The 72,089-nt window shown below is 49.1% G+C and overlaps 1 pseudogene; it reads right to left on the bottom strand.

The window, feature by feature from the left end:
* Window positions 1-28,331: 28,331 nt before the first annotated feature.
* LOC142586436 (U2 spliceosomal RNA) lies at window positions 28,332-28,511 on the bottom strand (annotated as a pseudogene).
* Window positions 28,512-72,089: the final 43,578 nt, after the last annotated feature.

Here is a 72,089-nt window from a genome sequence, read left to right as displayed (position 1 = left end):
ACGATTTCGGACCGACTCGAGAGAGGTAATTAAGTAATCCTGGTAGCGGCTACAAATGGGAGAAAATATTCGAGTTTGCTCCTAACGAAGGTTTCGTAGGCTATTTTTCTGATTTTCGGGAGGGGGGGGGGGGTGTGACAGACGTAGTGTTCTTTTTAAGTAACCTAGCGACCTTGCGGTATCAGTCAGAACATTCGAGATATGCTCCGACCATGTCAGTTTACTGTTAATGAGGACGCCTAGGTATCGGAAGAGCTAGCAAGTGATAACGCTGTAGAATTAAGGGTATACTGAAAGATCAGATTAGTTTTTTTGCGTGAAACAACCATGCATTGGCACTTTGAGGTATTAGGCTCCATCAACCAGCGCGAGCACCACGTTTCAATTCGGCTTAGGTCGCGCTGTAGTAATGATTTATCACTACTGTTTGAGATTCGACGATATACAACGCAATCATCAGCAGAGAGGCGAATAGATGACGTTATTCCAGATGGCAAGTCATTTACGAAGAAGAGAAAGAGAAGCGGGCCAAGAACTGATCCTTCAGGGACGCCAGATGCTACTTGTGCTGCTGTTGAAAGCTTACCGCCAATGACTGTGAGCGGAGATCGTCCTGTTAGAAAGCTTTTGATCCTTGACAAGGTAAGCGGTTTAAGATTAAGACAACTGAGTTTGGTCAGGAGACGACAATGAGCTACGCAATAAAATGCCTTTGAAAAATCAATGTAAATGACATCAGTCTGAAAATACGAATCCAAGTTCAAGTTAAGGTCTGTAGTTGATTCGAATAATTGTGTTTCACATGATAACCCGGGGCGAAAGCCGTGCTGCTGGCGGAAAAAGAATTATTATCGAGATGACTGGTGACGTGGGAATATATGATGTGTTCCATTAGTTTGCATGCAACGTATGTCAGCGATATAGGCCGATAATTTGACAGGTCTGAGCGGCTGCCCTCTTTGAAAACCGCGGTTACTTGCAAAGTCTTCCAGTCGTGCGGAATTTCACCTCCTAAAATGGACTGCGCAAAAATTATCTGTAAGATGCGACTCGACACGTCCTTAGTATTTTAAATAATTTTTCGGGAATATTATCAGGTGCCGGAGCACTCGAAACGTTTAATTTGTTAATGAGTCACAAAATGCCTTCAACCGTGATGACGACTGGCGGCATTGCACCAAAAATTGGTCTAGGCAGCGCCGCTACATCATGAACATGTTCGGATGTGAAAACAGACGAGAAATAGGAATTCATGACATTAGTTCGCTGATCAAATGGAAGGTCAGAGCCATCTGGATAAACAAGCGCAATCTTATGGGACTGATTCTTTGATGTTAAAATGCTCCGAAATTTTTTGGGGTGAACACAAATTAGATTTTTTAGATCCCCATGATGAACATTGCGCTTCGAGGGACTCAAAATGCAGGCATATTCGCACAGGCAATCCGAGTATTTCTTCCATTTAGATGCCGAGGACGATTTCTGAGCGACACGATGAAATCTTTTTTTCTTGCTCGATAGTCTCTTCAGCGAGTGGGAATACCAGGGTTTGTCTGCACCGCCTCGAATGCGAATCAGAGGCACGTGTTTGTCAATTAGATTTTGAATATGCTCTTGGAACAGCAACAAGTTATTGTTAACTGATGGTGAAAAAGCACATTGACCAGAACATTCATAGAAAGATCCTAGTTCGGAGTTAATCGCAGAAAAGTTGGCCTTGTTGAAGCTCCTGATATATATATATATATATATATATATATATATATATATATATATATATATATATATATATATATCTGGAGCTTCAACAAGGCCGTATATATATATATATATATATATATATATATATTGGCTGTTTTTTTTATGGGAAAAGATAGCTGGAATGTTACGGCTTTGTGATCCCTTAGTTCCATGACAAGGGACACTGATGAAACTAATTGAGGGTTTGAGACCGAAACAAGATCGAGTATGTTAGAGCCCCGAGTGGGCGAGTGGACAGTCTGAGTAAGGTTGAACAATAGGGTTCACTAAAGGGAATCTTTGGATAATGTTGAGGACGTGGTTGAGTTCTCCCAGTCAATATCAGGGAAGGTGAAATCGCCACAAAGGATGTAATTGGCGTTGGGGAACCGGGAAGTCAGATTAACTAGAACCGAGTACAAGTCATTAGTAAAGGTGTGGTCACAGTCCGGAGGGCGATAACATGCTATAAATATATTCGTACATGTTTCGAGGGACAGTTTAACGCTGACAATCTCTAGGTTGCAGTTAATCACAGCGGAACATGAGGCTATATTGGATCGAACAAATACCAAAAGAGCACTGCCCCTACGTGAAGTCTTATGGCATCTATAAGTAACGAATGAGGTGGCAACCTGCAATAGTTCGTCGCTTTTGATGTCCAGTGTTAGCCATGATTCGGTAAAGATGGCAAAGTCGGTTTCACTATCCTGAAGAAGAGCTTCCACGATATCCTTTTTTGGTAAGTAACTACGGACGTATGAAAACGCACCCTGCATAAGGTGATTTCAAAGACAGGAGTTGGAGACTCAATGGCGTAGGATGAAAATGAGTGAGTGCAAGCACGTGTTGTTGGATTTGATTGGAATTCGATAACGGAATTGGTGTGAGCATTGTAAACAAAATTCTTATTACCTATGATAAGTTTATCGAACCTAATCTTAAAAGGAAGCCTTCTCTCCTGCGCGTAAAGATAAAGTTTTTTGCTAGCCAGGCGTACTCGTGCGGAGTAAACTTCCCGTATAGCAAACGAGGGTTGGGTCAGGGTTCCGCTGCATCCCCTTTATATAGCACTGCCCCTTCTCCCACCTGTCAACAGTTCTATCTACGTACCCTCTGGACTCGCACGTTAGTAGAAAGGGAAGCGCTGCAGCTAGTGCACTGCTTTTGATGGAGGTCACAGATAATTACAGCTGCAAGAGGCTAATGTGGCGACGTATAGGGAGCTCCATATGGTATTGTGCACATTCGACGCGATGGGGTCCAAACAAGTTTCTTCCGTCGCCTTTCCTCTCTGACTCGTTCCCCACATGTATACACACCCTCTGAACCACCCCCGTCGCAGATAACAGACAGCAGCAACACCAGAGGGAAAATCTAATGAAGAGGCAAATAAACATTCGCCTTAATAAAGTTGTGTGGCGCGCGCTCGATTCGCAGGCTAGGCTCCTATAATGTTGTTACGGAAGCCTACCACATTCGCCGCGTTTGCCTGTCTGGCCAAATAAATGTAGGCACGATGGTACGGCACGTGAGACGCCGTCATGACGACCTACAGTGGTGGCCCTGGAGAACGCGCCTTGCACCGAGGGACACGCTGCCATGACTTGAGCCACAGTTCAGCCCACCACAACCCCCGTTCCGGTCCCGCTACATCCGCTCACGGCTAGCCCATCTTGAGGCGGTTATCAAGCTGAACTACATCTCGATCCAGGAGTTCACAAACGAGGTGCTCCTCTCCATCCTGCCACTTAACTCCGCCTCCACGTTCTCTCGCCTGGCCTGTGCCCCTATGACGAGCTACGGCAAGCTTTGCTGCATTCTGCAGCGCTAGGTGCTACCCTATTGCTGACGCTCACCGCACGGCACGCAACACAGCTCGGCCGACACTCTGAACACGAGCACCCAGCGCGCCTCTTCCTGTTCCCGCGTAAGCCATCGTCATCAGGCCAGCCTCTTTCCTTCGGCGAGCCACGATACCGCTTCGTCGATTGTACAGTTTCGTCGATCGTACAGTCCGCTGCCTAAGTCCTTCATCGGGGGTTTCTGTCATGTAAGAGTGCGCACACTCGGTAGCACACTGGGTCGCCATTGGCGACGGTACGTGACAGTGGTGACATCGACTACCAAACGCTGACTCCCGCGCCGCACGCCAAAGACGACATTGTCCCACCAACTCGGCACCTGACCGACCGCCTACCCGATCCGTCCACGCCATCCGTAGAGAAGCCGGTGCGCGAGCACCGTACCTTGACGGCTCCCCTGCCTCCGACCTTACTGGCTATCAACACGGCGGACACGGGCCACGATCTTCTGCGCTCCCATAGATCGAATGAGCCATACCTCCAACGCTCAGTGCAGCCTCTGCGCTTTTGGCACAGGTCACTCTGCCTACCGAGTCCTTCCAGGACTTCATCTGTGCTGCTTCCGTGGACGCCCGTGCCTCGCCGCTGCGCACCTCACTGACTCGACCCGTTCCCGGCTTTTTGAGTGTCCCAATTCCGGCTGAGCTGCATGCCCCTTCGGGCGTCCTAATTGAACCATCGGACACTCCTACGGGCCGTGACTTCACTTTTCTCTGCCGGCGTATTGCTTGCAAATGATGCGCTCCTTTTCCACCTCCACCGGATTGTTTTCGCCTCCCAACAGGGTGTGTCACGTTTACATGCAATGCGCAAGTCGTAGCCCATCCAGCGCTTCGACTTAACTGCTCCTGCTCACACCCTGCACGCCGTGCAATAGAGCGGTTCGTGATGGGCCGCTAGGCAACGCTCGCGCGGGAGCCGTGGACACATCGTTCACCTTGCGGGTTTCACCGTTCCTCCGTCCTAGGGAAGAATGTACCGAATGTCGCCTCGTGAAGTTGGCACGTTCGTCCCACCAGCATCCGCTGATCGGGTCCCTCACCCGTTAAATAACACCCTGTGCCGGCAGGCTGAGCTCTGTGGCAGTGACTCGATGCATTTCACGCTGACTACCTAGACTGACGATGGACCCTTGTGGAACGCAGTTTCACTTGCTTGCTTTGTCGCCGTTCTGTCTGGGAGGGGGGCTGTGAATCGACTGCCGATGACAGTCAATTCACGGCTGGCTCCACACCCAGACGGTACCGTCGGCGTTCTCAGTAGGCGCCTTCGTGTTGGCTGCTAAAAAAGAGAAAAATAAAGTTAGGCAGCGGCTGCTTTAGGTGCAAGCTTGGCACGCGCAGTGCTCTAGAAGAGAGACAGTGCGCGATTGTGAAGAGTAAGAGGCGCTATATTCTGCTGCCCTTCGAGGCATGCTACGCTGGTCGCCGCAGCAGCAGCTCCGCTCGCCGCTTTCGCCCTTCTGCGGAATAGGCGTAAATGTAGCGACGACAGCACGGCTAGTGGCCGCCGTCACGGCATCCTACAATATTGTTCTTACTTTGTGCATTTCAAAAGATACACTGAAGCCTGTAGCCGGAGGCACTCCATGAGAAATGAAAACTGAAGATACGGCTGCCATGTGAAACATAAAAATGTCAGATTTCTATCTTATGTTATTGGTGTTAAGATTGCTATTAGCTTCTTTTGAAAAAAAGGCTTTAAATGTATTCTCAACTTGTTGCTACCGGTAATACCTATATTCTTTGACAAAAGGGACGCATAATGTTTGATAGGCATTGTTTACATTATGCAGACTTTTCGAGTGCTTCAGGGATGTCGTATACTTCATTGATGCTTGTACTAGACCTATAGCAAAATTTGCAGTTACATATAGAAAAACGATATTCGCCGGAAATTAACACAAAACAGTTGCCTTTGCTTCGTGTTGCCGACAAATTCGGTTTCACCCTTCCATCTGCTAGCCGCCTTGTTAGCACAGATGATAGAGCGCTTGCCCCGGAAAGGCGGTGGTCGCGGGTTCGAGCACCCGACCAGGGCGAATTTTTCTTCAACTGTGACGCTTTTCTTTCAAGGAATCCGTATGGGTTTCCTTTGTAGCAATTGCTACGAACTGGTGGATGTCTGATTTTCCCCCTTTATTGATTACTTCTCTCCATCTTGCGGGTTTACGCAGAACTACGTCAAAAACAAAGTTTGAGTGCCCAAATGACTTGGTTAAGGGCGTGCGTCAGGTAGTGTATTGAAATGGGGCTCTTGGCAGATTGCCTGCAATATTTGGGAGTCAATTTCTACACTGGATGGAAAAAATAATAAATGTTGCCATTCTTGGAAGCGTAGTCGTACCTGGAATGAGTATCTCAGTAGTAGAAAAGACAAAGGGCGACAAAAGATGCCTACATTAGCATTCCGACTTCAAGCTTTCTCCTCTAAGACGTCTGTCATTGCAGCAACAACAATTTCTGTTATCCTGAAACTCAATCATAAAAAGCGTAGCCTTTAGTTAATCAAAACTTGTTGGACAAATTACCCACCTTTAAAATGAGTAGACCAACGTTGCGGTACTAGTGCAGCAAAACAAGGATTGGCAGAATCCATCCGGTATGCATATGTTTTCTGTTAGAGCACAGAGCTGCTTTTTTTATGGAAAGGAATTCAAAACCAACAACTGGTCATATTTATTTATTTTGTTTATATCTGGTAACTACTAGTGAGATACAGGGTTTCAGGATGGCGTAAGTGGCCCAAATTTGAAAAAATAACGCCAAGCGGAGAGTGGGATTCGGGAAGAACTAAAGAAAGCTGTCTCTTCAAAATGTTTTTTCCTGACCCACTGCTAAGGCTCTAGTGCGGCAAATGATGGTTAAACAAATGCGGCAGAAGCGATCAGCCATTCATCTGTGATTTAATGGTTATTGCATTGAGTGGTTTTGCTGGGGGGGTCATGGTTTGACACCAACAATCGTAATATTTATGTGCTTAATTTATATCTACTCACTACTAGTGACACATAGGGTCCCAAGTTGGACATAACTGCCCTGAAACAAACAAAGTGCCACGCGGGGAGGAGAACCAGAGAAACGTCTTGCTTGAATGTTTGCCCTGCTGTTGATCCTCTACCTTAATCTCTATGTATGACTGTAGCGAGGCCGAGCGCTGTCATGGAGTCGTATAGGCTACGGAGGTTACAATCTAGCATAGCGAAAAGGAGTGTACGTGCTAGGGCAGTAAATAGTATCTTCACAGTCTGTAACGGGAAATACGTGCATATTGCACATTATCGGAGGTGGAAGTGCTTCACTGGCCTCGCTTCAATCCAGTTTGTGAAACGCATGTGGCAACTACGTAGGCATTGTCCAGTATCCGAACTGCTCCGTTCCCGTATCTACAGCGGATGCCCGTCATCTACTTTGAACGTGCCCCGGGACAAAGACCAGTCCCGAAACCGTGCTCAAAAGTGTAAAATTGAACTGTGATCGAGCTGGAGACAATGAGAGATCTACTATGGACAATACATTTTATAAGTCATTGTTGCAGTATCGCTATAGAACGGGCCTGCATTCTTGGTATTAACCTCTATTATGACATCATTTCACGAGGCAAGCCTAGCACAATAAAAAAAAATTAAATTATGGGGTTTTACGTGTCAAGCCACTTTCTGATTATGAGGCACGCTAGCACAATCAAAAAAGAACTTCGTAAATAGACATATTTCAAGTGCAGGAGTAGCTGGCAAACGAGCATCATGAATTGGTGAGTTTAAAAGTGTATAATAACATACCCAGCGGTCTCCATCACTGTTAAAACAATACATCAAGTCACTTGGTGGGTGGTCTTTATCTGGGCAGCTAGATTCCGCACTGAAAAGGGGGACAGATAGGTTTCATGGTCAGATGTATCTGTTTACATATACAGGACGATGTATTAGTGTAAATAGAAGCCAATTCCTAAAAAAAAACTAAACTTTACAAAACATTACCGCCCAATGCCACTTTTTTCTAAAAAAATGGTGCATAGGGATTGCGAACATTATAAGGACACAACTGACCGCCTACCACTAGGTTTAACATGTTGTGATGTGTGGTGCGCGACATGGCGCGGTGATCAGGACGGTCAGGAGCAGACGACACTGAGTGCATGCGCGCTGAGGTGGAAGAAGGAAAACAACGACGCCGAAGAGCGTCCAGCACGAGAACGCGCGGCGCATGAAAAACAACAAAAAGAAGAAAAGCAACCAATTAGAAAAGACTACGGGGCGTCAGGCAGCCAATCCGAGAATGCCAAATTGGCCAGACCAGAAGAAAAAGCGGGGGGAGCTGGCAGAACGGGAGGACACGCAAGGAGACGCAGGGGAGACGCCAGGAGAGTTCGAGGAAGCAACGGCAGGAGGAGGTCAACCATCGGAGCGGGCGTTGAAGACGGGCCGTCGGGTTCCCGACCCGAGCCACCAGGACTTCACCCGACCGGGGCCTCCTGCCAACTTGTTCCTGTGCGTCGCCCGTCTACCTGAGCGGGCCGCCAGCTGCTCAAGGCCGGTGAGCTTCTGCGCCCGTGGGCGAGACGAGAACAGTCGGGCGTCGGGCCCGAGTACTACGCCAGCTGCCCGGCCAGAAAGCCACCCCCGTTTGTCGTGCCGCCTGCTGCCCGAGGCCGGATTCGAGCTTCTGCGCCCGTGGACGGGACAAGAGCAGTCGGGCTACGGGCCCGAACTCTACACCCAGCTGCCCGGCCAGAACGCCGACGCCGTCTGCTCCTGCCACCAAGCCGCCCGCTTTACCTCGGCTAGCCAGAGCTGGCGCGCTCCGGTCGCCCGGTCGGTCAGCTTACATCGCGACCTATGCGGAGACCGGCACCACTCCTTTCGCCAGCCTGTCGCCGCGTCGAGACTGTTACGCGTCCCTGCCCTCGTGGCAAGCCCGGACTCGCGCACTCGTTAACCTCATGCAAGCCCTATGTGTGTTCCTTGCCGCAATGTCTGCTTGAGTGTTCATTTTAGGCATGCTTTCTATTTCCTTCTATTTCCTTTATGCCTCTTTTTAGTTTGATTAAAAGTCTTAGTGTGTGTGTTCTAACCAACGGCTTTGTCCTCAATTGGGTTCACGGAGGCTCCGCCTAAGAGAACCATCAGAACCTTTTGAGTACACGAACCTTTGTCCCCATATTAGGGTCATCACACATGTCACACGCCGTATTCGACCCGAGTAAATTCTGACGCCAAATACCAACTTTCTAGATTTGTCGCTATATATACCACATAGTTTACGACCTCCAGCTTTATCAAAAATTGAAATGCGCAACATTATTTGCAAGCTTCACCCGCAGTGAATATATATATATATATATATATATATATATATATATATATATATATATATATATATATATATATATATATATATATATATATATATATATATATATATATATAACCCCCTACGTTGTCATGCCGTCGTGGTATTTTCTACATCTACGTACGTACGCGTATATGAGTAGCCGGGGGGGCAGCGGCATGTTATACATGCAAATTTAAAAGGACTGGCGTACCTTCACATCAATCGCATGCTAAATTGCTTAGGGCATTTATGTCATGACATAAGTGGTATGAATGACATGCACGTATGCACGTTTATGCACGTATAAGCTGACATATAAAGTTAAAATGTGGGGTTTCACGTGCCAAACCACTTTCTGATTATGAGGCACGTGGTAGTGGAGGACTCCGGCAATATAGACCAGCTGGCGTTATTTAACGTGCCCCTAAATCTAAGTACACGGGTGTTTTCGCCCCCAGCGAAATGCGGCCGCCGTGCTCGGGATTCGATCCCGCGACCTCTTGCTCATTAGCCCAACACCATAGCCACTCAGCAGCCACTGCGGGTCTCAGCTGATATTGATGACATGGCATGAGTGACATGCGTGTTATGACATTAGTTAGTTACTGAATCAATATAGCTAGATACCGTATTGCTGCCGTCGAAACGAGTTATGCATGATGCGTGTACTGCAGCGGCAGGCCTCTTTCACACACGTAAGAACTCTCGGCGTGATGAAGTGCTGCCAACGCGAAACCTACACGTGGCATCCGAAATGCATGGCACGCCGGTGCGTGCGAACGCTGACAAAGGGGTAATGCGGCAGTGGGGCTTCTCCAGCGCGCTTCTATCTGGACACGCTGCGCCTACTGGTGGCATTGCCCAGAACTCCGCGCATGGTCTCCGAGACGCGACACCGAGCGCGCTGGTGCCTGCGAACACTGAAAATTATTTCCTCCTTCCCTGCGCACTTAGTGGCGCATACTCAGGAACACAAGTTGGCAAGGGGTTCATGGAAGAGCGGCACACGCTCTGCATGTTCTAGGAGCAGCTCGTTAAAGTGATGGCGTGAAATGCGAATAAAACTGCACATACACGGTACACTTGTGGCGCAGCCTACCAATTCCATTTGGTTGCAGTTCTTGAGGAACCCTTGTGAGATGGATTCGATAACGCTCAGCATCCGATACATTTAAATGGTCTTTTTCATCACAGCAGAGCGTTACATTCGTTGTGGCATACCCCTAGTTAATGAATTTGGTGTGGAGCACTGTCAATGAAGAGTGGCACACGTTTACTGGTACACACCCCGTAACCAAACTTGGTATCAAAGATGTCCTTCGAAAACCAGCGAAGGCCGGGTGGCACATACCCAATTGTCCAATTCGGTGTCAAAGAGTTTCATTCAAGAGCGGTACCACCCCAGTCCCGCATCTAAAGCGACAGACCCATGTTGGCTAAAAAATGCGTTGAAGAGCGGTACCTATGTGCACATTGACACATACTCAGTGACCCAAGTTGGGCCTGTGGTTGCTTTCAAACTCTATACCCTGAGGACAGCAGCCAGATACGCTGTTCATTCAACTACTGACTACCCGTGATTGAATTAGGGCGGACAATGGTGAACTAGAAAAATGCATGGATAGAAAGACAGCCCACGGAAAGTGCGTGAAGTACCCGAGAAATGTTACCGCAATTAAAATACCACACAGAACTAACGCACTTTAACGCGAGGCCAATATTATGCAATTGATTATCGTTACATCGAAAACTACAATTTTTTCCTACTCACGAAGAAAAGAAGTGCGTGACATCGTTACGCACACGCATGTTTTGGCTCTTTTTATTTATATTTTTTAGGCCGCCGACGTAGCCTGAGTGACAGAAGGGCAGAAGGGAAGGCAGGGAGGTTAACCAGGCTGAGTCCAGTTTGCTACCCTACACTTGGCGAGGGAAATGGGGAGTGAAGGAGAGAGAGAGAAAACATGAGTCTATAGCGCACAGTGGACACGGCACTGTAGAGCGCAGCACAAGGTAGCAAAATTCGTCTCAATTCTCGTGGGCGCAATTTTAATGGGGGACTATCGCGAAAATTCCTGTGTGCATATTGTCACGTGGGAAAGCACTGACGAGGAGATATATACAAGCATATTTACAAGTGAACACGCTGCACTTGCCCAAAAGGCAACAGCCCCGCGCTAGCCACTAATCGTCGTCGTCGTCTTTTCACCGTTGGCCTCTTCATCATAGCTACAGGCCCGTAGCACCACTGCGGGCCTTACGCGGCGTCCTGGTGCATCTTAAGACCGGGCTCGGAAGCAATGTAGTTGGCCTTGAGCCTATTGATGTTCACGACATCACTGAATTACCGAGTAGTGGGTGAGGTACAACTGAAGGAAGCCATTTCGTTAAACCCTCTGAGTAAAATAAAGGTAGCGACAATTCCTCTCGCTCCTCCTATTCTTCTCCTTGTCTCCTCTCCGCTCTCTATTTTCCTCGTCGCTCGCCCTCGTCCTTTCGTCGTTCTCTCCATGGCACGCAAGCTTCGCCCATAGAGTTAGGCGAAGAAAATTATCGTCAGGTGTTTGGGCATGGACTTCCATTGTATGTAAGGCATGTTTATTGTTTGCTGGGCTAGGAGCGATGATGGAATGCTATGTAGATGGCAAAGCAGATTATTCTTGTGCTTTATCGGCACTGCATACTTGTAACTGCATACTTGTATTGCCGCTTCAGTTTGGCTGCCTGCCTCTTAGAAGTGCTTTGAGGCTAGTTTAGAAGACAAACTCCTTTTTTGTAAATTTCTAGCAGAAAACTCAGAGATTGTTATATCGCCGATAATGTATGCGTAATGTACACAGCGCTTACACAGGGTGCTTTTTTAGCTGCTCCAAAATTTTTAAAGACTACCTATGGCAGATAGCACAATTCTAACCCTTGATGTAAATTATTCTATGAGGTGGTAATTACTTCTACGACAAATCATAATGTTCAATTGAATAACTAAAGTAGTTACGCTCATTACCTTTTGAATATGTACTTTACACCATATATTCCAATCTACGAATTATACCCGCTGAGTTCGCATGGCGTATTCGCTTTGAACGAATTCTTTGGATAGCACCAGTTCCAAGGTAATCATTTTCAAGTTGTGTAACAAAAATCATTGGCGCTCCAGCAACATTTTAAAGAAAACGCTGTTTTATGCAATCAAGCACAAGAGTAAGTTGAACAACAATTCAATTTGACGGATAATTTGAAAATTATCTCGAAACTTGTACTGTCCAGAAAATTTGTTTCAAGTGGATACGCCGTACGAACTCATCGGCTGTAATTCGTGCATGGAAATATGTGGCCTAAAGAAGTTAATTGAAAAGTAAATAAGCGTAATTACGGCGAATATTTAATTGAACAGTTCAATTTCTCGTGGAAGTAATGGCCACCTCATCGCGTGATTTAGATCAAGGGTTAGAATTGTGCTACTTGCAATAAGCAATCTATAAAAAATTGTTGCTGCTAAAAAACACACAACCTGTATAGGTTCCCGAGCTTTATTTGATTGCTGTGTCCTCCACGACCAGTGTACCTGCAGGCAAAAATACTGTCGCGGCTTGCACAGGTAAAGCCGCTTCGCGAGTTATTTTTATTAATTACATTGGTCAGATTCCTTATTTGGTTTTCTAAAGGCACATCCCCGTCGGGAAAGGGCTGCGATGAAGTCAAGTTTTCTCCAGAACACGCAAAAGGTGACGGGTTTGCGTGTGCGCAGTGTTTAGATGCTGATTCAACAACCGGATGTGTTCGCGCTGCTCGAAGTGCGCACGCGTATACTTGCGTGTACTCCATCGACTGCCGTTTGTCGACCTTGTGGAGCTTCGTAATTTCATCATCTTAGTACCACGATTGCCGAATGTAAGGGGCGTGTCATATTCGCCTTGATAACGCGAAAGTTATGTAGAAACGTTCGCAGCCAACGCGGAGCATCTAAACTATTCTCCTCGTTTCGTCATGACGCTTGCTTCTCTGCATGCAGTGAAACTGCCCCTATGCCATTATAACAGATTGGTGCCGTTAGCCCTCAAGCGCAAACATAACGATGAAACCCGTACTTCTATTGTAAGCAAAACGCATGCAAGGACGAAAGTGACACATAGAAATGCATTTCATCAACGAGTACCTTCCCCCTTTTGTTTGCGCAGCTTCCACTTCAGTGTGAGCCAAGAAACTCATGTACCACTTAATCCTTTCGAGACGGCAAATCCTTTACACTTGTCAAGGAACAGCTTGTCATCGCAAAATATATTTCAAGCGCCTGTCAAAAACATGGACTGACAAAGTTACGTACTCTCATCAGTACAACAATGACGCGCCTTACGTTTTTATCCGATATATGAGAGCAAGCTCCATAGATTACCACATTTGTTGATGATAGCGAAATCAGGAAAAAAATCTGAACGAGCACCGAGAATAGCAGCCGTGCACAAGCTTTCACATGCCTGAACTCCCCAACCCGTCAACAAAGACAGAAGCTCCGTTCGTGCACGTTTGTACATCCAGTACCCTCAAAATCAATCCCTAACAGAAAATGAAACAAAAACAGAGTTTTTAAAAGACGCGTGTAGCTTAGAAACTTAGCCAAAACATGTGAAATTATTTGTCAATGCCTCGCCGCGGCCGTTCGAAGGCTAACTGTTATAGTGGCAAGTGCTTCGACGTGCGGCAAAGGAAGAAATAGAGGAAAGGGTGCGCAAGAAATACCACGTGACGGCGCTCAACTACTTGAAAGATGTAGACATTCTCTCCTGCCTTTACTCATGCTCCTAGTCGGAGCTGTGGCGGCAAGGTAAAGGCATGTCGTGACAGGTCACTGGTGTCACTGGCGGATCGTAGGTCACTGACACCACTTGGCGGATCACGTGATAGTGTACCGTGGACCGGGAAAGAAGCTTCCCTGAAAGTCCAACATAAAAATACGCTGATCACAGGAGCACGAGCGCACCAGGCGGAAACTATGCGCCACGGCAGCGGGTGTTTACAGACACTGCTGAGTGGTTTGCGATTCCGTCAGTTGAGCACAGGTAAGCTGGCGTGCATGGTCTGCCAGGACGATGGCGTAACGCGCATCCTCGCCTGTTGACGTCGCATGAGGAAATGCAGTATCAACGGGCAAGGTCATTGTAATTGATGAAATCTGGAAAATCCGGATGTGTCATAGCGAGAAGAATTATAGGCAAATGTAACGTAAGGAAGAGCAACGTCCCACTCATGGTGGTCCTTCAAAACGCACATGAACAGCGTGTCTGTGAGGGTTCAGTTCAACGACTCCGTTAGTCCATTTGTTTGAGGTTATTGCGGTAGACAGCTTGTGTTGAGCGGAGCAGGAATACACGATGTCGGTGGTAACTTTCGACAAAAAAGCCAGCACCGTGGAGGCAGTCAAAGGCATCATCAGTGCGAGGTAGGGAACGTTTTTCTCACAACGCAGTGCCTCACAATTATGTTGTATTTTACCATGAGAAACCCCACAACCTCTATTTTTCTTTTAACACTAAAGTAATATAGCCCATGAAGCGCAAAATCCGGCGAGGGTGCGGTGTTAACATCTGATAGTACCGAAGGCTGCGTGACCAAGTGATGACGTCACATTCCCGGCCCTTTATATCCTGTGGCTTGAACTGCCAAATTCCACGGCGAACAGCCAAGGCGTCAGACGGACGCCGCGGCCCACACACAAAAAAAGGACAGCCAAATTCCGAAATTCGATTGACTCACGTTTAAAACGGAACTGGCCCACCCCCAACATTGACTTTGCACAATTATAAAATTAAGTTGACCCACCCTGAAAACCGACCAGGCCCACTCACATTATTGACTCCGCCGAACCCCGCAGTCTGCAGGCAGGCTATTCATGAAATTGCCTTTGTCCAATTAGAAAATTAGGTAGTTGCACGTTCAAAATTACCTAGCCCTCTCTAAAAATTCAACTGCCCTGCCCTCAAAATTGACTTTGCCCACTTTGAGCACAGGACCAAGTGTATATTGGTTTACGACTCAACCATAGTGATACTCATACGCATTTGGTCTTACTCCTACTGCTTTCGCTTTCAATTCACGTAAGGAGTCAGGTGCCTCTGTAACTTGTTTTATCGTTGAGTGGAAACGCTCGAGGTTGTTAAGGTTGAAATTAACCCAAGCTTTAAATTACGTGGGATGTAAATAGAAGGACACCATCATGACAAAACGCTATTCTATACAGCGTGTATGGTACAAATACGTTGGCTATTGTATACAGTAAGCCACATTCATTTTTTTTATTTTCTGCCTAATTGTAAAGGCACGCAGAAATATTTACCCAATTTTGTAAGCGATGAATTTGAGGCAAGATGTCGAATAAAAAGTTTGCAAGCCGTCTCAGAAACATATATTTCAGCCGCTCCTAAATTACTACAGCACAGAAGAGTTAAAGGCACATATTATTGAATCGGCAGAAATCATCCGTTGTAATAAAAAACTACTGGCAAATTAGCAATCGACATTAGCCACACAGACCTCACTGAAACCAAGACATATCCAGACACACGCGAATATTCTTCCCAGTTAACGGAAACAGCTTACGCTGAAAACACGAAAGTAGCAACGCATCGTGCGCGCAGAGGCCTTGGCTGACTGGATTGTGTTCAATTCTGAGCATGGAGCCCTACAAATGCGACAACGAGAAGATCCGGCTCTTATTGAGGCGTGTGAACTAATATACTTAGCTTGAAATCCACACAACGCTCTCCTTACTATCGCCAACTTGTCCTTTGTGCCATTAATATTCAGAAAAAGCTTTGGGTAAACAAGCCGGCAATGCGAGCACCCTGCGAAATTGTTTTCAATGTACACAGCCGAAACAGGCGCACAAGTTCTCGACAAAGTTATTTGGGACGTGGCCCATGTCCAGTACAGTAGAACGTTTTCCAGCACGAAGAAGCGGGAAGTTGCATCAATCTGTGAAATAATTTGGTAGGAGCCGCGTAATGCGTTGCGATCAATTATTGGTGCCATGGTGGCAGGTGGACGCGTGGAATCCGAGCGTTCTCGGGGGCACTAACAGCCCACGAACTTCTCAAGTGAAATTTAAATAAAAGCACGAAAATCTCTGATCAATGCCATCGAAAGTATTCTCCTCACTCTTCAGCGCCCTCGAAAAACTATTTGAAAGACAGCGGCATCTGCCTAGATGTTCATCCCCGACACTCTATATTTGCACTAATCTACTGGCCTCGCAACACGACTGCTCTTCTGTAAGACTTGCGGACAGTCTACATAGATATGCTGAGGTCAAAGGCTGTCCAACGCTCCCACAAGATTTAGCAGTACTAGGCGGAAGATTACCACGCTGGATACCACCAGCTCTTGTCATCGGTGCAAATCACTATTGCATGACTCTAAAACTAACGCTTCATCTATAACATCATGAAACGTTTAGGTCAAAGCGAGAGCGACTGCCACTGAAGCTGAGGTTTTTTTACCGGCCCAACTTCCGCAGGAGTTGTGCTTGGTGGTCTAAGAGAGTGTGAACTAATATTCTTAGCAAAACATGCATACAACGCTCCATTACTATTCCCAACTTTTCCTTTATGCCATTATTATTCAGAAAAAGTTTCGGTAAAGAAGCAGGGCAATACGAGTACCCTGTGTAATTATCTTGAAGATACACAGCGGAAAGAGGCGAAGATGTTCTCGAGAAAGTTATAGACGGGGCCTGTGTCCAGTACAGTATAAGACTTCCCAGCGCGAAGAAGCGGGAAGTTGCACTAATCAGTGAAATAATTTGGAAGGAGTCGCCTACTACGTTGCGGTCTAGTCAGCCGCAAGCGATTATTGTTGCCAAGGTGGCAGGTGGAACCGTGGAATCCAAGCGTTCACGGGGGTAATAACAGCCCACCTACTTCTCAAGTAAACGTATAATCAAAGAACCACACATCACTCTTAAACTAACGCTTCATCTATAACATCATGAAAAGTTTAGGTCAAAGCTACAGCGACTGCCACTGAAGCTGAGTTTTTTTTTACCGGTCCATCTACCCCAGAAGTGGTGCTTGGTGGTCTAAGAGAGTCTCGATCTTCTTTTCCTGTGTCTGGCATATAGAAAAAGAACTGCTTGAAGCGTATGCGTCTTGGAAACTCTGTTATATATTTATGAAGTTCTTATTCGTTCACTTCGTTGTTCGTTGGACAAAACGTTTCACAACGTTTATGGACATCCACATCCTCGGATTTTAGACCATGGGATCACTCTACTACGTTGCTGCAGTGCTCTAGATGGTCGCCTGTAGGCCTATAGGTGGAGATAGGTGCTGTGTGGGTATGCTTCTCCTGCTTCTCCTGCTCTGCACTGTGAAGTCGCAACCCTAGTAACACGCTCTACGGGTAAAACATTGGCCAATGCTCTTCGCAGGTAGACTGACACCGCGTTTTTTTTTTTCAACGCGTAGTAACGCTCGCACCCAGAACAACGCGCGCATGAGTAGCTGCTAGAACAGAACATTACCTTGTACTGAGAAAGCGTAGTACAAAAGTAGTTCTACTCATAGAAAAAATTGTTCAGTACATACTTATACGTAACCAAAAAGACCAAGAAACTGAAAGGCATGAAGGATAATTTCTGTAGATTGTTTGGTTAACCTGATACTTCTAACAACCCAATAGGCGAAAAACCAAATAACAGCCATCGCTCTAGCGCGGCTACCTCTGCCCTGAGAAGGCACTCGACACTTATGTTGCCTTGGACATCACTCGGGAGAGTCTAGATGGCGGCTGCATAGCTGCGTCTTGTAGGACCGATGGCTCGCACTACCTCGCCAACAGCAGTGCAAGGTAGAGGATGAAGGCGGCCTGCGCATGCGTGTCATTGGCCTCTGGTGGAGAGGCAGGGAGCCGCGACGCATACTGCCGCGATGAGACGGTAGAGATGGCCGCACGTTGCGCGTGCGTTGCGCCACTTGGTAACCAATGGGTGATGTCATCTGCGGCTTCAAGGAGAGGTCGGGTACCTCAAACCGTAAGCGCAGAAAGCCAGCTTGCCTCTTTCAACCCTTATAACGCTGGTTGTGTTCACTGATGCATTGCATTGCAGAGGTCCTCGTTTGAGGCATCCTTGAGGCAGTGTAGAAAGTGCAAGTGGAGACTGCCTCATAAGGTATACTACAGAGAGGTTCCAGAAGAGCACGGTCGACCTGCTGCATTTTTAGTGAATATTTCGTTGTCAATTTCTTTGGATGATTTCCGTTTTTTTTTATTTCTATGCATTTTTAGCGCAAACAGTTGATATTAACGTCTGAATGAGCCAGTACACCTTATACAGTGGTTGGGGTCCTGAAAGGCTTCTCAACATGCCCCCTAGCAAATTTTGGTTATACGCTGGAAGTTATTGCGTGTCCTCTAGGGAGCGTTCTGCCGCAAACATTTTTGAAATCGGCTCAATAATAGTCGAGATAGAAATATTTCAGTGCCGCGAACCCACGATTTCAGCAGGCCGGCTCCACTGCCAAGCAAGACGCTCCGTCCACTCGCCCCGACTAGCCTTCGCAAGCGAAATTCCTTCCCTGCGTTCTCCCATACCGGATCTCGAGGATCGCGTGACGCGTTCGTTGCAGACCTTCATTTTTTTCTCCTCGCTTTTTCTTTCCCTACTCTACGCATTTCCGCGCACGATTTTGCGCGCTGTGCACAACGAAACATGACTAGCCGTACAATTCAGTGATACACAAATACTGAGGCAGAAAAAGCTGATCGCAAAGCGTGATCACGCGCTGGACCACGTTAGAAAATTGCATAGATTCGTTACGTGCGCACGTGACCACACTACCGTGAGAACAAGCAGACGACGCGGAAGTACATCTCTCTTGCTTCGGTGCGAAGGACAGAAATAAACACCTAGACATTCCTTTTCTGTGCCTTATTGTTTCTATAAACTTCAATTCATCAATTCAAGCAACAGAGCGCACACATAACAGATGTTGTCCTGAATAAGTCCGGTAGTCCTGAAGACGTGATTACGTAGCCGCAGGGGCACGATTACGTCAGCGTCTGGCTTAGAGCGCGGCCGCCCCGAGTAAAGAGTGCGAACGGCGTTGGGATTGAAATTCCAGATTTTCCGCGGCGCGTAGCGATATAATTATTTGCCGGTACGAATGTTATCGCGCAATGTATGCTCGGCGCTTGTCAGCTCGAACTGGCAAGACTTGGTGAGGGGCTCTTCAAGCTAGACATGAAGATAAAATCGTGTGATATTTCACTCTGTGAAGGTGGTTGACAAGCGAAGCGTTTTAGCACGCGACACGGACATGACACGTAATTTTAAACAAAAGTACAACTTCATTTATTGTCTTGATTGCTGGTCATTATTTCACTCGCTACTGCAATCATATTCTCTGTTAAAGTCAAATTGATGCATATACGCTGCACAGGTGGTAGGTTGGGCAGAATCGGTGTGGCATCGCGAGGGATATGTCTGCAACACGGAACGCATAAAATGTACTGTTCGCGGTACCAAAACATCCGCATTCAAATCACCGATAACGACAACAGCGGTAGTGTCATCGCAGCTAATTTCTCGGAGTAGCCATGAACCTTAGGGGAATATGAGTCCTTCCATTTTTTGCTTCCTGCAGCCCAATGTGTGGTTTACCGGACACCTCAGCGCACCTGACCCTTGCATGTCTATGGCATCGTGACAAAGATGCATCGCCTTCACCGAAAGACTGCTGTTACGCCATACAAGAAAAAGAAGACATCATAGAAACGTGGGAGGCCAAGTTCGTCTTCGAAGACCCTGAACAACAACGACGCCTCGTCGCCAGGGCCAAGGAGGTAGCGAAGGCCAGAGGGTTCCTGGAATGAGGAGACGCCCCACTGGGAGTAAAACTGGGGCTTACCCCGGGGTACTGTTTCGAAAATAAATGTTTATTCCTCCTCCTCCTCTTTACGGGGGTATGAGCCATTGATGATGACAATTTTCTACATGCCGTTCTGCATGCTGTATGCGTGATTATAGAGAATTTAAGCAGTGTTCACTTCACTTTCCTGAGTGCTTGTAGCCTCTGCCTTACGGGGTATGAACCAATGCATTTTCTGGTTGCTTGCAGGAGCATGAGTGCATACATGGGTATGGGGCACTGACGATAAAAAAATTTCCATAAAGAACAAAAATGGGTGTAACCCTAGCCATATACACCTTTGCTGTATAAATATTGCTCCCGACTATATAGCATGAGGCTCATGGCACTTATGCAGTAGATCTTAGGCATACTCTATCTTAGCAGAGACATTTTGAGGCGAAAGCTTCAGGTTGCTCATAGCCCCTATAGTCGGGATAACGCGGCGTGTGGTACAGAAAGTCATGAGAGCTCGGCTTACGCAGACTCGCTCTCGTGCCACTGTTCTCGCGTGCGTCGTCCTCTTCTTCCACAGCAGGATCTGATGCCGCTCAACACGCAAAAAAGTCATGGTAATCGAGATAGAGTTAATTCTGGCACTAGAATCAACGACCTTCAGTGGAAGTGGAATGCTCTAGCTTATGTGGTATTCGAACCTACGACCTTTGGTGTTATGGCAAAGTTAGTTAAGGCACAGTTAATTATTATACAGTTAAGGCACTCGAACCCACGACCGTAAGTGTGAGACTTTTCATGGGGTAGAGGGCGAAGTTACAGAAGGCACAGGTAATGAAGGTGGCATCAATTAGGGTACTCGAACCTACGACCATTGGTGGGATAAAACAAGTAATAAGCAGTAATGTAACATTTGATTCAGAATATCAAGAATTTTTAATGTACCTTGACGCGCTGGCTTTCACTTTGACACATTTTAACGTATGCTAAAGTGGCTAAATGTTTTACTACGTATGACGTCATAATTGTCCACGAGACAATGTTGATACATTTCTGTCTGCTCACCGAGCCTCTCTAGTTATGCCCAAAGCACCACGTCTTCGTGGAAATTATCTGCAATGAGTAAAAAGCCTACCTCTTATTCAAACACGATGACTTCCGTCAGCACCTTCCCTACAGTCAATTATGAATGTGTCATTGAAATAAGGGCCAACTTGATAGAGACGCCAAAACAGCTCGTTGCGTATCTGCAGCTGCGTTGCTTGATTCCTTCGGCTCTTTGTCCTTCGCTATGTATTTATTTGGTTCAGCCGTAATATCGCATATATCTCTAATCCACCCCGCGCCTTATATTCATCAGTCTTAGCATCGTCGTCATACTGCCGTCATATACATTCGCTGTCATACCCTCGTCATGATGCCATTACGGTCGCTCTATCGTCATTTAACTTCATCTCGCTCTCCTCATGCCGTCGTAGCCATTCTGCCTTCATTCCACTCGTTCCAGTCACGTCATTTCGTTTTCTTCTTTATAGCGTAATCGTGTTGGCTTCGTTCAGTCGTGATTATGTAGACAGGAACAAGCCATGCCATCGTGGCCGTGCCATCGGCGCCATTGCAGCTTTATCATCTGTTGGTAGTCATGCACTCGTCATCATCCAATTGTCGTTCACCACGCAACTTTTCTCACGCTGACATGATTATACTGTCGTCATCGTGTCAGAAGCGCCATCTCAATGTCATCGTGCTGCCGTCATTATGCAGCATTTCTCAGCTCTATAGGCGCAATTCCTTCTTCGAAATACCGTCGTTTGCATTGCGTCATTGTCGCGTAGTTGTTAACTTGTAGTCATGCCCTTCGGCGACCTTGGCAAGCGAGTGCGATACCACGGTGCGTTGATGCTGGCGATAATGTATGTTGCATATAACCGAAGCAAATGAAGTCTGAGAATGACTACAACGGATTTTACATCAACGTTACTTCTGCAAATATCAATTTCCTGCGCACACGGATTCAGGGACAAGAAAATTTGGCACACGACAGGACATGCATGCAGAAAAAGAGTAGGGCAGTATTCTTGCAAGCACTTTCTATTATATAGTAAAATGAGCAAAATTATTCCATACTGACCTATACTGACCTACTTCCGCTCTCCATACCATACTGACCTATGTCAGCTCTCCTATTCCATACTGACAAATACCCGGTCGCGTACTAATTCTCGCCATGTTGTCCCTGCAAACTTCTTAATCCCATCCGCCAATCTCACTTACAGCCATCCCCTGCTACGCTTCCCTTTCCTTTAAATCCAGTTCGTAACCCTTAATGACTATCAGTTATATTCCCTCCTCATTACATGTCCTGCCCGTGCCAATTTCTTTTTCTTGATTTCTACTGGGATGTCATAAACTCGCGTTTGTTCCGTCACACAATCTGCCCTTTTCTTACCCCTTAACGTTACACCTATCATTCTTGTTTCCATAGCTCGTTGAGTCGTCCTCAATTTAAGTAGAACCCTCTTAGTAAGACTCCAGGTTACTGCCTTGTACGTGAGTACTAGTAAGGCGCAGCTGTTATACACTTTTCTCTTGAGGGATAATGACAACCTGCTGTTCATGATTTGGGAATGCCTGCCAAAGGTACCCTATCCAGTTATTATTCTTTGATTATTTCAGTCTCATGATCCGAATCCGCAGTCACTACCTGTCCTAAGTAAATGTATTCCCTTACAACCTTCAGTGCCTCGCTACCTATCGTAAACTGCTTTTATGTTCCGAGACTGTTAAACAATACGTTAGTTTCCTGCAGATTAATTTTTCAGACCCACCCTTCTGCTTTGACTCTCCAGGTCAGAGAGCATGCATTGCAATCAGTCCCCTGAGTTACAAAGGAAGGCAATATCATGAGCGAATCGCAAGTTACTAAAGTATTCTCCATTAACTCTTATCCCCAATTCTTCCCAATCCAGGTCTGTGAATACCTCCTCTGAACACGCTGCGAATAGCATTGGAGAGATCGTATCTCCCTGCCTGACGCCGTTCTTTGTTGGGAATTTGTTGCTTTCTTTATGGAGCAATACGGTGGCTGTGGAGCCGGTATAGAAATCTTTCAGCATTTTTACATACGGCTCGTCTACACCTTGATTCCGTAATGCCTCCATGACTGCGCCGGTATCGACTGAATCAAACTCTTTCTCGTTATCAATGAAAGCTATATGTAAGGGTTGGTTATATTCCGCACATTTCTCTATCACCTGATTGATAGTGTGAATATGGCCCATTATTGAGTAGCCTTTACGGAATCCAGCATCTGGTTGACAGAAGTCTAAGGTGTTCCTGATTCTATTTACGATTACCTTAGTAAATACTTACATAAGTAAGCTGATCCGCCTATATATTCAAGTGCTTGGCGTCTCCTTTCTTATGGATCAAGATTATGTTAGCGTTATTCCAAGATTCCGGTACGCTCGAAGTCATGAGGCATTGCGTATAGAGGGTGGCCAGTTTTTCTAGAACAATCTGCCCACCATTCTTCAACAAATCTGCTGTTACCTGACCCTCTCCAGCTGCCTTCCCCCTTTGCATAGCTCCTAAGGATTTCTTTACTTCTTCCGGCGTTACTTGTGGGATTTCAAATTCCTCTAGACTATTCTTTCTTCCATTATCGTCGTGGGTGCCACTGGTACTGTGCAAACCTCTACAGAACTCTTCAGCTACTTGAACTATCTCATCCATATTAGTAATGACATTGCCGGCTTTATCTCTTAACGCATACATCTGATTCTTGCCTATTGCTAGTTTCTTCTTCACTGCTTTTAGGCGTCCTTCGTTCCTGAGAGCATGTTCAATTCTATCCATATTATACTTCCTTATGTCAGCTGTCTTACGCTCGTTGATTAACTTCGAAAGTTCTGCCAGTTCTTGTTCTATTGTAGCTGCAGGATTAGAGGATTTCATACATTGGCGTTTCTTGATCAGATCTTTCGTCTCCTGCGTTAGCTTACTGGCATCCTGTCTCACGGAGTTACCACCGACTTCTATTGCATACTCCTTAATGATGGCCATAACATTGTCGTTCATATCTCCAACACTAAGGTCCTCTTCCTGAGTTGAAGCCGAATGCCTGTTCTGTAGCTTGATCCGGAATTCTTCTATTTCCTCTCTTACCGCTGACTCCTTAATCGGATTCTTACGTGCCAGTTTCTTCCGTTCCCTCCTCAAGTGTACGTCAGTTCGAGTTCTTACCTGCGCGCTTTGCCGAGCACGTCCCCATCTTGTATGATGCCAGTATTAGCGCAGAGTATAAAGTCTATTTCATTTGTAGTCTCGTAATTCGAGTTCCTCCACGTCCACTTTCGGCTATCCCGCTTGCAGAAGAAGGTATTCATTATCCGTATATAATTCTGTTCTGCAAAGTCAACTAATAACACACCCATGCTATTCCTAGAGCCAATACCATATTCGCCCACTGACTTGCCTCCAGCCTCCTTCTTGCCTACCTTGGCATTGAAGTCGCCCATCAGTATAGTGTATTTTGTTTTGACTTTTCCAATCGCCGATTCCACGTCTCCATAGGAGCTTTCGACTTCCTGGTCATCATGAGTGGATGTAGGGACGTAGACCTGTTCGACCTTGAATTTGTACCTCTTATTAAGTTTCATAAAAAGACTTGCCACCCTCTCGTTAATGCTATAGATTTCCTGTATGTTACCAGCTATATTCTTATTATACAGGAATCCGACTCCTTGTTCTCGTCTCTCCGTTAAGCCCCGGTAAAGCAGGACGTGACCGCTTTTTGGCACTGTATATGCTTCATTTGTCCTCCTAACTTCACTGATCCATATTATATCCCATTTACTTCCCTCTAATTCCTCCATTAGCACTTCTAGAATCGCCTCACTAGATAACGTTGTAGCGTTAAATGTTGCCAGGTTCAGATTCCAATGGCGACCTGTACGGAACCAGGGATTCCTAGCACCCTCAGCAGTGCAGCAGCGTCGAAGAAACCGCCTTTGATGCCAGACAATCGGGCAGATTTGCCGCGTCAGCGATTGTAAAGTCGTTGAGAGCAGATAATACGGCGACATCGCTAGGTTGGCTGGTTTGACCCTGTCTGTTGCCAAGACTTCTCCACGTCTGTTACCCGCCGTGGTTGCTCAGTGACTATGTTCTTGGGCTGCTGAGCACGAGGTCGCCGGATCGAATGCCGGCCACGGCGCCCGCAATTCTATGGGGGCGAAATGCGAAAACACCCGTTACTCAGATTCAGATGCACTTTAAAGAATCCCACGTGGTCGAAATTTCCGGAGTCCTCCACTACTGTGTGCCTCATAATCAGAAAGTGGTTTTGGCATGTAAAACCCCATAATTTAATTTCTCCACGTCCGTTGAGGTCGACAGTAATAGTTTTTTTTCTGTTGGGTTGGGTACCTTGAAAGCGCAGCCATAAGAACGCGTATTGGGTGGTCAGATGCGTTCACTCCGTACAAAAACGTGCCACGCAGTCGACATGTTTTTGCTGACAAAAACATTACTTGAAGACGCAAACTTACTGGGGCAAGGACGCAACCGTGCCAACAGGAAGCGGAACTGCCGAACATACCTGTCTGGATCGGGGGTGCAAGTGTAGCTAGCGCGAGAAATTCACGGGGCGACCGTAACGTTGTGTCATACGCCAGTTCCGCAGCTACGCAGCCGAGGTCTTCCTTGAAAGAGGAGTGCACGCTTAGCAGGATTGGAGCAAAGTCTTCAACCAAAGCAGAACTAGGCTGGCGGGCCATCAAGGCGGCAGTAGGTTGAAGGCGAAAGCCTCCAACTGTTGCATTTCCCGATAGGTGATGCGCGGCACTATGGATGTGGCGGACGCAGCGCAGGCACGCAAGTTTACGGAACAGATCACATTTAAATTGTGGGCCGCAATTGGTCGTATCAACGATGGGGCATCCAAAGCGCGAGATCCAGCCACTGACAAACGCAGTAGTAACTGTAAGTGGCGTTATGTCAGTGACAGGAAACGCTTCAGACCAGCGGGTATAATGGTCTGCGCAAGCGCTTATGTAGCGAGCACATCGGGATGGTGGCAACGGGTCAGCGTTGTCGTTGTGGCCATCAGGTGAATGAAAGGAATAAATTTGCGACTTTGCGTGTAGAATCACCTTCGAGCATTGGCCGCGACGGCATTCGCAAGCCCATCGTCCCACGCCAGAGTTTAAACTCGGCCACACAGTGGGTAGTAATTAGACGCGGGGTGGCACGAACTCCAGGATTACTTAGGACGTGCGCCGCGTACCTTGTGAAATACTTGATGGCCGAGTCGGAACAGAACAAATGCGCGTGTTCGAACCCTTGACATGTTGCAAGTGATAGTACCCAAAGCAATAGAGAGGGGCACGTCGGACAGCGCTAATGACGTAGCAGGCGACCGAAGGTCCTGAAGCTCGACGTCTGAATCTAGCTTCATTGCAATTTCATCGAAGTCAACTCCGGCTGTGGGTTATGCTCTGATGCGAGAGAAGGCATCTGCGGCTGCCACGACTGGGCCATCAATGCATGATATGTCCACGGTGAATTTGAAGATGAAATTGAGTGGCCGTATCTCTCGCGAGGTACAGATCTAGTGATTACCACGAAAAGCGAACACCAAAGTCTTGTGATCTATATGGGCGTGAAAGCTTGTTGCTTCCACCAGGTGTCGGAAATGCCAAATGCCCAAGTATGCCGCTAGCAACTTGCAACAGAACGTGCTGTATCGCGTTCCTGCATGCTTAAAGGGACACTAAAGCGAAACAATAAATCAGTTTAGCCTTATGAAGCATTGTTAGAGAACCCTGTAGGAAGAAAAAAATAGTTGGATTATTATACGAGAAAATGAAGGTCCAGGTATAAGGTTTTGAATTTCGCCCCGAAACCCCAGCGCCGTTACGTCAGAGTGACGTCAGGGATACCAAAGTATGTTTACGCATTTGGGCCGCGTTGGCTGAATAAAGGTTCCCGAAACTTGCCATGTGTAATATTTGGTTTGTTTAGAACACAATGTATTTAACCTGTACCGCTACATAGAATTAGTAGGCCCTATAAGATACCATCAAAATCCAAGACATCGCAGCCCCCAGGTGCGGGAACTTAAGTAGGCGTCGCCACCCGTATTTCCTTCTTGCACTTTTTCTAGCTTACCAAACGTCTTATCGTTCTAAGAGTGGTGTTTTTGGTGTTGATGAACGGTAATGTGCTGATGTAGAACAAATAATTTTCAGTTTAGTGTCCCTTTAAGCTTCGCGGAGAACAACCTAAGTGGGCTCCAGGAGCTGGAAGCAGCGTGCCATCTGCTAATTGATTTGTTGCAGCTTGGAAGGACTCTTCGGCGCCGGACCTTCAGGAAAGTGGAGTGGACGGAGCTTTGGTGGTCTTGAGAAGCTCGGTCAGGTGTATTATAATTCGGGCGATGTTCGGAAGCAAACGGTGGTGGATGTCCAGCAGCCCAAGGAACTCACGGTGCTTTCGCAGAGACGGTAGGCCAGGGAACTCGCACGAGGTTTAAACTTTCTTTTCCACCGGTCTGATTCTTTCGGGAGTCACGCGGTGTCCGAGGAACTCAATGTCGTCGATATCAAAGCCACACTTTGCGAAGTTACTGAGAAAGCAATGTTTCTGGCACCGAGAAAATAACAGGCGCAAGTGGTTTTCATGCTGCTGGGAGGAAATACTAGCCACCTGGACGTCATTGAGGTGGGCATAGAAGTTGATAAAGCTATGGATCATATGGGAAGCGTGTATCATCCCGAAAAGCATACCGACGTACTCAAAAAGCCCGTATGGTGCGGGAGTTGCAGGGTTTGGGATATCCGCTGGCTCGGCAGGTATTTGATGGTAGCCTTCCGCTAACTCTATAATGCCGAATATTACGTTTGAACTAGGTTCACTGTGAAGTCACGAAAGCGATCAGGCACGGTGCGCGTATGGCGTGCATGCTAATAGGCGCCCAGGCACCAATCCTCTGGGTCACGCTTTCGTACGATGTGGCGAGCTGAAAATTAACTTCTCGTCAAAGGACGGATGATATCCAGTTAAAGTATGTGGACAAATTCTCTCCTTGTGACGGCAAGGAGGTCACTAGCGAGGCGTCATAGTGTCGTGGGCTGCGTGTGCACGTTTGAACTCTTCAACCACTTCGCGCGCTGAGAGGCAATGCGCGGAAGGTCGAAGATAGCCTTCACCTGATTATACCAAGCAGCAGGAATTTGTGGCCAAAGTGACGGCATGTGAATTTGTACAGTGGCGGGACCCTCTGCTCCAGTGGTGGGTCTCGTCGTGGCCTTGTTCATGACATCGTGATCGCCATACAATCACGTCCGGGTCACCACGTTATAGGTACCGAGGTAAGGTACATTACTACAATGTGTGAATCAGCGAAGGAAAAACCCTCAGAACTAATAGGACCGATAGCACGAGCAGAAGCACTTCTTTATTAATCTATCCTTTTTTTTACAGCGAAGCTGTTTAGGGCTACGGATCCGTGAATGTTTCTTTTGCGTGTGCAGAAACTGTCGGCTGATCCCACTAGAGCAGTAACGGGCCGACCCGCGGCGGAGGTGAAGCAGGCTTCAAGCACTCGGTCAACTTTCAAAAATAACTTTAGTAGCTTGGATCGAACTAGAAACCCTACCAGATATTAAGCTGATTAGAACAGATACTATGCTCTGGCCCGCGTCGGCAACATTTAAGTTCGTACCGCCCTCTCTGTCGGTGTTATGAGAGCTTGTGTATCCACTTTGCTTTCCTTCCGCTATCCCATGGCGGCGGTCCGTTGAATAGGCGCGCATGTCTAGTTTCCACCGGCTCCTCCCGAAGGTATATTAATATCACGGTAAACGACTTCATACTTTTGCTTTTGTCTCACGAATGGGCCGATATGGCCCATGTGCTTTGGGAATGCCAACGCCATGAGCAGGAAGGACAAGGGGGAAGGGGGAAGGCAACAGCAGCACCCTCTGGAGCGGGGTGCCTCGCTGAAAGATGGCAAGCCGCGCTCCTCAGCGAGGCATCCGAAGACCAGGAGTGGGCCGTCCAGCGGGCCAGGGCCGTTGCCGAGGATATCGAAAAATTTTCCTCGGGCGATGAACCCCTCGCAGCCTAACCCCGGGCACCAACATCAATAACCGTTGGACAAATAAATCGCTAACTATGGACAGCTGGGCTAGTCGGTTGTGACTAGCGTTACGAAACATCGTTCTAGCGCACAATTGAACACGGACGAGAAGATAAAGACAACACGAAGTTCCTATCCTATCCTATCCTATCCACCTCTCTGTCATGTAACAGCTTCGCTGGTCGTCCGCCTTCACCGAGTGGAGTGGCTCATTATTTTTTTCTAGCGTCGCAGCTCGCGCGACGAAGTACGACACACACACGCTGGAGCGTGCCATTTATAAAAGGCGGCCGAGCAAGTTGACAATGGCTGCTAGAAAAGGATTACGACACAAACAAATGCGGCCACTAGCTCGCGGCCATGCCTGCTATTTGAGCCACTTGCCGCTTTTGTATCCGCTGTTGCAGTAGACGAAACCGTTCTATGAGAAACATTACGAGTGTCACGCCGCACTATGGATCACTACTGAAAATTCTAACAACTATATAAATTATATATCTATAATGTACTACACATAAACATGTGTATGTGATATCCAGACTTTCTATGTTTTACTGAAAAATATTTCCTCGTATACCATGCTGTTCTTCAATACTAACTTTTTTCCTCGAATACCACACTTCATATACACACATGCATGGTTCTTCAACCGCTCACGAGAAAAATGCTTCGCTTTACGCAGATAGCTTCAGTTCAATATGGCTGCTTTATACGCATCGGCCGTGTAAATGACGTCACTGATCAAATTGCTGGAAACAGTTTCTCTACGTGCTCCGCTGTGACAGCCAATTATACCAATTATGTTGTCCTCATTGCGAGGCTCAAATCATACATCTATAACAATGGCTCGTACTTTTTTACTCCTGATAGGAGATCATCATTATACTTTGTTGCCGTAATTTGAGGGCAATCCTAATGGGTAGATCCCACGATCACTTAGACCGCCTAAATGTGATAACTTTGCCGAGTGACTACTCGCAACGACGCTGCGCATTCGCATGTGGGAAATGTGGAATGGAGCGGCACGTCATGCTGTTTTGCAGAGAGGTAGGGAATACCCTGCTAGGAGATAGGGAGTGCGAGGGGTAGGTACTAATGAAGAGAAAGCAGGAGAGGTCTGTCTGGAGAGCAGGGAGTTGTGCTGTAAGCTCCGAGTGCTTCTAGGCTGACCCCACATTTTCCGTATGCACCATACCACGCAAAATGTAGTCGGCACCGGGCGATGATTTCAAAGAGAGAGATGGGGTGCACACAATATGTACAGCCAGCTTTTTGACCAACCGCGGATTGTGAACATGTACGATTGTACTGCCAGCTTATTAGCCAAAACCTTGTTGGACCATGTATCATTGTGATGAAACCATAATCATCAACAAGGCCTCGCGGTAACCTCAAAGAGCTAGTAGGTGTTGGTACGATTTCTACCGCCCACTTCTGGGACCATGCTCCGTTGTCGACAAGTGACAAAGTACAAAAATTATCATGATATACAAGAAGCCAGCACGTTTCTTGGACGATCCCCCATTTTAAATATGAAAATAATAATCATGAACCAGCTGCCTTCATATCAAAAAGATCGTTGGCGTACTCACAATATGTACGACCCGCTTCTGAGTCGGCTGCCTGTGCTATGTGCATTGTAGAAAAAAATCATGATTACAACACCTCGTTGGCCCTCAGAACGAGCTTGTTCATGCTCGAAGGAGGTGAGCAGACTTGCGATCCTGATCAAATTGGTAAAATATCGGACTGCTGAACTGGAAGGCAGAGGTTTGAGTCCATTCTTTGGAAGGGCTTCTGCATATTTTTGAAGCTGAGGATGAATGCACTCGGCGAGAACGTGCATGACCGACCAGCCGGGCAACACAGAAACAGACAGACGGTGCGACCCTGGCAGAACCACGAATGGATCGCAGGAAAGTTTCGTTTTAAGAAATAGGTCGCAACGAAACGGAAAAGAAAACTTTTTTTCAAAATTCTGCTTCCTCTAGCCATCGCATTGTTCTTCCTCCAGCTAGTGCGATACACCTATAGCATATATTTTGTACTTACATTACGGCGAAGAGGAAAAGATACAGCAGCATGGGTAGCAGGGCACTATAGAAACGACACATTCCAGATGCTTCCAGATGCTGAACCGGACGTTATTCTTGTTAACCACCCTGCCTTGTTCTTTTCTGTGTCCTCCTCCCAGATACTTGATTTCCACAGGCCTTGAGTTTCTAGAAAAGACATATAAGCAAAATTATGCGACAGAATAAATCTCCTGAAACATGCGACATATCCAAGGCAGTGGCCTAAATGGATTCTATTGGCAAGAATTTGGACACGTAGTGGTTTCCTGGACACTAGGCAACCAGCTCTCCTCGAGAATGCCCGCCAATTTCAATCAGACGAAGGAACTTTTTTTATAATAAGTTGTAAAGAAGAATAGTAGGCCTTTCAAAATCAGAAACATCAAGCTTACGTAACAAATGTCGCAGTACTACTATCGCGGACTGTGATGTTCTTTTCACAGGTCATAATTCTCAGGCGTATAGTGCAGAAACACAGCTCGTCATAAGCTCTCTTTAGCACAAATTTCTATCTTTCGTTCTTGTTAGGGGGAGTGCATTTGTATATTGAAAGAACAATGATTTATTACTTGTGGTATTATCTACCATAATAACTTGATTGTAGAGCGTGCTCTTCACTGGTTTCCGTTGCTTGAACTCGACCCTCGGGGTACATTCGAAAAACGCCAAAATTTAGGATTCTATATTCCGTGGTTTTTAAAGTTACGTTGGTAACCTGTACGTTTACGTCTACATTCATTGCATAGGCAAGTCGACCGAAGTCAAAACTTATTTTTGTTGTAACCTACGCCATTTTCGCGGTGCTTGTGATTGGTGTTACGTTTACGGTGCTTCATTACCCTGCGGCCTTTCAGGCTTCGACTACGTTCATTCACAACGTTATGTCGACGATGAAGGTTCGGTATGATGGGCCAGTTCAAGATACTCGTAATTTTCACGGCCGAGGAGCGGGTAAACTCCGCCGCGGCTCGGCGGCTCGACTTCGATAATTTGACGCCTCTCGAAATGCGGGTCGTCGACTTCGAAGGGCCTCGTAGTGGCTTGCGACTGTCCCCGACAGAAATGGTTGTGCGGTCGTTTAAGAAGTGCTCAATCTAAAATGTACATGACAGCACAGGTGACTTGAATCTCCGGCGATCACTTTGGGACATAGTTTCGCATTCGCGAGCCTTGGCTAGTTTCGGCACCGAACCCCTCCAAGTATTCGGCGGGCAGCGCTCTTGGCATTCACAACGAGCTTGGCGCAGCGCCAGAAACACTTGTCGGGGACGCTTTCGGTGACGACTCACGCGAACTTTCGCGGATGTGAAGCTCTCTCATAAAGTGATCGCCCGAGAATATCGCCCAAGAAAAGCTCGGTCTCCTTCTCCGACGCTGATGGTTACTTAAGAGAAATCGTTTCTGAATTGATTCCTTGCATAAAGGTACCATTTCTCTTTCCACCCTTATTGCGTTAGATTCGCAGTTTTATATTTTTCTTTCACGTACTGAAAAGTCCACCGTGACGTTACAGTAGAATAAATACGGTAGTTTGTAAAGTAAAGAATGTACTCGTAATTTGTTTGCTGAACTATCCATAACTGGGAAAGTCATTCCGAAATGTCAAACATCTTACTAGAGCTTATGCGCTTCGTAACTTTTGCTTAAATCAGAATTTCTAGGTACCGAAATCAACGCATGATTTAAGACGCATTGCGCGTTACAGGTTTAATCATTATAAAATATAATCATAGACCGTGTCTTCATTCTGAAGTGATAAACTGCGCAAGTTAAAAAAGTGATATAAAAGTGGTTATTGCGTAGAAATACACGTCGCATATGCCAACTGAGCTTTCTCCATTTATTTATCATTCTATAGCGAGAAAACTCTTTCTAAAGCTAAGTTTGTGTTCATAGGAAGTCCGAATTTTAGGCCATGGTGTATTTCTTATGTTTCTGGACAAAAGAGAGAATTTCACAATAGCGATGTATACACGTGTATATGTAATGGTTTGCTCTAACAGAATCTTAAAAATCGCTGAACAGCTATGACTTAAAAACTAAAAGCGCAATTTTTAGTCCAGAACCCAACTGCCAGTTCGAGATTTGTTTTTCTTTTTTTCGTGGAAAGGTCTAAAAACGCACACAGGTGGTGTGCGGTACTGCATGTTTGGCGCCCTCAGCAATCGCCGATTCTTTTCTATTTCGTTTTCACTGTCAGGGTGGATCTTCTTTCCAATGCTCTGAAGTAAACTGACGTGGGGAAAGAACTATGTGCACTGCTTGACAGCGTCTAGTCGCCGAAACCCGCGTGGCACCTGCGCCAACATAGTGCAAATGCTAAATAAATTACGCCGGCAGACGCCACACCCTGCGGGAGTCCATGCTATGCTAAGCAGTGTGCGGAGAGCCTACCAAGTTAACGAAATGACCATGAGGTGGGCCGAGGAAATAAAGAGAGAAGGCAGGGATGGTAACCAGAAATGCGTTTGGTTGGCTACCCTACCCTGGGGGACGGGAAAAGGGAATATAAAGATAAGATAGAGCGAGAGAGGGGAGGGGGATAAAAGCCGAGGTGAGCTCGCGCACGCACGGGGAGGGCCTGAGCGAGTCAAAGACATTCACATAGGCCAGTCGCCCTGAAGAAAGACAAACATTATCTATCGCATTGCGACGACTGGACCATCGGCCGTTGTCCGTGCAGGTGCTACTTGAAGACCGTCCCCATCGCTCGTCGGCCGACAAAGCTATCAAACGACCGTCAAAGCAGCAAAACGTAGGCGGCTGTTTCATGACCTACTTGACATGAATGTCAAGACATTCACGTTATGACCTATAATTTATCCTCGTCATACACAATTGTCAAACTATGCCAATTTTCGTACATACCAAGGTACAGAACCGATCATGAAGGAACCAAGACGTAGGCCCCTGTTTTATGACCTACTTGACACACTTGTGATGTTCATATCATGACTTATGATTTATGTTCGTCATACACTCTTGTCCCACCATGCGAATTTTCGTACATACCGAATTAACAAAAGGACCATACAAAATGACGTAGGTGTCTAGATGCTTTCAATGTGGCAAAGTTCGACAAGAAATGCTTTGCATTTTAAAAAAACAGTGCCCCTCCAATCTGTGAAGAAGTATGGCCAGCGAAGCTGTGAATGTGGGTCCCTAATGGTGAACTGCACTTCAGCCGCGGGTCGGCCCAGTAGGTATTATATTCGGGATCGGCCCGAATATAGGGAGGGCTTAACGCCTGCTTCACCTCCTCAATGTGTCGGCTCGATATTTCACTATCTTCGGCATCGGCCGACGTATGAAAAATTGTTGGTCTATGCCCTCGGAAACGAGATACACCAGAACCTAGGCATAAAAATCTTCGCCGTAAACAAACTTTTCCTTAATCGAGAGACGATGTCAACTTTAAATGACAAATCAGATTGGTTGGAGACAAAGAGGTTTCAAAAATATTTCCTGGGGTGGAGATGCCGCCACACAGAAAGAAATTGAACAAGAGGGGACACTCGGCAAAAACTGCCAAGAAACGCGTGACGGCTATATTTAATCGCATCAGTTAGCTGACGCAAGCATCGCAAAAGAAAAATTATGTGGAATGAACTCGGACAACGTCTTCTTTTTTTATATTCTTTTGCGCTAAAACTGTAAATTTTTCATATAAGTGAACCTATATTTCCATGAACTTATATTTCTCGTCTTTTTGTGCTTGCGTTGCGTAGCCACCAGCTAGTGCACGCCAGATGCGCCATACGCGTCCGTCGTGAGCCAGTCACACCACCGAATCCTGTTAGGCCGGCTGCGCATGTGAAGTTCGCTGGTTCGGCGACCCGTCTCTTTTGGATGTAGCGTGTTTGCTGGGTTTCCTACTTATTCTAGCGTTCCTTCTGCACTTCGGCACGGCGCCGCTGGACTATTGAACTAATGGATGATCGGACAGCACTATTGACAAAAAGAAATATTTTGTTTGACAGTCAGGGTTTCACGGGACGGAACCAAGACTTGTGGCACAGTTAACGAAAAACAGCTCGGCCGTCCCGATGTAGTTAATTTGAGTTAATGACTGATACTGTGAGATGTTTGAGAGGCTTTCTGTGAGCCCTGTATTTTTACTCTGTCGGTAGCTTTTGGGCATGCTCGCCGCAGCCGAGTTTGTGGCGCAGTTGGTTCTGCGTGTACTGAATCTTACTGGGACAAGTGTCGGCACTTTCTCTGACCCTGAAGATTATTGTGACTAAAATTGCTATTTTTGCGGGTACCATTGATGCACAATGACCGCGCCCGGCGTTCCGACGCAGTTAGCGAAAAGCAGCTGGGCCATTTGACGCAGTTAGTTTCGCGTGTACTGAATCGTTCTGGGACAAGTTATTGACGCATTTTCTGACCTCCAACATTATGGTAATTTCGTTACTTACTTTTTCACGTACTCTTGACGTACGCTCACCGGGCCTTGCGTTGTGATGGAGTTAGCGAGAAGCAGCTTGGTGGTGGCGTGAAATTAAGTTTGGCATGTGCTGAATCGCAGTGGGACAAGTTTGTACCGTTCTTTGTGGCCCCGCAACAGCATATACCTCCTTTCGGTACCGACACTTGGGAAAGCACGTCGAGAAATTGCAAGGAATTATAGCGCCGGAGTGTGTTGCTTGCGCCGTTAGACCCACAAAAGATAACGCAGAGGGGCCCAAAAGCCAAAAACTTGAAAATTCAATGTTCTGAATGACTGGAAACAGGCTTTGTACGCACACATTTTTGTTGAGTGCGAGTAGAAGCAATTGTGCCAGCTTCTAGCCCCGTCTGGATGAGAGCCCGTGTTGGGGCCACTTCCGTGTATGTAGCTCACCATCACGTCAGCTGAGGCCAAGTTGATTTGGAAACGCGCCGTCACCTGTGTATTCATGCGCTTAAAGTATAGGAAATAATGAATGGTAATGGGGAATGCTTGCAAATCAGATGTTTTTACATTGTTTGGTATTGTTTGGGATGAGTCGGGTATTTTCTACGTTTTGTCTATGCAGACGCAAATAGCTTTTGTTTGTAATGCAGCCCATTCGCGACTGTGGCACGCTTCGCCTCTACAGGCAGCATTTCTAAAAGGTCTAAGCAACTCTATGACACATGCTTGTAATTTTCTCAGCTGATGCCATCCGGTGGAGCTTCGCATTCCTCATTGACAAGGCGGTTTGCGACTACGTTATGAAACCGCACGTTGCGCAGATTCCATGTAGGCTTGTGAAGATTGTTAGCAATCATTTGCACTGAATTAAACGATTCCGTGCAAAGACCGCTCGTGGTTGAGCTGCAGAATCAGAGCAGGAGACAAAAAAATAAAAAAAATGCCGCGGCGACTAGCGCAGCCGGCGCAACGCGTGTCACCTTGCGTTCACAACGAGCGCACGAGAAACCGAAATCAGATGTTAATCCCATCCGCTTGAGGCGCTACAGTCAATTCGGCCGCAAGGCTCTATGGGAGCTTCCGCTCTTGTTCAATGTCTTTCTGTAGGATGGTGTCTCAGAAGTGAAGCGGAACCACCATCACCGTATCATAAACACAAAGTAACTTTAGCAAATAGCGGGTAATATAGGAAGTGCTTTCGTCCAACTCCGTGCTATCTAGATTGCGTAATTTAGCCGCACAGACATCGTTGGATGTCTTTCTCTCTATCGTTGGCTTCAGAAAGAAGCTTAAACGTTTCTTCTTTTAATTTTATGGCACATCATTATATCAATACGCAGCCAAAGGTAACTGCAACATCTTTGGCGAGGTTATACGCTGCCAGGGAACTTCGCCTACTTGCACGCAAAAAGACACAAGATCTCTGGATTTCAAGTGCCTTCAATTGCCGATTACGTAAACTGGACCCCACGCTACGGCTACAACTGATATCTAGCCTTTCCCGCGGCTAAACAACCTTGCTGTGCCGTTTGTGGCTGGGAGTGGCGTTCACGAACGCATACTCCTATCGTTTAGGAATGGCCGAGGGCCTAGTGTGCGACTCCTGTGGGCGCGAGGAAAGCATCGAGCACCCATTGTGTAGCTGCCCTCGCTACGATGTACAACGCCTTTCTCTACCGGCGGCTTTGCACCAGCTGGACTCAAGACCGTTCACTGAGTCAAAGAAACTCGGACCTTGGCCACACCCGTCACTGGCAGGAAAACTATTCGAGCACTAGTGCAATACTTGAAGTGCACCTGCTTCAGAGACCGTTTATAGTGTCCCTCTGTATATTGTCCCTCCCACACGCATTCAGTACTTACTCTCTCCCTTTTTTCCTCCTTCTATTCCCCTTCCCCCTACCCCATTGTAGGGTAGCAAACCCAGTGCTCTTCTGGTTGACCTCCTTGCCTTTCCTGTCCTTGCTTTGCTCTCTCTCGAAAGTAACACTTTAGGGAATTACTTCGAGATTTTATTTTCAAATCCTCCTAGCATTTGTAAAACCAAACGAAAAGGACGTTAGCTGTGAAACGTTTGAGCTGTCGTGACCCTCTTTCAAAGTAGACGTGTAGGCAAACACTGGCTTCACCTGTGCTGCTACCAAGCTACAGCGGCTGCCACTCCATCTTTTTCGAGCTAAGCTCTTATTGCCTCATTCGTGTCGGCGTCGGTGTCGCTGTACTAAAAACGCAAGCCGCTCGGCAATAAGAATTGCTTGTCTGGATGCGGAATCGAACCACCCGCTACCGGAGGCACCGCCTCGATGGAACGCGCAACTGTGGCTGCAAGGAGGAGGACGATGAAAAGGAAGGAAGCAAACGTAGGGAGGTCAACAAGACTCACGTCGGATTTGCTAACCGACACAGGGGAAGGGTTTAAGGAATGAAAAAAAAATGGAGAGGGAGGGTCGAAGGTACTATCGGTGTGAATACGACGGCTGCAAATGACAATGGAAGCGTGCGTAGGCTCACCCTGTCATTATAGCTATAAGCGAGAAGTTGGAAGCCGGAAGTTTCGAAAACTGTTCTGAATGTGCCGACTACAGAATAAACTTTCGTGACTCTGTACTCATCCCCGTGTTTTGGAAAGGATAACTGATGCCTTTCCTCCTAGGCTACACTAGACCTCTGATAACAGCTCTTGCTTAGTCTTTAGTCCCCTCACAGCCGGAGTGCCTCAAGGGAGCTTGTTTGGACCGCGACTGTTCCTTTTCTATAATAATGACTAGGCTAACTCTGTTTCATCCCGCATTAGACCTTTTACCGACGATTGTGTAGTTATCGTAACGCATATTTTGAAAACTATCATGTTACTTTCCGAGACGAGTTAGACGCAATTAACGCACTGTGTAAGTCATGGTTGCTGCACGTCTATCTTCATCCTCACCATCATCAGCCTGGTTATGCCCACTACAGGGCAAAGACCTCTCCCATACTTCTCCAACTATCCCGGTCAAGTACTAATTGCGGCCACGTTGTCCCTGCAAATTTCTTAATCTCATCAGCCGACCTAACTTTCTGCCGCCCCCTGCTGCGCTTCCCTTCCCTTGGAATCCAGTCGTAACCCTTAATGACCGTCGGTTATCTTCCCTTTTCATTACGTGTCCTGCCCACGCCCATTTCCTTTTCTTGATTTCAACTGAGATGTCATTAACTCGCGTTTGTTCCCTCACCCAATCTGCTCTTGTCTTATCCCTTAAAGTTACACCTATCATTCTTCTTTCCATAGCTCGTTGCGTCGTCTATGACACACGACTATGCAATGCAATATTCGATTCTCTTCGTAGTATAGTATGAGTGGAGGCTTGCGTAACTTGCTGCGGGCCGTAACGTAGAAGAAGCGACACAGTTTATCGGGCATGCTGCCATTTGTTTGAACGTTTTAACACAATTCATCCGCAAGGTGTATTATGATTATATAACCACTCCGTGGACGCATTTCGTGCGCTTAGTTGTTGCGTACGCCAAGAGTCTTGAATTCGCGTGCACGCGGGGCTCCATGCAAGGGCTTCATTATAAACTTTTAGGTTAAGCTCAGACCTTTTAAAAAAGTTGCAGGCTTGAACATGAACACCCATCTCAGGAAAGCAACTCTCTGCATCTTGTGGTTACTTACTATACACTTCTTGTTTGCCTGTTTCGATCGTGTTCGTCGTTGACGGTCCGCCGGTGGACTTGGCGTCCAAAGCCACCGATGAGAACAGTGCCCGCTCTCCTAAAATTGAGTTACGGGGCGCGTTCATCGCCCAACCACACCATCATGGATCTGTGATACGTGCACCTGCTAATTCGTGTTAGCTTTAGGTGTGTGAAGGTTTAGGCTCGGCAGTGGAACACTCGCAAAGAAAACTTTCACTTTGTGGAGCGCACCTATAAAGATTATACTTGAACTTACGAAATGTAAACCCAGTAGTGATACAGCAATGCTTCAAAGGCGTAAAAATCTGCGCGTAACGTTTGGTATATTAAGATTAATTAAACAAAGAAGGCCCTTGTTTGCAACCTCATGTCAACCTGATCCTGTTGGAATACACGAAACTTAAGTTCTTGCGAACTTACCGCAAGGAACGCCTGCGCCGAAGAAAGGGACAAGAATAAGCCGTACTGAGAACTGATGATTTAATGAAACGAATGCTGAGCTTATATAGCTCAGACCCACGTGTGCATCCGAAAAGCAATGAAAAGAAAGAGCAATAAAAACTGAGAGCGACCTTTAACAGAGTGCACTACAAATGCTAAGATAAACGATGAAGTCTACTGAGGCCCCCGATAGATGGGCGTCACATGGAAAGAAACAATGTACTTCCTGAGAAGCCGCCACTTACGGCGAGCTGAGGCGATGACTATCCTTAGAGCATTGCATGGCCACTGCCTCTACAATCTCTTTTATGGGCTGACCAGTTTTTCTGCCGATAATCTGTCTTTGGTAACTGTGTTGTGTTAAATGTGCTCATTCCATTTCACTCAGTATTTACCTAATATTTGCTGAACCATTACCTGCTCGTTGTAACACGCGTAGTCCACGTCAATATTTGCACTGCTCTATCTTTATCGGCGTTCGAAGCGCTTCCGTATCGCCTTTTCTTCGGCTCTCCCCGGTGGCAGTCTCGTAAACATGTTGCCCAGCAGGACCGCGACGGGGAAAGAAATCAGAATCGTCCATGTAGCCCTTATCCCGAAAACTCTGAACATTTCCCCTGACCAACCTGATGGAGAGTGCAGAAGGATATTGTGGGGAACCAATATTGTGTGGCAGGTGTTGTGTGTGGCCGTTTTTGGTTTTCGAGTGACCTCACAATCATTACTGCACTATGGGACGTCGACGTACGCACGATCGCTTTGGGTACGGTAAACCAGTGTGCGCCCTTGGAGTGCGATGAGATGCGTGTCTGTTCTACGTACCGGGATTCATTAGTAAATGGTGTCGCATCGTGTTTGGCAGCAATACATCTATATGTATACCCCCCGGTGTTCATCATTTTCCAAGGTTAAACATCGTGTAGGACTGGTCGCGCCTCGCCTTCCTTTGGTGTGCACGCGGGAGGGGCGGGAACAGAACGCGTTGCCCGCATTGATGCTTGATGCGTGAATCGTTCAGCCTTCTTCAAGACCGTGGGCTGCACCTGCCGCGCTTCTTCGAAAAAAAGATATGATTCTTTGAGATTTTGCTTCGACTACAAGCAGCTCAACAAGTGTACGATGACGACGTATGCCCACTACCTGAAATTGATGACGCTATTGATACGGTCCACCATTCGAAGTTATTTTCATTGTTTGATTTAAACGTGACACTGGCAGATCAACGCCGCGAAGAAGATATGTGCAGGGCAGTCTTTCGGACTCCTTCAGGCATCTAGATATTTTGCTGCGTAGAGTTTGTGTTGCACATCGCTCCTGTCTTTCAGCGTGCCATTAATTGCCTGCACACCTTTGAAGAACCAATCTTGTGTATTGTATCTGGACCACGTGCATGAAAAGCAATATGAAGCTCGGTTTCAGCAGAACCGCGAGAATGCCAAATCAGTCGCTCCAAGATTTTATACCTAAAACATACTCCCTCCAAATAGCATCGGCGTTCCCAGAGCGCATTGCTGCTGCGATGAAATATCCCAGCGGGATATATATATATATATGGCGGAGGAAATCACGCTGGCTGCGGTAGTAAAAATGAAGAAAAAAAGCGAAAGGCGTGTCCACCAGCCGAAATGTCAGTCAAATATACTGTGCTTATGCAGCGTACCTCGTACTCATTTGCTTCCCATATATATATATATATATATATATATATATATATATATATATATATATATATATATATATATAGTGACTACTATACATGTGATAGGGTATTGGCAGTAAGAGAAGGGAACGCAGAATAAAACAGAAACGCAGGCCGGAGGTCTGGACTATAAAATGGCGCAACCACTAAATAATCCACGTCTACACGGCCTGTCTTGGATATCCAGTTGCGAAGGAGGCGCATCACCCGGCATCTTGCTGAATCTGTTCCAACGGTTGCTACTGCGCTTGGTCATGGCGGCCAGAGTTGTTAGGCCTCCAGTGTAAATATCTCAACTGTCTCAGCCAGTGCACCGCCTGTGGGTACCTTCCCGGTTCCTGAGGTCATGGATTCACCTCCCGTCACAATGCAAATCGTTTTGCCTCCAAGTAAAGCTGTCATGCTACCTTGTACGTAAATTACGCTGCCGAGACTCAAGCGACCACTGCATCATTGGTGGACACCGTCCATAACCCCGCGACTGGGATCTCCAGGTTATAAGTATAGTCACACAGACTGCAGTAGGGCTGTTCAAGCGCCTTATAAAGATCAGTGTAAATTTAAAATCGACCCCATATGCGTAGCACCCTTCCTTCACCTTCTTCACTGGCAGTTCCTCCATCTTGCGACAACTTCGACAACCTCGAAGCATTTCTCTCGGCTCATTTTCCACATCGCCTCATTAGCAGCCACTGCGGCTCTTTGTAAGTGGCTATCACGCACAGGCACCACCGTTACAATACACACCACGATCTGCACCTGATCGGATAGCTCGCGCAAGTCATCCACCCCCTTCGCCAGGCGCTGGCCTAGTCCTGTCCCTTTTCTGTTTAGGACGTCATTTAGCCCACCTGTTACTATGACAAAGTTGCGCACGTGGGCACTTCCCGCGAGCTTTTCTTTTCCTTGCTCCATGACAGAACCCAGTGTCCGCCCTCAAAATGTCCCTACCGCCACTATTTTATCGCCTTTCAACCTCTCCACAATTGCTTTCGAGCGCCCAGCCAAGTTTGAGTCGCCGGCGATAACCACCCTTTCCCTCTTTCCTACCTCTCCCTCCTTCTCTTTGTCCTTTTCCACGTGATTCTGACTCGACAAGGGGCATTGTCCCCGGGACTCCTGCTTTGTCCGCGTGGCAGTCTCAAGGTAGGTGTCGCTGAGGCGAGCGCCATCTGTTGGTGGTAAAAGGAGCCCAGGGTTACCCGCGATGCACGTACTCCACTGCGATCGGTTGCCCTTTGAGAAGAGCCATGACGCAGCACCCACGGCCAATATTCCCGACGAGGTTCGCAAACATACGCGTCGGTCTAAAGAAACGTGTCCTGCAGAGACCTCCTGCTGTTCTTGACGTCAACATTTTGCGTGCCGCTGCTGACGTTAGCGATACACGAAAGCGTTTGCCGAATTTCGCCAATGCCACATGCGCTGCTTTCGCAGCACTTCTATACGTTTTCTAAGTGTACGCATTTTCCCGTTTTAGGAAAGCAGGCGACATTTAGTTGAAGGGTTCAGACCGAGTCTGCAACCTTCGATTGAGCGAACGAAAAACTCAACCACTCGCGCGGATGCGTGCGTCTTCATCTGCTCATTCCTTGACGTCAGTAAAAACAGTTACGAGGCATCGCGCGTGGACTCACGCGCGTCTTCGTTTGCTTTCTAATTCTGCGGCACCTCTTGCAATGTGTGGCAGTATTTAAATAGTGCAGTAAAACGAAATGTGTGCTTGTTTAGAAATGTCGCTAGCGCTTTTGGACAGCGTGCACTACGAAAAGAAAACGGTATAATAAAATGGCTAAGATGTGCCGATTCAATTGCAATGCAGATTAAATACGATATTCATAGAATGCTGCAATAGGAAGGAAGGAAATCAACTTTATTCGAGGTCCTGCAGGCCACGAGAGCTTTGGGCTCTCATGGAGTGGGCACTTCCCACGACGGAACCGGGAGGTTGAACCGGGACGGCCCAGAGTTGGTGAGCTAGTTCTTCGCTCCGCATTGTTTCCTGAAACTTGCACTTCTCCTGTTCGAGGTTAATGTGAGCATGCGAGCACGGCCAGAGTAAATGATAGACCTTAAGGGATGTATTGCAATTGATGCAATAAGACTTGTCGTAGAGCTCCGGCATGTAAGGGTGTAGTCTGTTTGGCGTGGTGTTTTGTGTTTCGTAATTTCATTGTATATAGTGGGGGCGTCCTAGCACTCCGAGTGGTCGGGTGAAGCCCGCGAGGTCTGCAAGCGCGCGCGCAGCCTCGTGCACCGCCTCATTAAGGTTGGGGACATTAAGGCATGTCCTGCCCTTGACTATTTATTTTCCTTGATTTCAACTAAGATGTTATTAACTCGCGTTTGTTCCCTCACCCAATCTGCTGTTTTCTTATCCCTTAACGTTAAACCCATCAATCTTCTTTCCATAGCTCGTTGCGTCGTCCTCAGTGTAAGTAGAACCATTTTCGTAAGCCTCCAGATTTCTGCCCCGTACCTGAGTGCTGGTAAGACACACATAGCCATATATGTATACCTCAAATAATATTAAGAGACCACCACACTTGGGAGGAGGTAGCAAAGTAAAGAGGTAAAAAAGCGACGTTTTCTAGCACTTTCATTAATTGCGGAAGTTAAAAATTTAAATAAATGAATTAGATGCGATTCTCAAAACTCTCATGGTGGGAACGAAACCCAAATTGAAGGAGTGTAGCATTTGTGTAATGAAATGAGTGGCTCAGAATACGCCCGCGTTCTAATAGCGGGAGATTATGTAGAGTAGCGGCATGACACTTGTGGTTGTTAAAGCGTTATGTGAGCGGTGTTTCAGTTTGTCAAGCATGCTGTAACTTGAAAACGGAATATTCTAGCAAACAGATGCAGCTATTAGTGTGATACATAAGATCACCTTTAATTTTCACGTGGCAGTTGTTGGCAGTGCGTTTGGCAAATACATGATGTTGTCATGTGGGCACAAACGTTGCACCAAGTTTCTTTGCAGCGCCGGCAACCCACAGTCTCTGGAATTATGCTTTAAGATGACGTTAACATGTCATGCTGAAGAGTAGACAGTCACAAGACTACCCGAGGTGGTTCTGAAAAGATAACACTAAGGCGATCACTCTACGCTAGTATGGTGAAATGATTTTTTTTTAAAGATTGACGAAACATTTCGAACCGATGCTCAGTGGGTTAGAACCAGGTTACTTTGTGTCTGAATGGACCGTTGCATTTTCGCGCGCAACTAATCCTCTCGATTCAGCGCATCGCCTTTTTTACCGGCATAATCCACAACATGACATGGGTATTCGATCTGGATGAAGGCTTCGCGAAGTCCTTCAAAGTCTTCAGCTTCTTAAAGCTGAGCGCCAGACTATAAGGTATAGTGGTATTCTAGTGTTTACGTGTGCATATTTAAAGTGATCATATCGATGCCTGTCTGCTGCTTTTGTTTATTATTTTGTGGTTAGTTTGTTGTCGGATACGGAAGCTGCTAGGTCAAGGAAGTAATTGTATAAAGGTATTACTCAAACGAAAAAGGAAAAGATGTGCTAGCGGTATTAAAATCAGCTACAAAGGATAACGAGGCCAACATGAGTCCCATGAGGCCAAATCAGAAATATATCGTCTATAAACTTGCTTATACCCAGGGGGGTTGTAGTTCGCGCTTGCTGAGAAAGTCATTCTAGCATAATTAGGTCCAATGCGAATGCCCATTGATGTGCCGCTTATATGAAGGTAATGGGAAAGCTCCGATTCGAAATTATTGAGTTATAAAATTATATTTCAATAATGGAGACAGTGTGTCCCAATCAACGGTTTTTTCCATTAGACGATCTGTAATATGCATGATCAACAGCCTTAATGTCATCAGAATGGAGGATGTTTGGATAGAGTGATACAACGTCTAATTTCACAAGCGGGGAATTCAGGGGTGTAAGGAGCTTGACGATGCCCAACAAAAACTGGTTCGTGTCTTCAAGATAGGAAGAGGCATTACATGGAATGCTGCTGATTACTACACCAACGTAACGCGAAAGTTGCTCCGTAACAGTACCAACGCCCGAAACAATGGGCCGTCCGACACAGTTGTTTTTCTCTATTTTAGGCAGCCAATAGAACTTGCACGTAATGGGATTTTACAATTGCTACTAATTGCAGCGGGGCATGCCATTTCCGGAGGCGCTGGACGTTTGTGTGCATGCACGAATAAGAGAGGGTGAGAGAGAGAAAAAGGCGGGGGCTTTTCTTCCTTCAATATCTGATTCTGCATAGGTGCTACGGAGAAGTTTCTTTGCGTGTGTTGTATGCACATGTCGATAGGCGTGCCGGCATCACTGGGTGGGGTTGAATTTGTTTACACTCGGGCGCTGGCTGTCGGCGCGGTGAAACAAGCGAAGCAGCGGGCACTGACGCACTATTTGGCGATCGCTCTGACGGACAGATTCCCTCGCTTCTGCGGCGCTCGTGCTAAGTCAGTCGTGCCGGATCATAACTTTCTCATGCCTTAGGGTGATCTACCTTCCAAATAACACCACGACAATTTCCATGGGAGCAGCAGGTACTGCAGTAGAGGCTGGGCCTCATATATCGAATATAGAAGCAATCGCACTAAACCCGACTGGCCGGAAAGCCGCTCTTTACGGCACCCTCACGTTTTTTACCCTAACCTGCCCTAACCTACCCTAAGCTAAGATGGTGGAGACGCAGATATAATCATCCTCACCGTGTAAACGCTGTGAGAGACGGCCGGGCCATCCCAATGCCTTTTACGCAATGCCTAGCGTTAACGTGAGTTAACATACCCTAACGTTGACGTAACCTAACGTGGCCGAGACGCAAAGACAATAATCCGCAACGACGTAACCGCTGTGACAATATGCCTTGCCAACGTAGTTGCCTTTACACTAAGCTAACCTAAGTGAAATCTATGTGAAACCTAAGATAACGTAATGTGGGCAAGAGGCAAAGCGAATATTCCTCCCGGCGTGACATCAGGGCGTTGCCTACGGCATTTCAGGCCGTCGCGTGCAGCCGCTGTGGTCAAGCATCGCACGCGAAATGCGAAGGTTGTAGGTTCGGTTCCCACCTGCGGCAAGTTGTTTTTTCATCCAATTTAATTTTCCTTAATTTATCGTTTCTTTATTTCATTTATTACGCACGAGTAATTTACCCTATGTTGTCCTTGGTGTCAGTGTTTGTTGGCTTCTTATGATATGACTAATAAAATCGGGCCCCTCGGTTAACCCCCTTTCTTCTCGTTTATTACATAACGAGGGCCTCAAATCCGGCTACATTGATGCCTTCAGGTCGCATATGTGGGTTTATTGACCAGTTGCCTTCACCAAAACAAGATCACGTTCTCGTGACGCCTGCGGCAAAAAGGACGTTCCACGTCCGCCGCCAAGGTTTGTGAGTGGTTGCGCTGGCCAACCCCCCCAGGGTTCTACTAGGACACATAAATACCCCGGAAAGTGGGTGGGGAAACAGCGCCGCGGTAGCTCAATTGGTAGAGCGTCCCACGCCAAATGCGAAAGTTGTGGGTTCTGTTCCCAGTTGTGGCAAGTTGTTTTTTTCATCCACTTTAATTTCCATTAATTTATCGTTTCTTTATGTCATTTATTAGGCACAAGTAATTTCCCCTATGTTGTCCTTGGTGACAGTGTTTGACTGAATCTAGTGCCGTTTTGTAATCTATGTAAACTATGTAAAGAGGCTGATTGTACTCTGCGGATTTCTCGATTACGTGATTGATGACACGGATGTGATCTATTGTAGAGTAGTTCTTCCTGAAGCGAGCCTGTTTTCTTCACTGACTGTAGTCCAGGGTTGCCCTTGCTCTAGTGGAAATTAGGGTCCCTATAAAGTAGAACTATTGCAAAATGTTTCTATTCCTATCTCCTGACGTCAAATTTGCGTAACCGCCGACGCAAGCATCGGGCGGTCACCCGCAGGTTTGTCTCAACACACCAATCAAACACTCTCGTCGTTTACAGGAGGACCCTTTTGTTTCCTCTAAAAGCGAATAACATTGCCTACACTGAGCTGCTTGCCTTATCTAATCGGCTTACAAGAGTCGAGGATCACGCTCAAGTAGAAAGGCATTCGATGTGGCCGAGCTACTGCACTAAAAATCGATAACCGAATGAAGAGGGTAGTGCCGGCGTCTGTGATTGGTCCGCTTTCCCTTACTTAGCTTGCGGTGGCGCGGCGACATGCAACGAAACCTTAACAATGACGCTAACACAGATCCTCAGCAAAGAAGAGTTGGCAGAACGAAGTTTTAAATGCGCCGAAACTGCTCGAAAACGTTACATGGCCACGCCAAATGTTTTATGACACGCAAATAAACCCATGCTCTCCGGCAGGTGCGAGTAGCCAGTGCTTAAGCGATCGGCGGCAGCCATTTTTTTCTTCTTTCGAAACGAGGCAACCTACGGTTATTCAGAAGAAAATTCATTCAGCTTTGTTCGGCATGTCACTGCGCTTTAACGCGTAGACGTCACTTTGACGCGGTTAGTTTGTATGGTTTTGTGACGTTGCGTGATAGGTAGGTGAAGTTGTCGCAGCCTGAAAACGCTTGACCAGTAGCCGAGGGCAAATGGCGAAAAGGCGTCGAATGAAAAATAACTATTTTTCGTTTGTTCGGTCAGAACATGCATCATCGCGTCATATCAGATGGGGAGCTATCGCGGTTTTCGTGACGTCGCTTGACAGACTGGGGAAGTGGTGGTGTTCTAAAAAGTTTTTCACCAATCGCGGAGGGCTGATTGCAGAATTGGAATAGAAAAGTTTGAAAAAGTTTTACGTTATAGCGCCCTAGAGAAAGAGAGAGAGAGAGGAAAAGGGAAAGGCAGGGAGGTTAACCGAAAGGGAAGATCCGGTTCGCTACCCTACGCTGGGGAAAGAGGAGAGGGGGAGGTAAAGTGATAACAAAGTAGAGATAAAGAAAGAAAGGAGCACAGACGTACAATCACAGTCGGTCACTGTGACCGCATAATGTCACCGCACAGCACAGTAGCACTTGCAGCACTATAAACCATCTGTTCATGTTACAGTTACAGCCGCTTGTCCAATTCTGTTGCCCTCAAAAACTGCAACAGTACCCTCTTCGCCCTCTGCTGCGATGACTTGTGATGACGGCATTTTAAAATAAGTTCCTCTGTTAGAGATCTTCAGTCAAAGCGCGCTATTGCGTTTGCGAGTGATTGTCTCAGTAAATTATAGCGAGAACAGTCACAGAGAAGGTGTTGTACAGTCTCCTCGACACCACAGTCATCACACGAGGCGTCGTCAGCCCATCCGATTCGAAAGCAAAAGACTTGGTGAACGCCACCCCCAGCCATGTTCGACAAAGCAGGGTAGCTTCGCGACGGCAGAGTCCAACTGGAATGCAAAGGCGTAGAAAAGAGTCAAGGTTGTGAAGCCGGTTGTTTTGAAAACTTCCTGCATTCCACAAGGAGAACGTGGTATCACGGTTGAGCATTCGAAGCTTTCTAGCGGCATCTGTCCTTGATAATGGTATCGGCTCTTCTTCGTCGCCTTGAAGAGCCGACCGAGCAGTGTTATCGGCGTGTTCTTTCCCTGTGACGCCGCAGTGACTTGGAAGCCACTGAAATGTCACGTGGTGTCCTTTCTCAGTCAAGGTATGGATTAGTTCTCTAATCTCGAATACAAGCTGTTCGTGTGGTCCACGTCGCAGAGCTGAAACAAAGATTGCCTTCGAGTCACAGAATATTCACCATCTTCGAGGTTGTTCTTGGCTGACGAGACGAAGTGCAGCGTGAAGAGCTGAAAGTTCCGCAGCCATCGCTGTCGTTGGCTGACATGTCTTGAAACTGATGGTGGTGGCTTTCCCTGGGAAAACCACCGCTTCAGAGGAACACTGGTGACTTTCCGGTCCATCAGTATATATATGTACGTGGTCAGCGTACCATTCATGCAAAAGGACCAGAGTTAGTTGTTTAAGAGCAGGTGATGACAGCTCAGATTTTTTCCTGATTCCTGGTATGGTGAGGTGCACTGTAGGTCGCGCCAAACACCATGGAGGACTCGGTGGCTTAGTTGTGGGGGTGAAGCCTGAAGGAAGGCAGATGTAATAATCCGAAATCGTAGAACAAAATGATGCCTGCGGCCATTCTGACGGTATTGTTGCCAGATGGAGGGAACGGGCATGGGCAACGTGTCCAATATGAACTCCCAACACTTCCACAGCAATGTACAGCGCCTTAAGTTGCTGAATATTAAAAAAAATATCGCCCTAAATTGCTGAATATGTTATATGAGGCAACAGTTAGCTTTTGCGAGAACTTTTCTGGTATCTTCGACAATTTCTTTCAAACCTATGATAACGTCACACCCTGGTCCCTTACAGAAAATCTGATCATTGATTTGTCTTTGGGCTTCGGTCATATAATACGTTTTTCTCATGATTACCACGTCATCAACTATGTCCGCCGGTTTATGACGTTGTCACGCTCTTTAGCCAGTGACGTGTAGCTTTCTTTTCTTTAAATGCAATGTGTGATTTGAAGGAGAAGGAGGAGTAAATAACTTTATTGGGTCCTGAGGAACCCTTCCCCAACCACTCTTGGTTTAGTGGTCGGCAGGGGTCGCGGGCCGCACCCACGTTGGGATGGGAAGCTCGTGAGCCTCCGCCCTTTCGTGAGCCCTCTGGACGGCCCGGAGCTGGGTCTGGTGGCCGTCGCTTCGCAGGGCGTCCACCCAGTCTTCTTCTATAGTGAACATGGTGCCGCTTAACGCGGAGCATTGCCAGAGCATGTGCGCTAGCGAGCAGTACGATTCGGCACAATCCGGAAATTGCGGCTCTACTTCTGGTGAATAATGGCTCAGTCTACCTCTCGAGGGGAACGACCCTGTCTGAAGCATTCTGAATATCGATAAATGTGGTCTAGTGAGGTTAGCGTCGGGGAGCGGGAAAGTTCTCCTCGACAGCTGATAGGGCGTTGTTATTTCGTTGAAGGTGATCAGCGGGTCTCGGTGCTCCCCTCCCTCCCTTCCACTTCGCTCGCCACGATCGCCGCGGTGCGTGAGTCCTCGCGCGCGTCAGTGCGCCAGCTGGTTCGCGTTGGGAAATTTGGGGTGCACGTCGGCCCCCATTTGGGCTGGACACCATTTGACGATGTGATGACCCGCGGCTCCCTCGCTGCCGACGACGGCCGCCGCTTCCCGCGATTTGGAGCCCGAAGCGAATGCTCTGGCCACCGATCGCGAATCTGTGTAGACGTAAGAACGTTCGGGGTCCCTCATTGCCATGGCTATTGCCACCTGTTCGGCCACTTCGGACGTTATCCCCTGAACCGATGCTGCTTTAATTATCGTACCATCCCAGCGTATCGAGACGGCCGTGTACTGGTCGCTGCGCCCGTACTGGGCCGCGTCTACAAATGCCGCGAGCCCCGGGCAGTTGGCGGTCGATTTCAGCAGTGCTCGGGCCCTCGCCTTTCGGCGCCCCTCGTTGAATTGCGGGTGGACGTTTCTCGGGAGCGGTTCTACCTTGAAAGTGCCCCTGACCGCCGCGCTGAGCGCAACCTTGCGCGCGTTGCACTCTGCCTCTGCATTTATCCCTGCTTCTTCTAGGATGCGTCTGCCGGCCCTGGTGGTCGACAGCCGCACGACCTGTCCCTTGGTCTGCGCTTCGATGATTTCTGATATTGAATTGTGGACCCCTAACCGATCGAGCCGCTGCGTGCTAGTAGTGATCGGAAGACCTAGCGCCGTTTTGATGCTCTTGCGCATCAGTGTCTCTATCTTGGCCGCGTCTCTCTTGGTCCATTTTAGCGCTAAAGCTACGTAATTTACGTGACTCATGAGGAAGGCGTGGTAAAGTCTGATGAGATTGCTCTCGCTGAGCCCTCCGCTGCGGTTCGTTACCCTGAGGATTAGCCGGAGCATGTTCTCCGTTTTGGACGTCAGTTTCGTGACAGTTTGCGTGTTACCGCCTTTAGCCTCAATTAGCAGCCCCAGGATTCTTATAGTGTCTACTCTGGGAATCGGCTGGCTGGCACTCGTGTGTAATTTGATCGCTATGTGATGAATCGGCGTCAAATTCCTCATGCCTTGTTTTGAGGGCCTGTACAGCAACAGTTCCAATTTGCTGGGTGACAGACGGAGTCCCGTTTCCTTCAGGTACTCTTCCGTTATGTCCAGCACCTCTTAAAGAGCCCGCTGGACTTCTGCGTCGGACCCTCCCGGGCACCACACCGTAATGTAGTTTGCGTACAGGGCGTGATTGACGTTGGTCACTCTCGTCAGGTGGTCCGAGAGCCCTTTCATGGCCAGATTGAATAATAGTGGGGAGAGCACCGCCCCTTGTGGGGTGCCCCTCACGCCCAGCGTGTACCAATCGGACGTGGCCTGTCCTATTTTGATCGTGGCTTTCCTGTCTCTGAGGAAGGAGCCTATGTAAGAGTCGAATTTCCGGCCGAGCCCCATCACCGAGATCATTTCCATTAGAAATCTGTGTTTCACCGTGTCGAACGCTTTCGTTAGATCCAGGGCCAGTATGCCCCTGCTGTCTCTTATTACGCCGTCGATTATGTGCTTTTTGAGTTATAACATTACGTCCTGTGTGGAGAGGCCCGGTCTGAAGCCCACCGTGTTATGTGGGAAGAGGCCCTCTCTCTCTATGTACCGCGATACTCGGTTATGTATGGCATGTTCGGCCGTCGTTCCTACGCACGAGGTTGGCGATATGTTCTCCGCCGCAAGTGGTTTACCAGGTTTCGGTATTAGTATGACCGAGGCCTCTTTCTGAGACCTCTGGTACTCGTCCGGTTTCCCACGCTCTGTTGATTTCTTCGGTGAGCTTCTCGACCGACTATCCATCTAGGTTCCTCAACAGTTTGTTCGAGACCCCGTCCGGGCCCGTAGCGGAGCGTCCGTTGAGGCCTTGTAAGGCATCCCAAATTTCCTATTCCGTGAAGGGCGCGTCGAGTTCTTCGACCTCTGCCCCGGCGTATTGTGGATAGTCGCCGTCGCCTGACCGGCCCAGTGGGAGATACGTCTCCGCCAGCTCATTTAGGAACTCGCTTTCGTTTTGCCCTGCTCCTTTTGCTTTTGTAGAATCCTATCGATTGCCAATCTCTGATTGCCTTTGGATTGCCTGTCATCCAGCAGTTGCTTTAGGAGGTTCCATTTGCGCCCGGTTCTCATTTGTCCGTCTACCGCTGCGCACACCTCGTTCCACTGTTGCTTGGAAAGCTCGATCGAGTGCGCTTCGATTTCCCGGTTTAGTCCCGCTATTTTCTTTGGCAGTCTGCGATTCCGTCTTTGCGTTTTCCACCTGGCCGTGGTAGAATTCTTTGCCTCTAATAGGTGTGCCAATCTCGCGTCAATCCTTTCCACGTTCCGTTCAGTTTGGGCAACCCTCGTCGCGGTGCTAACATCCTCTTTGAGCCTTCTAAAAAGGCTGTCTAGATCCGCGTATTCGCTTGTGTCTTCCTTCCTTATTTTGCGGAAGGTGTCCCAGTCGGTGACCTTAAATTCTCTCAGTGGTGCCGCCCTGATGGGGATCGTGACCGCCAGTATGTAGTGCTCGCTGCCGAGGTTTTCGTGCAGGTTGCGCCCCTCGGCCCCTCGCACGTTCTTGACGAAGGTCAGGTCAGGCGTCGTGTCTCGCGCCACCGACGTGCCTAGTCGAGTCGGATAGCGGGGGTCCGTCACCAGCTCTAGCGAGCACGTAGTGACTGCCTCCAATAGCCGCTCTCCCTTAGGCATTGGCCTTGCGTAACCCCAGGCTCCGTAGGGCGCGATAAAATCACCTGCCACTATTAGCGGGGCCCCTCTGGCCATTGAGGCCACCTTCGTTATTATCGATGTGAACGACTGTCTGTGGTCAGAGGGCGGGCGGTACACGTTCACTACGAATACGCTGTTTTTGAGCCAACTGTTCGGTATGATTTCGATCACGGTTACCCCCGCTTTCGCATTGCCTAATTTGAAATCTCGTTCCTGGAAAGAGCATTTGTTCGCGACGAGGGTCGCCACTCCGCGCTTACCCTGTTCGAATTTCTACGAGGCGATTCGATAGCCGGGCAGGGTCGCCTCGCTACCCAATGTTTTTTGTAAGATTATGACGTGCGGTTTGGCCGCCTGCGAGGCAATGAACTGTAGCAGCGGAGCCTTGCGCTTCCTGAAGCTAGCACGATTCCACTGCCACACTACCAGCTCTCTAGTTGAGTTCTTCGCCATGATTGATGCCTTGGATCTGTTTAGCGCCTGCAGGCGCCATGTGTGCTTCGATACGCGTCACTCTTGCCGCGAGCGTTACCATGCTTTCCGCTAGTTGCTGGACCATTAGCTGCAAAGAGCTAATCGACTGCTTAATTCCCAATAGGATGCTACTGGAGGGGCCCTGCGTTTGACAGAGCGAACTGACTGCTCCCTTTGCGGGGTCGTTGTACTTTGCGGCACCTGCTGCTGCTGTTGTTCGACTAGCTTGGGAGTGGAACCTTGTTTCCGAAACGATTCGAAATCTACCCTCATTTTCTGAATCTCCGCCTTGAGGCGCGCGTTTTCTTCCGCTAGCTGAGCTATTCTAAGGTCTTCCTTGTTTTGGCAATGCTACCTGCGTTACCTTTGATTGTGATTTCGGCTGCGGCTTTGGCTTGGCCGGGTCCGCCCATGTCGGCCCCTCTCGAATGCGCACTCGGGAGCGGGAGCGCCCCCTGTAGCGGGAACGGCCTCTCGATCGGCTGCGCTGTTGTAGTGTAGGCGCTGTCGAACGTCCCCCTCTGGGAGCGCTTGCCACGCTGGAATCGCTTGATCTACGGTCCAGCTGTTGCGGCTGGCTTTGCAGCTGCGGTTTCTTCGCATTTCTGCGTCTGTGCCTCCTGCGCCACACGACGTAAGGGATTTGGTATCGTTGCTTGCACTTGCTGTGTGCCGTCGGGTGTTGGCCCCCGCAGAGGGCGCACTTGGGCGAGCATTGGTGGTCTTCAGCCGGGTCGTTGGCTCTGCAGCCACGGCACTTCTTGTCACAATTTGGACAGACGTCGACTCTGTGGCCCAAGTCACCGCACCCGTAGCACGCGTCGTTCTGCCGCCTGTATAGCGTGCAGCGTATTAGGCTTACGCCACACATGACGTAGTTCGGCACTTTCATGCCGTTGAAGAGCACTACCACCGTCGAGGTGCTTTTGTTCCGCTTGGTTTCCAAGGCCTTCGGATTTCTTTGATTCAGCATCATGGACTCCTCTGATGACCCTCTTGCACGCGTTGTCCGGCGCCGCAATGTATGCAGCCACGTTGTATGCGCCTTCTCTTAGGTGACGCTTGTGAACTCCGCCATATGCGTTCGCGTTCTTCTCGGTTGGCGTGGACACGACGAGAATGTTCTGTGTTGCGTTCGGACAAACGATGTCTTCCTTGGTCTCGTTCGGCGGGAGTGAGGCCGCCATTGCTAGCGCTTGCGCCAGGCGAATTTGACTCACATTTTTTACGTCGAGGCCATCTCTCGGCCTCACTATGATGCGAATGTGGTCACTCGGTAGCCAGGGGAGCCTCGATGCGGCGACGAGGCGCTTGACCACGCTCTGCGAGCTGGCCTTGCGGCGGTCGCCCTTCGTCTCTGCTCGTCCCTCGTTGCCTCGGTCCGGAGTGGTCGCTCCCGGTTTGGCCTTCTTGTTTCTGCCCATGGCCCTCGTCCAGCCTGGGCGATTCGCTTCTTCTTGGGAGATGTCTTCTCCCTCCACGACGGTCCCCATAGCGGGCATGCTGCCGCGCACACGTACGAGCGAGGCCTGGGCCTGCTCGCACCTCGCCCCCGATGATAGGCCTAGTCGGGTAGGGCTAGCTGAGCCGCAGCGTGGTCCGAACTGAAAGTCTCGGAAATTGAAAAGAGTTCACTGACGGGAAGAAAAATCGGACATCGGCGTGTTCCTTAGAAGAAACTGCGTCGAATAGTGCACATTTCGTTGCTATGAATCACAGAAATCAGTTCGAAAACATGTACAGAAGCGGGAGCCGAAAATTCCACAGCCGCATTGGTCGGCTTCTTCTTCGACAGAAGCGTGTGATTTGAAGGAATCTTGCTTTTCATAAGCTTGCATGACATCACGCTGGACGACGGGAATACTAACTTCTAGGTATTTATCACTCATATATACATATGTATATATATATATATATATATATATATATATATATATATATATATATATATATATATATATATATATATATATATATATATATATATATATATATATATATATATATATATATATATTATAAAGGAGATTTATTGGGGATCGTAGCGACCACCAGTCCTGGGATGCACCGAGCAGCTCCCGAGCTCGACCCTCTGCTGCGCGCTTGATGTTGCCGATCTTCATCTTGATGCTGCCGATCTTCATGCTGCGCGCTGTGCGCACGTTCTTCATCTTATTTACAATGGCCCCGCGGAAATAAAGGAGCCATCCTAGCGACTTAGTTTTCTGGAAGGACGGTAGAATGGTGATACGGCTTGAGACGCTGAACGTAAACGACTTCGCGGTTACGACGTCGCATGTCGGACGGCGGCGTTAGCGGCTCAACCAGGTAATTGACGGGTGATGTTCTCTCGAGAATGCGGTATGGCCCGTCATACTTCGGAAGAAGTTTTGAAGCGAGCCCAGGCGTGCGGTGTGGCACTAACAACCAAACGAGAGCACCCGGGAGAAAAGTGGAAGTCGAGTTCTGGGCATCGTGAACGGCTTTTTGATGGTTCTGGTCGTCCGAGGTGAATCTGCGGGCCAGCTGGCGACATTCCTCGGCGTGTCTGGCGGCTTCCGAGATCGGCAGGCATTCAGATGGGTCAGGCCGGTAGGGTATAATGGTGTCCATTGTGTGCGAAGGATGACGGCCGTAAAGAAGGTAAAAGGGTGAGAATCCGGTAGTGGCCTGAGTCGCGGTGTTGTAGGCATAGGTGACAAACGGAAGAACTGGTCCCAATTAGAGTGATCAGGTGAGACATACATGGCGAGCATGTCACCAAAAGTTCGATTGAAGCGTTCCGTGGTACCGTTAGTCTGTGGGTGATAAGCAGTGCATTTACGATGAACACAGACATGGCGCTCTTTGGCCACACCTGGCCCTTGCGCCATAAAACTCCACACATCATCACGATGAACAATGCCGCATTCAGCAAGCAGTCGTTCGATGACTTCAGATAAGGCGCGGCCTCTGTCGCTTAAATGTTCACGTGGACCTCCGTGACGAAGCAGAAAACAACGAAGTATGAAATTGGCGACCACCTGCGCTGTAGCATTTGGTAGAGCAGCAGTCTCCGCATAACAGGTTAAGTGGTCTACCGCAACGGTTATCCACCTGTTGCCGGTAGGAGTCAACGGAAGTAGCCCGTAGAGATCTATGCCCACGCGATCAAAGGGTCGCGATGGGCATTGTTAAGGCTGGAGTTCACCGGCGGAGTTGTGCGGTGGCTTTTTGCGGCGTTGGCACTCATGACCAGAGCGGACGAATTTTCGAACGCAATTGTACGTTCCCCGCCAGTAATAGCGGTGTCGAAGCCTTTCGTAGGTCTTGAAGACTCCCGCGTGGCCACACTGAGAGTCGACGTGGAACGAGGAGGAGAGCTCTGATCGCAAGATTCTCGGAATGAGGAGTAACCAGGTACGTCCCTCTGGGGCATAGTTGCGTCGATATAGTAGCTGGTCACGAATCGCAAAGTGAGGAAGTTGGCGCCGAAGCGTACGTGACGCCGGAACTTTCGACGTATCCGAGAAAAGGTCTAGCAGAGATGCAGTCCAGGGATCATTACGCTGTGCAGCAGGGATAGTGTCAACGTCAAGAGAGGATAATGTACACTCGCAGGCGGAGTCGTCACTGGCCTTCGGGGGAAGCGGCGATCGGGATAGCGCTTCAGCATCGGAGTGCTTTCGCCCGGAACGTTAAACCACGCGGATGTCATATTCTTGGATTCGCAATGCCCAGCGAGCAAGGCGGCCTGATGGATCTTTGAGCGTCGACAGCCAACATAGTGCGTCGTGGTTGGTCACTACGTCAAACAATCGGCCGTATAAATGTGGACGGAACTTGCCAAGCGCCCACACAATGGCCAAACACTCCTTTTCTGTAATGCTGTAATTCGTGTCCGCCTTGGTTAACGTGCGACTCGCGTATGCGACGACGTATTTTGTGTGGCCAGGGTGACGCTGTGCCAACACAGCGCCAAGGCCTACACCGCTTGCATCAGTATGGATTTCGGTTTGCGCTTGAGGGTGAAAATGGCGAAGAATATGTGGCGTCGTGAGAAGGCGGCGCAAGGTTTTGAAGGCGTCGTCACACGCTGGAGACCATGATGAGAGATCTCTAGCGCCACCAAGGAGCTGCGTGAGAGGCGATATAATTGACGCAAAATTTCGAACGAATCGCCGGAAGTAAGAGCAGAGCCGATAAAACTGCGTAGCTCTTTCATAGTGGTAGGTTTTGGGAACGCAGTAACAGCACGTAGTTTCTCGGTATCCGGGCGAATGCCCTCCTTTGACACGACGTGGCCTAATATTGTGAGCTGACAACAGCAAATCGACACTTCTTCAGGTTAAGTTGCAACCCGGCGTTGGTCAAGCAAGTGGGTACGTGCTGGAGGCGGAGCAGGTGCGTTGCGAAGTCCAAAAGGCGTGACGGTGAATTCGTACAAGCCGTCTGGTGTAACAAAAGCAGTTTTTGGGCGATCGGCCTCTGCCATCGGAGCCTGCCAATAGCCTGATCGCAAATGCAGCGAAGAAAAGAACTCGGCTCCCTGCAAACAGTCCAGAGCATCATCGATGCGCGGTAAGGGGTAGACGTCCTTCAGCGTGATCATCTTCAACCGTCGAAAACCAACACAGAAGCGGATGGAATCATCTTTTTGTGTGACGAGGACCACGGGAGAGGCCAATGGGCTTTGGGAAAGTTGAATGACGCCTCGACGCAGCATGTCATCGACCTGGTCTGCAATGACGCGACGCTCCGTAGCGGACACGCGATATGGTCTTTGTCGCAGCGGTGAGTGAGAGCCAGTGTCGATGTAATGCTCGACCGTCGATGCACGGCCAAGAGATGTTTGCGCAACGTCGAAAGAAGTCGAGAAGTCAACGTCGAGTGCGTCAGATCTTCGGCGATGAATGGGCTGAACACACCAGTCCATGTTGAGTCGGGTACGGAGAGGGCACTTAGTTCATGGTCGGCAGTAGAAGGCACTTTGTCGAAGATGGAGACAATTCGTGTTGAATCGACCGACTCGACGTAACCAAGGCATTCGCGGCGGAGCTGTGACAGCGGCGACGAAAGACGAAAGACACCGGCGGCAAGGTCAAGAGCTGCAAAGGGCAAAGGAAGCGCTTTTCTGGTAAAAAAATAATGAGAGGGCAAGAAGAAGACCGTCCCGTCGGATATGGTACTGCAGAAGACTGGTACGAATGCTGAAGAGCATGGGAAAATACAGGTGTCTTCTTTCACGAGAATTTTAGCGGCAGGATGAGCATCGACGGAGGCCAGGTCACCAAAGTGGAAAAGTTCAATCTCAGCCCGAGCGCAATTGATGATGGCATTGTGGCGTGAGAGAAAATGCCATCCTAGAATAATGGCGCGGGAGCACAATGAAATAACTATGAATTCAATCGTGTACGAAACGTCCTGTATGGCCACGCGAGCAGTACAAGCAGCAGTAAGGCAATGGGTTGAGAACTCGCCGTTCGTAGCGACAATCCAGACTGAGACGTCATCAATTTACGAAGCGAACGGCAAAACCTGGCATCCATAACTGAAATAGCGGCACCGGTATCAACGAGGGTGACTGTGGCTACATTTTCGACAAACACATCAATAACATTGGCAGGTAAAGGAGGAGGACTTCGGCATGTCGACACTTGCGCAGTGTTTGCCTCAGAAACTGCGTCGTCTAGTTTCCCTCTTCGTTAGAGACGGGTCGTCGACGAATAGGGGAAAGCGATCGGCGACGGGGAGAGGGAGATCGGAGGCGTTCGAAGCGAGGACGTCGATCAGACTGGGAGCGAGCTTATGAGGGGTCGAAGGGTCTGTAAGGCGCATTTGAATCAGGCGGCACATAGGGCGCTTGGCGATCGTCATCGAACGCCTGCGATCGGCGGCGGGAAAACCTTGCGACATGACAGGGACATCTACATGCAACGCATATATGGCGATTGTCCGGCGTAGGCCACGGGTTAGCGATGGCAGTGGTGTTACAGGGGTTGGGAGGGGGAGGGCAGTGCACAGGCTGCGGGAAGCGACGCACGGGCACAGTGCGAGGGGCCATTGCAGCAACTGTAGCATAAGTGACTGGTGTGGTCACGACATCCTGCTGGTGAACATCCGGCAGCGCTTCTGCGACCTCTTCGTGGATCACGTTACGGAGATGAGACGGTAAAGTGCTAGCAGACTCCTGAGTGACGGACACAAGAGATAGCTGTCGTGCGACTTCTTCGCGGACGCAGTCCTTGATTTGGGTTAACAGGGAGGCTTGTTCTGGGCTGGTGGTCAGGCTGCAGAGTGACGCCGCATTTGGTGTTGGATGTCGCCTTGTCAGAGCTCGCTGCTTACGTAATTCATCATAGCTCTGGCACAAGCTGATGACGTTGCCAACAGTGCGCGGGTGCTTGGCCAGAAGCATCTGGAACGCGTCATCATCGAATCCCTTCATGACGTGCTTGATCTTTTCCGCTTCCGTCATGCGCCTGCACAAATCTAGCACGTCTTCTATATAGGTGGCGAACGTCTCACCCGTGTCCTGTGCGCGTGTACGCATACCCTGCTCTTCTCGTAGTTTCCTGACGGCGGGTCGGTCAAATACGTCCGTAATCGACGTCTTGAACGCCGACCACGTTCGGATATTCTTCTCATGATTTCTAAACCAGAGAGTGGCCATGTCCGCGGGGTAGAATGATACGTAAGCCAGTTTGTCCGAGTCATTCCATTTGTTGTGAACGCTCACCCGTTCGTAGGACGACAGCCACTCTTCAACGTCGTTGTCGTCGGTTCCCCTGAAGATATGAGGCTTCCGCTGGCAAACGGTGCCAGCGCAAGGGGCGTGTGGCGATGGAAGAGTCTGCTGGTCGGCGTCCGGCATGGCGGAGGGTAGCGTCCGAGAACGGAGTTCCAGGATGGTAGAATGGAACGTTACCCCGCACCTCCACCACTTATAAAGGAAATTTATTGGGGTTCGTAGCGCCGCCGGTCCTAGGATGCACCGAGCAGTTCCCGAGCTCGAGCCTCTGCTGCGGGCTTGATGCTGCCGATGCTGCTGACTCTGTGCGCTCGGTTGTGATCTTCCTTACAATATATATATATATATATATATATATATATATATATATATATATATATATATATATATATATATATATATATTGTGCAGACAAAAATGAGCGCTTGCGCGCGGGCGATTTGCACAGGCGGCGCCAGAAAAGAAAACGCAGAAACAAACAAGCGTTCTCGTTGATGGTTGATTGGCCGTCTGCTTTACAATGGCGCAGCCGCACAACGAACTTTTGCTCGACGACCAGCCGGCCCCCAGAGACTGTGCTGTGGAGCGGCTCAATCCTCCCGCATCCTGCTGCATCTGCACCAGCGCCTGCTGCACCACTCGGACACGGCGCCTACGGTTCCTGGGCCAATAATCCGTTGCCACCACTCCTGTCCACTCCACTCCTCAGGTCATGGATTTCCCTCCCTCCGGCATGCGTTGCGCTTCATCGCCAAGGGACGATATACACGCTTCCTTGGACGTGGATTCCGCCGCCGCGACTCAAGCGAGTACCGCATCGATGACGAACGTGGTCCATAATCCCTTGAATGCGGCCTTTGGCTAAATGGCTATCGTCACAAATGCCATAGCAGCGCAGTCCAAGTCCCTAAAAGACGTCGTAGTTTCCGTCACCGCAGCTCTTATACGTAGCGCCGTTCCTTCACCATATCGGTAAGTTCCTGAGTATCGTGACTTCGAGGACGATGCAACGTTGCGGGCACACATAGTCAATTCGTTGGCCCATTCGACACGCCTGGACGAAGGACGTGAAGATGTCGCGCTGTGGAAGCTGGTCTATTGATTACGCAAAAGTGTGCATCAGCTATGAAGGCTCTCTACATTTCATGGGACGTATGGAGTGTGGCTTTAGTGACTGCTTTCGCCAGCTTGCTGATGCCTATGATGTCTATGCCGCCATCAGGCACCAAACGAAAAGGTAACACTGCACGTATATGAAAACGGCAAGCTTCTCGAGGACTATGGCATCACCTGTTTTTCTCCTGCTGCTCAACGGTATCTGATCGACGGGTTGCGATTGTCTCTGCTGAGCCTCCGGGAATGTCCCCCTATATTTTCGCTCAAAAGGCAGGTGAATTGCTGTATAGCACTCGCCGTCGTATTGCAGTAACTATTCCGGAGCCTGGACCTTCACCAACCATCCCAACACGACGCGGCTGCTTTTCTTGTGGTCGTATTCGTCGCAATGCCTAGGATTGCCCTCAGTTGCCATAAACCCGGATCCATTATCACGCTTACCAATCTCCCGTGTTATCGGTATTTGTGGAAGAGATAGACGACCTGTTGGCGCTTGTGCATACCTTCGCGCGAGGACAGCGTTACATTGACGTCATGCTTCCGACACAATTCGCCGATGGGCGCAAGACTCGCTCTATGGACTAGGAGGGAGTGCTATGCCAGTGGGTATGCTCCACATTCATGTCGGGACGTCGGCCGGTATTAGATGCTGTCCCGGCTCACTGGAGACAAGAGCGGAGAGCGGTATTGAGTCGAGAGAATTAGGGCAAGCGCTCAGTCCAGGCTTCTTCTCTAGAGCCTCACTTGCACGCAGGAGGTCGTCGTCTTCATCGTCAACGTGATTGGGCACAAGTGGCGGCGCGACATTTGCCCCCCTCCAGAAGGAGCATCGTCCCGATGCTCGGCGGGTATCATCCTGTGTCCAGCAACCCAGAGAGTGCCCGCGTCGTTCAGAAAAATAAGGTTTCATGCGCACCACGTGCACAGTCTCAGGCAGGTTCTAACGGCGCCTTGAGCAGGATGGGCTGTCAGGAACTACTTCATAGTTGACGTCGCTAAGGCGTCGCAGAACCTTGTACGGTCGGAAATATCAGCGCAGAAGTAACTCCGCGAGGCCTCGGCGCTGTAGTGGAGCCCAAATCCAAACTCTTTGCGCGGGCTGGTAGACGACGCATCGATGGTGTTGATTGTAACGTCGGGCATCACGGTCTTCCTGGCTAGCTATGCGAACGCGCGCGAGCTGTCTTGCCTTTTAGGCGCGCTCTGTAATATCTGCGGCATCAGTGTCAGAATCGCTCGAATCATGAGAAAGCATAGCATTCAGCATTGTAGTCACTTCTCGACCGTGGAAGAGACTGAATGGCGTCGTTCTTGTTGTTTCTTGCCGAGCCGTATTTTAAGCAAACGATACGTAGGGTAATATTTGGTCCCAGTTCTTGTGTTCCACATCGATATACATGCACAAAATGTCTGCGAGAGTCTTTTTGAGGCGCTCCGTAAGTCCATTGCTTTGCGGGTGATAGGTGGTGGTGGTAGAAACATTTTATTCAAGAAGTTAATAAGAGAGTTGCTGTGCGCCTGAGTGGCAGCCCCTATTCCGGGACGCCATTGCAGATGGCCGCTGCCCGGGCGCGCGCCACCAAGGAACGTTGAGCTTCCAAGGTAGAGCAGCCGAGCAGGTACTCCTCCCAAGCCTCTCTAGAAAGGAATGAAAATGAAAGTGGAGTGGCGGGGCACGAAGCCACAACGTGAAAGGTATCGGTGAGGACCTGACAAGTCGGGCACGTGCCTGAGATTTCCGGCATGAAGTGCCGGGTGACCGCCGGACTAAGGAAAGTATTGGTCTGAAGGCGACATAGTAGTCGTTCGTCCGCTTTCGCCAAACCGCGTGCAGGGTTAGGGTAGAGTCGGCGCGAAGTGCGATAATAATCCAGAATATTGTTGTAGCGTGTGAGGCTCGAGTTGCCAGGATCCGACACAGGACATGAATGGGCAGCGGCCCGGAGGAAAGAAGCGCAAGCAGCAGCATTCGCCGCCTCGTTGCCGGGAAGACCTGTGTGGCCGGGGGTCCAGACTATTCTGATGGAGTTAGGGTTGAAGTGCCAGGAGGCGGCCCGAAGGAGACTAGCCGCCAGCGGGGCGATGGAACCCTGGATGTATCGAGAACAGGCTGCGCGCAAATCTGTCAAGATAGTGCGAGTGGTGGGGTGCGAGGCGGCCAAAGCGATGGCAACGTCCTCTGCATGAGTTACAGTGTCGGCTCTGAACGAGAGGCCTTCGACGTGGTGACCCTCGGTGATCACAGCGGCCGTGAAGTGACCTGAGAGTGAAGGGCCTGAGACGTCTACGTAGAATACTCCGGGGCGTTCGGAGTGGCGCGCATGGAGGGCAGCGGTACGCGCTTGCCTGCGACCGGGGTGTTGTTCGGGATTCATGTTGCGGGGGAGTGGCTTCACCCATAGCTTCTGGCGCCAGAGTTCCGGTATCGGGGAGGGAGGGACCGGGTTAGAGATTGAGCTGAGGCCAAGTCTGTGTAGCAGGCGGCGCCCGCAAGGCGTCTGCGACAGACGAGTGAGTTGTGTGACGCGATAGGCTTCCCGCAGCTCCGCGAAGGAGTTGTGCACCCCCAGCGCCGCAAAGCGGCGATTGCAAATAGCGATGGGCAGGTCCAGCGCGCGTTTGTACACGGAACGGAGAAGAATATCCAGCTGGTGTTCGTGGTGACGACGCAGGCTAAGGTATGGTGAGGCGTAGAGGACCCGATAGTCACAAACGCTTGGGCCAACTGGAGGGACTGGGTCCCTCGGAGGCCGCCACGCTTGGTAGAGACCCGCCGAATCATACGACTCACTTGTTCGCTGGTGCGTCGGAGAGCAGCTATGGTACCCTTAGGGTCCAGGGAGGACGAGAGGTGAAACCCGAGGATCCTAAGGTCGTGGACCGACGGGACAGGGCCGGACGGGAGCGTAATCAGGGTGACGGTAGGCGGGAGACTGATAGGAGTGCCGATTTAGATGGAGAACACTCTCGGCCGCAAGAAGCGGCGTAAGTGTCCACTAGAAGGGCCGCCTGTTGTAGGCGTTCCTCGATTTCAGCCGGAGAGCCGGTGTTGGTCCAAATTGTAATATCGTCAGCATAGAGCGCGTGGTGTATCCCCTCGACATTCTGCAGGAGGGAGGGGAGGTTCAGCATGGCCAGGTTTAAGAGTAGAGGTGACAAGACTGCTCCTTGAGGTGTACCCAGTGTGCCTTGTTGGTAAGGGCCGTGCTCGGTGGAATCGAGGCGAATGAAGACGGCGCGATTAGAAAGAAAAGCGCGGATGTAGTCGAAGGTCTTCTGTCCGCAGTCTGTGGTGAAAACATTAGTGAGAATGCTACTGTGTTTGACATTGTCGAACGCGCCCCGAAGATCGAGAGCGAGAACGGCTTTGTCATTTTGGCGCATAGTAGTCGGCTCTGTAACATCGTGGTGGAGCTGCAGCAAGACGTCCTGCGACAGATGCGGGCGAAAGCCAAACATCGTGTCGGCAAAGGTCCCCCTAGCCTCCAGGCAGGCGCAAAGGCGGTCGCGGACCATAGTTTCCATGAGTTTGTTGGCGCAAGAGGTGAGAGAGATGGGTCTCAGGGCCTCAATGCCAACCAGCTTGCCCGGCTTGGGTATGAACGTGACCAGCGATGCGGTCCACTCTGATGGGAGCGGCGAGCCGTCCCATATCGAGTTAATAAGGTGGAGCAGCGACAAAAGAGCCTGGTCGGGGAGATTGGCTAGGAGCGACACTGTGATGCCATCCCGGCCGAGAGCCGTGCCCCACCGCATTTTCGCCAGCGCCGCCCGCAAGTCGAGAAGCGTGTATGGAGCGTCGAGGTTGGATTTGGGGGAACCAGAATATGTGTATTCCGGGCCCACGGGGTCGACCGTGCGACAAATGTATCTAACGCAGAGATCCTTCGCGAGTTGATCCGTCGTGCCCTGATAGGCCTGCAAGGCGCGATGGAGTTGACGCTGTGTTTCTCCACGGGTGGTGGAGGGGTCCAGAAGGCTCCGGAAGAGTCGCCACGTGCTCTTGGAGCTCATCGGGCCTGCTGCCTTCGTGCAGGTGGCGGTCCAATTTGAATCGGCAAGCTGCACATAATATGCAGCCGATTGTGTGGTGAGCGCGCAACGTTATTGATGTCACTGTTGGAGGTGGCTCTGTGGTTGGCCTCATCGACACAGGTGACGCCATATATGTGATTTCCAAAAAACAATGCCACTGAATACGAAAAGTCACGACGCCTTTCTTCGGTCCTTAACTCCGCATGGCCACAGCACAAAACGGCCAGCCGGTGGCTGCGTGCACCGCCAGACTTGAAATTTAAGGATTTCTATACACAGTCGACATCGTCGGTCTTGCCTACTGTCCCCTCGATATTATTTCACGTTCGGATTACCTCTCCCGTCACCAAGTTGTCATTAATTTCTCCCGTGGAGAAGCCGCCTTGTCTTCGCTTGATAATGCCATATCTGATGACGTTTCGCTTTCCTGCACCAAGTTGTCCCTCAGTGACGACATCCAAATACCTCCACTCGCATTTATTCTGGCACCTGTACCGTGTTCCGTTGCCTCCGACTCTACCATAGTCTTCACACCTCCCACTGCTTTCGTTCATCGCCACTTATCGCCACTCCAAACTCCGCTGCTTGGTCTTCAGGCTGGTGCGACTCACCTTCCTTTAAACAACCACTTCCCATTGCCGATTACGTTGCTTCACGCTGCGTCTGTCGGCACTGTGGAGCCTTACGACAACATTACAATGTTGGGACTTCCTATTGGATCGTCAGATGTCAACACCTTCTACTGTTCTCCCGTAACTGCCCATTGCCTGAAGACGTTTTCATCCACGTCATCGACAACGCCTAAAATCCCAAGCAACGCCATGTACTTATACGTCTACAGGAGAAATTTCGCCCTGCTTTTGACAACCATAACACTTCTCCGGGCTGAACGACGACTGCATGTCACCGGATGGACACCGGTTCTCACTCACCACTAAAGCAGCGACCATACCGCGTATCGTCGACAGAACGACGCGTCATTGATAAGCAAGTAGGCGACATGCTAAAGCGTGGTGCCATTGAACCGTCCGACAGCGCATGGGTATTACCAGTTGTTTTTGTTAAAAAGAAGGATGGCTCGATTCGCTTTTGCGTGGATTACGTTCGCTGAAAAAAATAACCAGAAAGGATGTTATCCATTGCCGCGGATCGACGGCGCCCTAGACTGCTTATAAGGTGCACAATTCTTTTGCTACCACAATCTACGCTCTGTTTATTGGTAGTTGCTTATGGCTGTAGACGATAAGCCGAAACCTGCTTTCATCACACCAAATGGCTTCTACGAATTTGGTGTGATGCCATTCGGACTTTGCAATGCGCCCGCGACTTTTGAGCGGATGATGGACACTATTCTTCGAGCCCTTAAATGGAACACATGCTTGTGAGTTTTGGATGATGTAGTAGTGTTTGCATGAGATTTTCCTACTCAACTTCATCACGTGGAGCAGGTTTTACGCTGTCTCAGTGACGTAGGCCTCCAACTAAACCTGAAAACATGTCACTTTGGGACACGCAAGCTGATAATTGTTGGGCGTGTCGTGTCGAAAGACGCCGTTCACCCAGATGCCGCTAAGCTCCGTCCTGCTAAATAATTCGTGAGGCCAAGGTCTCTAAAAGACATGCGCAGTTTCATTGGCCTCTGCTCGTACTTCCGCGACATTATTCGAAATTTCGCTATGGTTATGACACCTCTGACAGAGCTTCTTGGTGAAGACCTCAATCTTTCCGCGTGATCGCGAGCTTGCGATGATGCCTTCGCGTCGCTACGTCGCCTACTCACAACACCACCGACACTGCGCCCTTTCGATACAACTGCTCCCACGCAAATCCACATTGATGCTAGCGATGTTGGTCTTGGCGCTGTGCTCGCCCAGCGAAAGCCCGGCTGCCAATCATATGTTGTTCTTTGCGCGAGCCGCACTCTCACGAAAGCTGAAGCGAACTATTCAGTCTCGGAAAAAGAATGTGTAGCGATCATCTGGGCCATCATAAAATTTCATCCATTCCTGTACGGCCAGTCTTTCGATGTCGTTACCCATCACCACTTGCTCTGCTGGTTGTCGTGTCTCAAGGATCCCTGCGGCCGCCTAGTCCGGTGGGCACTGAGGCTCCAATAGTACAGTATCCGGCTTGTCTTATGCTAAGACAAGAAGCACGCCGATGGCGATGCTCTTTCGCACTCGCTTGTGCACGCCGACCATGTCGCTGTCTCCGTCCTAGACGACCCACTTCTCCCATACACTTCATTCGATATGACTTTGGATGAGTGCAAGATCTACTGGATTTAATCTCGGATAGATTACATCTCTGATTCGCCTGCACGCTCACCATCCCGAGCGTTACGCCCACTAGCTTCGCACTTCGCCATCCGTGACGGAACCGTCTATCGCCGTAACTACAATTCCGGCAGCCGCAAATGGCTGCTTGTAATACCCCGGCAGCTCCGCGCTGATGTATGCGCCGCTTTCCACGCCGACCTTCAGTGCGCACACGCTGGCCTCTTCAAAACCTACACCACATTACGTCATATGTTTTATTGGCACGGTATGTAAAGAAGAAAGGAGCAATGGCGTAGAGGTAGAACATCCGCATCACGTGCAAAAGGAGAGCGGTTCGAATCCCGGCACTGCGCAATTATCCGCCGGAACAAAAAAGGTGGTGGTGGTGACAACTTTATTGCACACAGGGGAGTGGCGGACACGCAGGTCCTTGGGCCCCCGCACGGCCCCACTGCATTCAAACGTTCATATCCCGGAGGCTCATGACGCTGGCAGCCCGGCCTGTGGTGATGGCTTCCTTGGCCGGGTCCTCGGAGCGCAGTAGGGTCTGCTAAGCCTTCCAAAGTAGTAAGGTGCTCCAGGCCCCGCGGGGGAGGATCCGCCGGGCAAAGGAAAAGGATGTGATCGAGAGTGACTTTGGGGTGGTCGCAGAGGGTACAGGAAGGGACGGTGTGGACGTGGTGATAGCGCGAGCGTATATAAGGGGAGGGTAACGTGCGTGTTTGGAGCCGCCTCCAAAGTGTCTGGTGATAATTGTCGAGGGAGGGATGGGGTGAGGGGTAGAGTCGGCGCTCAGCTTTGCAGGCTTGCGTCAGTTCACTGAATGAATGCATGCGCTCCCGTGAGAAGCCTGGATCGGAGGCCGCCGGTGCCCCGTTGAGAGAACCTCGGGCTAAGGCGTTGGTAGCCTCGTTTCCTGGAATCCCAGAGTGGGCAGGCACCCATATGAGCTCCATGTGGCGGGGCGGGTGTGCAGCGAGGGAGTTCAGTATGCGAAATGCAGGGACGTGAACTCTACCGCGAGCAAAATTTTGTATCGCAGTTTTAGAGTCCGATAATATATACCAGGCCTCCGTGCGCGTAATAGCCAGGGCAATGGAGGCCTCTTCAGCCTCCTCCGAAGTGGCAGTTGGGATATGTGAAGGGTGGTAATCGGTTGTAGGGAGGGGTTCGTGATGGCAACAACCGCGGCCTCACCTGTGCATGCGGCATCCACTCACACAGCATTCGGTTCCGTGCCATAGTGTTTGTTGAGCGCCCGTGCGCGAGCTCTGCGGCGGGGCTCGTGGTAGGTGGGGTGCATGTTTTTAGGGAGAGGTTTAATAAGAAGTTCGCAGTGAATGTGGTGGGGGACCTGGAGCTGTGTGGGATCCGTGACTGGTATCCTGATACCGAGGGTGTGTAAGATGTGTCTGCCGGTGGTGGTTCTTGCGAGACGTATGTATTGTGTCTGTCGGTGGGCCTCAATAAGCTCACCTATCGTGGTATGTAGGCCTAGCTGAAGGAGGAGTTTTTCGGTGGAGGTATTTAGGGGTAGGTGTAGTGCTGTCTTAAATGCTGTTCGGATCATGGCATCCAGGGTGGAGATTTCTCTTCCCTGGAGTTTTAGGGGAGCGTCAAGAGAAAGCGGCTGAGGACGAAGGCATGAATGAGACGACATAGGTCATGCTCCTTCATACCCAGGTGGTGTGCAGAAACTCGGCGGATTAGGTGCGATATCGACACCGCCGTCCGCTTGAGTTTGTGGATGGTGAGAGTGTTTTTCCCGTTATTTTGGATGTGGAGGCCCAGTACCCGGAGAGTGTGTACCTCAGGGATGTACCGGTTTTCCAGTGTCACGGTTATGGGGGTGGTGGGGCAGTTTCGGATTGTGGGGCGGAGCATGAGGAGCTCCTACTTCTCCGGAGAGCATGAGAGTCCGATACTCCGCGCATGTGTTTGGGTGAGGGCAGCTGCCGACTGCAGAGTATTCTCTATGTCTCCATCACTGCCATGGGTGGTCCACAGAGTGATATCATCAGCATAGAGTGTGTGCCGAAGGTGAGGGAGGGCTTGCAGTTTGCGGGCAAGGGGAATGAGAGTAACATTGAAGAGAAAAGGGGAGAGGACAGATCCTTGGGGGGTGCCAATCTCACTAAGGCTGTATGGGCGGGATGTGTGGGGACCGAAGGGAATTTCGGCTGTGCGGTTCGCAAGGAATGCTTGAATATAGGTGTACATACGTTCACCTATGTTCAAGGGGGAGAGCACCGCCATTATCACTCGATGGTCTAGGCGCTCAAAGGCCTAGGAGAGATCCAAGGCGAGGACGGCTTTTGTGTGGCCCGGTGTGAGGAAGTCGAAAATATCCTGTGTGAGCTGGAGCATGGCGTCCTGTGCCGACAGACAGGGACGGAAGCCCACCATGCTGTGCGGGTATAGGTCTTGCTCCGCCATGTGTTGGGTGAGTCGGGCGAGTGCGACATGCTCCGAAAGCTTGCCCAGGCACGAGGTTAGGGAGATGGGGCGAAGATTTGCAGGTGTAAGGCGTTTGTGGGGCTTGGGTATCAATAAGATTTTGGCGTGACGCCAGGATTGTGGAAGGGTGCCCTCCTGTCAGCATGTGTTGAAGTACCCCGTGAGCTGGGCCATCGACTGATCGTCCAAATTGCGGAGCATGCTATTGGAGATACGGTCAACTCCTGGAGTGGAGTTAGAGCGGTGAGTTAGGAGGGCCGCCCTGACTTCTGCTTCCGTAATCTCCGCGTCGAGATTGGCATTCGGGGTGCCTGCATAGGGAGGCAGGGGGTTTGAGGCATCTGGAGTTGTATGTGTGTTCCTAAGTATGTCGATGAGTGCGTCGGGAGAAAGGTTGTTCTCGTGTATAAGGCGTGTTACGTGTTGTTGCGTGGCTGTTTTAGATTGCGTAGGGTCAATTAAGTGACGGAGGAGTTACGGACTGCACTTGGAGGACAGATTTCCAGCCATAATATCGCAAATCTGTCTGCAGTTGGATCGGCAGAGCTCCTCAGACAGCTCAGTAATTTTTGTTTGCAGTGCTGCTAGCCGCTTTTTAACGGTCCGGTTGAGCTTTTGCCATTTCCAGCGCTCTAGTATGCTATGGTGGGCCTCCCATAGGTGCGCGAGGTGAGTGTCGAGGGTGGGCGTATCTGGTGTGGTGTCAATGGTTCGAGTATGTGCGGAGACATCGTTCGTGAGTGATGCCACCCACTGGTCGATGTCTGTAATGGGAGCGTCAGGAAGGGCCGCCCGTGCGGTGCGGACTGCATCCCAGTTGGTGAGTTTGTGTGTTAGGTGAAGGGTCGTTCTTTGTTTGTAGGGTACTGTAACGTAGAGGATGTAATGATCGCTCCCTAATGTGTGATGTGTTGTGTTCCATGTAAGACCCGTAAGGTTGCGGCTCGGTGTCAAGTCCGGGCTGGTGTCCGCGTTGACACTGTTGCCAATTCTCATGGGGGCGTTAAAGTTGTGTATTGTGAGGCGGAGCTTTGTACAAAGGACCAGAGTCGCCGTCCTCGTCCCGTGGTGGTGCGGTAGCCCCAGTCAGTATGCTGACTGTTGAAGTCCCCTCCGATTATCAATGGATGCTTGCCTGAAATACGATGGAGATCTCGCAGTAGCGTTTCAAATGAAGCCATCGGATGAGACGGTGGGTGGTATATGTTTGCAATAAAAATAGATGGCGTGGAGTGTGCGTGTTGTAAGAGTTCTGTGATCACGCAGGGCGACTCGGAAGTGATCTGATGCGTTTGGTGTGTAATGGAGCAATGTATGAGCGTGGAAGCCCTGGGTGTTTTGGTTGCATCCGAGTGAGCGGATGTGTAGCTGGGAAGTGTGGCAGGGGCACGTGTCCTGAAGGAGAAGGATGTGGGCGTGGGAAGTGTGGGAAGCAGGAGTTGGAGGGGCACGCGCTTGCCCCGGGAGCAGCGGCAGTTCCATTGCAGAATTGATAAGGAATTAGGTGGTAGCCCCGCCATACTGTAGCTTGGGTGGGTTGAGTATAGTTGGGTTGGGTAGGGAGTTCTGTGGGGTAGGTAGGCGGCATTGACAGGGGCGATTGGGGAGCTGCAGCGAGGGAAGGGCCTGCTCGATTGTTTGGAGGCGGGTGTCGTACCGTGTAAGGCTCATCTCAAGGGTGTGCACCATGCGCGTAAATGCCGCTTCAATTTGTTGTTCAAAGCGTTGAGACAGGTGGTCGAGAAGCTGATTGAATTTCGCCTCTAGACGCGCGTCCATTTCGGCAAGTTTTGCGTCCATGCGGGCTTCTAGAGATTGAAGGTCGGTCTGAGTAACGGGTGGGTGCTCTGTTGTGCGTTTTTTCTTGGGTGGGGGTGAGGTGGGGGCTTGGGAGTCGGATTGTTCCATGTTTTCAGTGGGTGTTTGAGGTAGCGGCGTGGGTTGGCGGACGACTGGCGGAGGCAGTCGAGGGGTAAAGGTGGGAGTTTTGATTAGAGAGGTAAGACGACTCACCTCCTCTAGTAG

This window comes from Dermacentor variabilis, chromosome 6 (assembly GCF_050947875.1).
Source record: "Dermacentor variabilis isolate Ectoservices chromosome 6, ASM5094787v1, whole genome shotgun sequence".
NCBI lineage: Eukaryota > Metazoa > Arthropoda > Arachnida > Ixodida > Ixodidae > Dermacentor > Dermacentor variabilis.
Note: the sequence above shows the minus strand (reverse complement) of the source record. Positions and strands in the feature narration are given on the sequence as shown.